Below are 72,089 nucleotides of genomic sequence, written 5' to 3'. Positions count from 1 at the left end.
CAAGGCATGATTTGGGGGCCTGRCTGGTGCTTTTGCACATTGATGATTTCTAGCCTATATTTTGTAAGCTTACATGTGCTGCTGTGTGAAATTTTTGATGGAGATGTCACTGCCTTTATTTCCCTTTAAGACATGCCACCTCCCTCTATAAAGCGTTGGCGACGTGTAACGGACAAGAAAGCAGTGATTTTGTTTACTTACTTTTTTAACAGCAGTGTTATGTACTGACATTTAGTTGTTTCTGCCAACTAATTATACATCTTTCTGTTTTGAAATGCTGATATGATGATGTATTTCTAGTCTCTTTATTGGTAATACTAATGTTTTATATTATACAATGATAGAATCGAAGAATAATTTAAGTTGGAAGTGAACTGCAGAGGTCACTTCGTACAAACTCCTCCTCAGAGCAAGTCTAATCAGATCACAGAGCTCAGAGTAGAGTTCAGTCAAGGATTACCTTGATCACATCAAGGATAGAATTTCCACAACTTCTTCCTGTATTTGACCAAGTGGTAAAAAAAAAATGTTAAAAAAAAAAAAATCTTATTCTCCAGCGTTCCAGCTTGTGCCTGTTGCCTCTCATTCTCTCAGCGTGCATCTCAAAAGAGTCTGGGTTCATCTTCTATGTCTATTTATTTCTGTTGCTGTTAGTTTTCACATGCCCCAGTGCAGGGATCCCAGTCCTCACAAAACTGAATTTTATCTGTCTGTACAGGCAGAAAATTAGTTAGTACAAAAAAAAAAAAAAAAAATCTTCACCATCAGAATGTTTATGCACTGTATCTGGTTGCTCAGAAAACTTTTTGCATCTCTGTCCTCCACCTGCACAGGACCGTGAACAACCTGAGACAGATATGCAGCCCATAGTTGGATTAATGTTTTCTAGAGATCAACCTAATTTTTTTCTATGAATATATGATACAAAAAATTTGCTTTATTTATAATTTTCTACTCTTTGAGAAATATTATATTTTATTTCTGTTTCAAATTTAGACTTATGAAGTTATGAGTTATTCACTGCTCTGGGGATGTTTTGGATATAACTCTTACTACTTTTTCCTTTTCAAGTAGGAAAAGGCTGTGGGGAAGGGCAAATGAAAAATAAATTAATCAAATCYATCTTACATCTGAGGTTGGAAGTGTCACAAACCACTAGAATGAGTACCACTTAACTGAGCAGTGCAAGCAAAACATCTGAGCACAGAGGCCTGAAATCCATACATCTATAAACAGATTTCTAAAAGCATCATAGTATATGTAGCAGCTTGACCTTCAGGTGTTATACAGAGCTTGAGGGAATAAAAAGATTTAGTGAAATACAGAGTTTTAGTTTGATACACAGCTTTGTATTTTACAAGGCCAATTTTCATCACAATAGATCAGAGTTGATTATACAGTCTCCTATAAAAAACAATAGTGATGAAATGTCCATCAAAGACAAAAATGTGGCTTACAGATTGATAGACTAGTTATCATCAATGAAGTCTGTTAAACAGGGCTTTACAAATAAAAAAACCCACCACCACCAAAAAAACCCTCTTAGAACAACCAAGCCAAAGTTTAGAATCTTAATATTACTGAGGGGTAAAGCCAATCATGCACTACAGTGAGATTTCTTAACTTTGAGCAATGTTACCCCTGGATCTAATTTCAATTAAACTTTTTACTGGATTTTTTTACCAGATGATGTTAGCAAAACATTAGCATTTCAAAGCAAGAATACATCTCTGCTGAACTGGATGTCATAGTGAAAAGAAAAATGGGGTTGCTTTTATTTACATTTTGTTTCCAAACTTCTTGAGATATTCATTTGTTTATGTCAGAGAAAAAGAGAAAATAACACAGGGAAAAAAAGAGACATATCTATTCATAAGGTAAGATGACCTTAAGTATTGGCAGTAAGCGTCAATAAATGCATTGGACATTACAGTAAATATGGTTGGGATCACTATACTTTAAAGAGAAAATTAGTAACTATTTCAGAACTTTTATTCATACTTAACTCTTTGTTGATATATATATATACACATACACAAAGTTTCTGTAAAGAGGAGGCAATATTAAAGAAAATACTTAAAAAAAAAAAGCCTTCCTAATGGTTTGATTTTCCATCATTCTTACTCTGGAATGTTATTTATTTTCATGGAATTTCAAAATAYTTTTATATTCAAGGAAGTAAAACTAGACTCCTCAGTTGGAACAACAATAGTAAACAACATCAAAAAGGTATATGAAGTTAATAGTTTTTTTCTTTCTTTCTTTTCCTTTTTCCTTTGGAGATGTTTCCTTTGGAGTTTTTAAGTGSCAAAGGCATTCTCTGCAGTTTTCTACACTGTTTGCTTTTGTATATCTCACTAAATAAATCATGCAGGGTGTTTTTTGTCACATTCTAAATACCTACAATCTTCCTCTTACACATCAAAACSATAATTTTCTTAGAATTATTAGTAAATTCCCTTCTAAGAAAGTTGGAGCTATCTTTCCCCAAATGAATAAGCTCCCTATACTCACTCTGAACATACATGTTAAAGCTAGTCTGATTCTGTCTAAATATATTGGATTATGGGTACCAGAGTATTCACACTCCCGTGATCTTCACTTTTATTGATGATAAATTTGATATCTCAAGCATGTAATGAATGAAATTGGGACAGGCTTGTTTTGATTTCAAAKTTAACATTAGTCCTGGAATTGCACACAGAGCCAAAAACACCTGAGCTGTTTTTTCATTTAATGTTAAATGAGATTGGTATTTCTGTCACACAGTAGTGACTCTGTGTTGCACAGAACCTCATATTTTCTCAGTATAGACTGGTTTCTTAAAGTTTCAGTTGGATTTGTCCAAAAATAGCAATCATTTGCTTTATGAATAGACTTGGAGATACATTGTCAAAATTCAAGAACTCATCAAATATMGTTTGGTTTCAACAAAATCTGCATGAATGTCATGCAGTTTCTGGAGTTATTTGCCAACTGATTAACTTAGTGGGTTGCTGGAAAGTCTGTGTTTTTAGAATACTCAGTGAGGGGCAAAGATCTCCAGGATTCTGAAGTTATCAATATTGATTCAGGTATTGAGGTAGGAGTGCACAGAACCAACACTGTGCTACATTTTATGAAAAATTTCAGTGGTTTGTTTCATATGGAAATTAAAATCAAATTTTGAAATATCAAAACCGTCCATGAAATAGATTTATTTTTTTATGTTCAGGTMTAATTGAGATTGCTTCCCATGATAAAAAAARTAGCATATYTTAACATTTTCCATGCTGTGCTTTSTACTTTACCTCCAATTTTACAGACAATATTAAAACTTTTTGGTATCCTTTACTATTTGCTACTGTTCCTGCTAGCACAATTCTAACGCATGAGTTGAAACCAAATCAGGCTAGAGTCAAAGCTGCTTTTGAGTTCTTTATTTTGCACATTACACACAAACTGGTCCCTAAATGTATCATGTAAAATGTCCTCAACTCACTTTACATCATATAAACTTTGTTTATTATTATTTCTTAATAAATGTCAGTCTAAAGTCCTCAGATTTAATGTATGCCTGTAGAAATGAATTCTAGACTGAAAGATTAACTGTGCTTTTTGAAGGAGGCTCTGACATGCCTCGCCAAGCTAATGTCAGTCTGTTAAACAGTAGCTAAGAAGCTGCAGCATTGATCTCAGCATCCATTGTACAAACCACTGGAATATCTGGTAGAGAAAGAAGCCTGATTTGCTGTGTACTAGGCGTCATCATTAGCATTTCTATCCAGAGCTCTCTCTAGATTARTGTTTCAGGTATACCTTACACCTTTTTTTACAGTTCAGGTATACTCGCAGGCAGAACACAGCAGCTGCATATTTCACTTCATTACCCAATTCAAACCCCAAGGTATCTCTACAAAGTAGGTTTCATTTTATTTTCTTCAGTTGATTTCACCTGTCTGGGGAATTCTCCTTAGGATTCACAACAAGCCTGGAGGGCTGTCTTGCTGAAAGAGCAGACGAAGGCAGAAAGTTCATACACTAAGTAACAATCATCTTTTACCCTTTGAGCATATAACAATATCGTAAGGGAACATGATAAAGTCTCTCTAAGTAGCAGTAGAGATTTGACACAATTCTGAAGAAATATGATATGATTATTTTRTATCTTAAAAGTTGCTGAAATTTCTTTCTCATGACCTAATTGTTTTTGATAACTGCAAGGAAGAAGCTCTTCATTACATTGGGAGTAAGCAAAGGTGCTATTTCAACAGTAAAAACAGTTTTCTGAGCTCTGAGGCTTGTTAAAAGCATATCCTAAGAGAAATATTCTCTTGGCTTAACTGCCTTTTCTGGTCATTTTACCATCTCACAGCGTCCATGGCAATCATAGTAACTGATGCATGAAAAGCTCRTACTCAAAGTGTCTTTAGCATATTTTACTTTCTTCCAATGGAATTTACTTCAAAGCAAAGAGGACTAGCAGCACTAGAAAACCTTCTYGCTGTACAGAAGTGTTTTGCAGAACATCCGTGTTTGCAAACATCCACCATTTAAAAATCTCAAACATATARTGGTTCTAGAAGTTCATTAACTCATGTTGTACTAAAAAATAATACATAACACTAAAAGGCTTAGYATCCTCTGGAAAACATAAATACTCCCTTCACGTCAGCATCAAAAGCAATGACGACCTTCTGTATGCATACATCAAGAAAAAAACATTTTTTTTTTCTGGTGTTTTTCAGGAAAGTTGGATGTATTGCACTTTCTCATTAGAATTCAGTATAAATATCATAAAAAGGGATCTGCCGTTTTGTATTTCTTAATTGTCTCTATTTGTCATCCTTGGTGCCACAGCTTATCCATACAGGAATAGCTATAGCTATTAATATCAAAGATAAAATTGTTTTATTACTTTTCAGATTTGCTTAATATTCTGAACAGCATATTAATGACAATTAATATTCTTTCTGGAACCTTTCTTTAAAGGTGTGATGGGAGATCAGACAGCAGCAGCTGAATAGGAAGATGAATTTACTTGAAACTGTGTCATTTTCAAATGCAAAAAGTATCCACAGTGGTTTAACTACGATAACTAAATCTATGAAGAAAAGATTGAAAAAACAAACAGAATGATAACAGAAGTTCATACTTCTTCTTTAAATGAAACTAAATATTTGATAGATGTGACCAGTTTTTCATGTTGATAAAACATACCTAATCAGAGTTAGACATCAGGGATACTCAGTAAATCAAGTTCTTAGCAAGGTGGCTGCCCAAAACATATTTTTGAACAAAATTTTAGTTAAGATGACTATTTTCTGTAGCATTTTGCAGGTAGGAAAGTAAACTACTTAAAATAAATATTAGTAGCACTACCTAGTAGCTAAATATAGCAATAATAATGTATTTTACCATTTATTAATGTTAATATACCTGGATTGTTTATAATAGATAAAAACAAATCCAATATAATATACTAATATGTATTAGTATAATGCATATTTAATCATCTAGTGTCTTCACACTCAAATCTTTAACTCTGAGCTAWAGAACAGTGACAGCGAATTACTCACAGTAATGATTTATTGGAACCAAACAGCTGCTGTTTRCCAGTGACCATTGCTCTCTTCAGTGGGATGAGTAAGGTGGTACGGAGCCAAATGATGGCAAAGATTTGGAGAGATGTTAAAATACGTGCCAAAAGGTAAACAATAAAAACGACTCCAAATCTGACAAGCCTCATTGAGAAGGTCTAGATTTGCTCCAGGATTTTGTAAATGCTATAAAGCTGTATCAGCTGCTCTCAGTAGACTTAACGTGATATTCAGAGATAACATCTTCCTATACACAGAAGTCTGGTCATTGCAAATACCCATTCTGTCATCTTGCTCACTGCGAGTGAGTTATGCCTTTTCAAGAGGCTRACAGGTGAATATTTTTGGCCTTTCATATGAAATGTCTCAGATACTGTGGTCAGCTTGTGAGATGATATCAGAAATGAAACAAACAGAAAAAAAAATAGTGTGAAAGAAATAATGGTTAACACAGCATTGGGGAGGAAGRGCCAAGTATTTCTGGACTTATGTGACAACTGGTGGAAGATTGTTTYCTTCTACTTTGGCCTCACAGAAGGCTGCTGTCCGAGTCACACTGTCCTAGRGCTGATGACATGAGGTGGCAGAGCTATAAAGATGCCAGAAGCTAAATAAACAGTTAAAGTGGTAACTGTTGGGTATTCAACTGGTTGTTCATATACCTTTAGTTTCCTCAGCAAAGAAGGCAAGAAGATATTTTATGCTTATAATACGTATGAAAGTAGATTACAGAARCTAGTTCTCATATTGCAGTGATAAAACTAAAATTGTATTAGACATAAAAATAACTCATGAGCTTCGTTATGACACATTCATCTACCCTTTAAGCATATGTACAAAACCAGAATGCAGATGTAGATGCTACATAATATTTATAGATACTTAAGAATCAATGAATAACATTTGTTTTTAGTTTATATGGTGGCCATGGCCCATGGTTGTAAAATAAATTAACAAAATTCATATAAAATAAAGACAAGAGTGGATCATTGTTCAATGTCTAAGCAAGTCAAATGACAGAATAACAACTTTTATGATTCAAACAATGTAATTAATTCTTTTTCACCATGTTTCTAGTTTTTTGATCTTTGGTTCCAGTCATGACTTTAATATAAGCCTCAATATGCTGTGGAGAAGCTACTAGTTCATGGTATTTCAGCCTCAAACATAAATATGCTGGAATGCTTACATATTTACGCGCATAGACAAAGATACATGCGTGCACACAGACACACAYATACACACACAACAGCATTTTCATCCAGCTGCCTAAAGCAATGATGCTTATTCGCTGTGTGGAGCACGTGTGAAGTATAAGCAGAGTCTCCAAATTTGATGACAATTTCTCACTAGTTGTCAAAACTGGGTAGTAGAAACAATTTTCATAGACTCAAAMGGTAACTCAGGCTGGAAGGGACCTTAGGAAGTCTCAGGTCCAACCTCTTGCTYGAAGCAAGGTCAGCTAAGAGGTCAGACCAGGTTTCTCCGGGCTTTATCCAGCTGGGTTTTGAAAACCTGCAAGAAAGGTGCCTCTCTGGGCAGCCTGCTTCGCTGCCCAGCTGGACTCAGAGTGAAAAAAATTATCCTTAAAACAGGCAATTTAGGCCTGTTAATTTTCCTTCTTTCAGAACTATGACGTTTCTGGAGTGATATTTTTTAAAGAACACTCTAAATATGTGCTTGCRTTATTGTTGCCAGGATCTGATTCAACAGCAACATGTGCACATTTCTCAGGGCAGATTTTTTCTTTCCAGCTACTTTGGCTTCTGGATATGTTTATGAAATACTATCGAATGATTAACATTTTATGGAACAGAAAATCTACTTGAGATGAATTTGTGCTCATGAAACTCTTCTTTTCACTCCAAATGTGTTCATATTTCTGGTAAACACAGGAGAAATGTCTGAGTACAATAAAAAGTTTTAAAAATTTTGAGAGTACTAGGAAATAAACAATGAAAACAAATGCTCTTGGAGATTTGAACATATTATAAAAGCTGTTATTTTGTTTGGAATATAATAATAAAATGGCATATTTATAACATTCACAATTATTCACAATTTTTTTGTTTCAGAAATGGAAACTTTCAGAATGAAAAGCCCTGGAAAATATAGTCATTTCTTTACACAGGAGACTTATCTAAAGGTCACTACTTATGGAACAGAATTTGTGAAGGTCGAATCCAGTATGAAAGAGGATTCAAAACAGAGTGAACCTTAGGCAAATATAAAATCCTTCTTGGACACTTATTATAGAATGGTAAGAAAATGAAAAGCCAAATACTGAGCAGCCTTTGAAGTCAGACTTTAACTGGCAGTAGGATTTTACTATTCTCAAAAAAATTATAAATTTTGAGGACCTCACTTGCCTCATTTGAAACTAATGAGAGTTCTGCTCTTTGATTTCAGTTTGATGAGGGAGTCCATCATTTCCTTAAGAGTCCTAACTGGTGGTCCTCAACCTGGCTTCACCAGGCAGCGTAATTCACTGTCGCCACTTCTGAATCGGAGGAGCCTCTATTGCCATAATTATATGCAATTAAAAACRTGACTCTGGTTGTATAAGTACATGACTCAAGCTTAGGTGGAGAAGAGAGAAAGACAGGTTACTAGACTAGTGATTGCCCAAGAGGAAGCGTGGGGTTTTGAAAGACGTGTTTAATCACTAAGAAGATAAATAATTTGTCCGGAAGTAACTATTTTTATGATGAACCAGGTGTCATTTCCCATAATGTCATCTCATTTAGGGGAAAAAGACTCAATCATCATACTTGTATAATTAATAAATATTTCTGGGGTTGCTAAATAACACTAAAGCCAGGAGTAAATGGTAGTTAATTATCTCACCTACATCTCTGGAACAATTCACTCGAGGGGCTGATTTCACTAGTTCCAAAGCAACACAAACAACACAAAACAGTTTGTTTCCTATATTAGCAAATGCAACTAACTGCCAGAATTAGTACGTATGCCTTTTTTTCCTTTCTCTCTCTCTCTCTTTTTTTTTTARTGGCTATCCCCACCGGGATATTTAAGGCAGTGCACACTGTTATATTTCACATTTATTTAATTTGCGCCCTCGTCATTGGCTTTCTTTGCAGGTGGTTCATATCGATTTTCAAAATGGATTTCATTACTTCTCTCTCTCTCAAACATTCACATTAATCTTTCGTACAAGAAAACAAATGTGAGTTTCCTTTATTTCATGAATATTTATATATGTGCCATGGTTCTATTGTTTATCGTTATTATTCATTTAAGAAATAGGCTTTGCACCTGCAGAAAAAGCTAGTTTTCAAAAAATTAAGTTGTTGCCAACKAGCTGTTAGATACTGCCATACTCCAGCCTTCTTCTAGACAATGTTTTTGTGCTTGCTGTAAAACCTGCCGGTGGCAAAGGCAAGTCCTCTCTAAGTTTAACCCAAGCCTTGGCTACCAGGGAAAGCAATCAGATCTTTGTTCATATAATCTACCTACGGGAAAACACTCCTTGTATAGTTAGAATTGACTTTTTTAAAAAATTTAACTTCTAGGGAGAAACAGAGAACATACCCGTTAGTCACTATTTGGAAGTAATATTTACCATGAAGATGCCATGGTAATTTTGTAGGAATTGTTCCTCGGAATTTGGTCTGCTTTCTTAATCTTCAAAAACGCAGCACAGTCCAGTGTCGCGGCACTGTCCTGAGTGAGCTGCGTCGTAGCTGTAGTACCGTGGGAGCAGAGAGCGCKTAAGCTCTCAGCTTGAGCCCTTGTTGCCATTTCAGGGCACCTTGGAAATCGGTGTCAGCACCTGCAAGGCACGCGGGAGCAGGATCCCGTAGGCACGCAGGGAAGGATCGGCGTTAGCTGGTGAAAATGCCCTTGCGCACGGCTGTTGGGCACGAGCTTCTGCTCCGGCTGCCTGCCCTTTCCGTAAGCGCTGTCTCCAGCTGCCTCGTCACAGACCGAGTTCGGCACGGCCGCAGCCGCGCACGGCGTTCTGTTTTACCGGGAGGTGACATCTGCCAGGGGCAGAAATGTGCTCTGTGGCAGGGTGAGGCATGGGAAGACAGTGGTATAGTCTCAGCAAAAGTAGGAGCATAAGTGAGTGAAAAATGACTGTGGCAACAGCTCCAACAGACATTTTCTGGGATGCAGAAGGCAGGAATGATAGTGACAAAAACTAATTCAGCTGAGATCGCCGGCTGCTGCTAGCAGGATGCATAGTATTGAGTTAGATGCTAGTGTGGGAACTGCTTGGTTTTAGATAACCATGCCAACTCCTCTGCATCAGCTTACTTGTCAATGATGTCCCTGGTCTGATTATGCCAACTGCACCTCCTCCTCCTTGCTCTTGAATTCGAGCAGCCAGAGTAGCAACCAGCTGCTGAATTCCAGAAATTATCCATCTTTTCCCAGCCACGTCACATTCTTCATTACGTTCCTTGGTAYCAAACATCAATGGTCAGTATTAGTTAGAGCACAAAAGCTTTGAGCTGGGTGCTAATACAGCCCAAATGCTAATTGTTAACTATACAAATATACAGCAATGTTAATATACTCTGTTAAATATAGCACAAATGTTTTCCCCATTTCCGTTTTCTCTGTGCTTTTCTCTCCCATTAATTGTGCTTGACATCCAGCTGTTCTGAAATAGATCAGAAGAATGAGTCTAAGCTTCCTGTAAAATGATTTTTACATGAATTGTCACCTAGGACCATTTTGTCCATTAATTAATGCTRCCTGTATTATAAGTAAATAGAGAGTCCAAAAGAATGCCTGAAAAATCTCTCAWAGCCTGCTGTGAATTGTGGGTGAACTTTTCAGATGCCAGTCCCCTGTCTTTAAACTTACCCATGTAGTTTTAATTACAGATGTGAGTCCTCACTCCTATTTGAGCAGAACTAGCCCAAATGTTTGCAAATAATAATTTCATAGGATGAATGATCAAAATTGTCACAGCTCCAACAGTAGGTTTAGTCTTAAATTGGAGCCTTTCAACCATTCCTAAAACTGACTTTCACCCTGCTCTAGCACTTATGTGCATAGTACACCTGAAGAAGAAAGCTGCCTAGATTTTAAGATTGATCTTCTTACAGGACATGAAATATTTTATTCAAATTCTTTTTCTTGCATAACTTTAGTTTACTTGTTATTAGAACAAAGAATTGGATGTTCACGCTGCTGAACTGGCCTGCCTTGACTCTACTTGCTGTCTGAAATACAGCTACCCTTTTATTTGTCCTTGTCCATTTCTTCTCTTTATCTTGCTGCCTTTCAYCACATATTGCCATTATTTTTTCTTTTCTTCCCCTTTTCTGTCCCTTTGAGTTAAACTGTGTTCACATCAACCACGCTTCTTTTCTTCTCTCCATTTTATCCACTGCTGCTGTTTCCAGTGCTCTGCTTTGCATGCTTGGAGCAGCACTCCCTCATGCTGGATCTACTGCTCTCTTTATTCTGTATTCCTTCTTCTGTACATTCACCTTCTGGATTTTTCTCTGTTTTACTGGGTTATAATGCTATGACCTCTATATCCATCAATGCACCTAGATGGAATACCTGATCCCTCCTTCTRCTTTCTAATGTGGAAACCAATATTGGTGGCATTTTGCTTTTTGACTTCAGGAATAAGAAGGTTTAGGGAGGAGACGTTTGCTGGTTTATTTTAGTTTTTCTATATCTTGTCAGTGACAGATGAGTAAAGAATGGAAAATGAGATACAYGAGATATAGAAATGAAATTAACAGTAAGGAAGMAATTTCTACAGAGCTGACAAGCAACCTTTGCATGTTGGCTACCAGAAGTGATCGCTCCTTGAATTGCTYCTTGCTTCTTTCTCTCGAGGCTACTTTCAGCTGTTGTTGGCATTCATTTTGCCATCACAAACCAGTAGCTCTTCTTTGAGGTCAGCAGAAACAGTTGGGGAAGGTGGAGTATTTCTCACACTCCTCCTGCCCTACTTTCGTTGTGGCTCTGACAATCACTGTTGTTCACAGTAAGAAAGAGTAGGTGCAGTTTATTATTACCTAAACTTAGCAAGAATTAGAAATAAACCTGAACYTGAAGGTGAGCTTGCCAATTGGATTAGCTTGATTTAAAGACTTCTTTGAATACAACTCTAGGCAGCATATAGAAAAAAAGAAAAAAAAAAAAGCATTAGCTACGCTTTGCTCAGATAAACCTCATAACTGTAAATGTTCTTTAGAGAGGAACGACTCAAGGCTTTTTATAATGTGAAAAGTTACAATAGGATTAAAGGAAAACACAGGTGGTTTTGTTTATGTGAGCTCTGGAACGAAAAGAAACAAATACTATTGCTTGAAATAGGTCATGATTTGTACACGTTGCCCGAAGCTGCAATGCATTTGGCAGTACATAAAAGCAGCCTTGTATGTATCCAGYCTCTCTCAAGAGTTACATACCTTACTTTAAACAATTGATTGATTGCTTATTACCCAGTTATTTGGACTTTATAGGAAGCTGATACTTCCCTTTGCACTTTAGCTGACACACAGTATAGGTTAAAGTCCATTAACGGTAAGATTGCCTATGTATTAGGACTGATTTGTTTTATTTTTCCTATATGTTTTTCAACAAACAATTTGTGATTTAAAATCCCACTAGAGGTCTTTGCTTTTTGAAAAGATACACACTATATAGGACTTCCTTTATTCACCTATCATCTTCTACATTATGCTGTGCATAAAAGGATTTCTTGTGTGTGCATTATATTTTCACAGACAGTCCGTTAGTAAATTTAAGGATAATTGTTATATATGCAGCTCTAAAAATGTACTATGGGGGAGACATTAAACTTGCTTCTTATATATTTCAGGCTAATCTGTAACGGAATCTGCAGTCATTAGGGGCTAAGGTTTCTTAGCAGCTTTAAAATCCATGCTGTGCCTGGATGCAGAGAGTCTCTTTACTTCCGTTCTGATGTATATGTAAAAGGAAGTACACATTCAGTCTACAGTTACAGGAGCCCATACACTTTCATTGTGTTGTTCTAATTCACCATAACAAAACCTAATTTAGTGCCTTTTTTTTTTTTTCCTTTGAAATATAGTATGTTCTCTTCTGGGATCAATGTCCCATTTGGATATCAACTTGTACTGCTACTTCTGGTATCAGCCATCTATTAAACTGTTTTATTTTGGGTTGTTGACATGTATTTTTGACATAAGGAAGCCTGAATCACACAGATGCTCATTTCCAAAATGTAATGTTCTAAGGTATAATTACTATAGCAGGGTGTCATTTCACTATAATTTTAATAGAACCTAACAGAATTGATGACAATGAAAGTTACTTTCCTGAACTGTTGTTGAATTGATAAGGAAATACAGCACATTGTAATCAAGATGATACAGAAACAGTAGTTTAGGGGTCTGTATTATAAATGAAAGAATTGATGAGTATTTTTTAATGAGTTCGTCTCACTTGGCCTATGATTTCGTGCCTTGGTTAGCTAGTTAAACTAAAAAAGTTATGGAAGTAGACCTAGGACAGCATATGCTACTTAAGATGGCTGCAGAACAGGTACTCTCACGGCTGTAATCCCTACAATGAGGAGGCTTTTAAATCCCCTACAATGCCATTGCATATTGGTGGTAATTTGAAGAAAGAGTTCTTTGTCCCTGTCTCTCGCACTGAAATACACAGCATGTGGTGTATTTTATCTGCTCTTTCAATACGGTTGTTACCGAAATATTAATTCCAAACGACAAACAAAAATAAGTCATTTATGGGCAAAGCATAAGGTGGAGTTCAGGTTACAGTGCTGAGCTACTTATGTTTCCACAGTTCAAGCAACAGATTGTTTCAATTTAATTGAGCCACATGTGATTTAAGCGCCACACATGCACCCTTCAGAGCACCTCACACCGCACACTGATGTCCCTGAATGCTTTCTTCTGATGCACAATTGTTTTTCACCAGCTTCCTGTCTTCTATTAATTTGCACTCCTCTTACACACTTCCACTCTAAAAGTAAATGCTAAGGCTACATCTGTATTGGCAAATCAAATATTCACAGGCACTGGGCTCACAGAGGTGCAGGGTGTCCCATGCCGGTGCACATCTGCGTCCAGGCATATTCCCAGGGCAGCTGTAATTTTACACCCTCTAGTACTTCTTTGCCTGAATTCTTCACTTTTCCCCCCTGATCCAGGATGTAGGAGGCCCACAGCTGGGACTGGGTGAATAGTATTGGCATGGGAACAAAATTAAAGGCTATAAAGATGTTGCCAGATTATTCTACTGGCCCTGTCTCCTGGTGATTTTATTTCATAAAGAACGAACGAACGTTTAGTCATTCCACCTTTCAAAATCTTTTTTGACCTACATAGATTTTTAAGGATTGGAGGCTTTTTGTGTCTCTACTTTCCTTTGTGCTTGGGATCTCTCAACTTCCATTCGGGTGATCTAATTTCAGTTCAGAGTTCAGGATAGCTGATTTTTTTTCTGGAAAACTTATTGAACCATTTGCACTTTTAGCTGCTATTCTTTCTGCCTTTCTTGGGAAGGGGCAATGGGAAAAATAGACTCTTTTCACAGAGTGGTTTTGAAGCCACTAGAACAGTATGCAGGAATTAATATTTAAGATCACAGAACGGTGTTATGTACTTAGCATACATAGCACCTTCAAATATGCCAGAGTATCCATCTCCTGCTCCATGACTTTCCACATCAAATTATCTTCCTTCAAAACTTTTCAATGATAGAAAACCTGTCAATTATGAAGTAATATGAAGAAAATAGCTGGAATTTGCTGCTGATGAACATATTAAGCAAGTGACCTAGTTGCTCTTACAAGATACGAAGGATCATTTGATTATTATGATTCTGCTACATCTGAGGCTGAATAAGATTTAGAGATGTCAAATGAAGCAATTCAGGAACCCAGTGCAATTTGGAGGCTTGTTCTTGGAGGATCTTTGTTACACCAGCAGGAAGAATGGTGGAAAGTTATCATGTATCATTTATATTAATGGAGAGAGACTTTTTTTTTTTCTTCTTTTTTTCCTATATGTATCTCCCCTGTCAAGAAATCACACTAAGTACTGCAGTTTAAATCACTCTATAATAATTGTTAAAACATACTTAAAAAACAATGATTCTTGAGCAACAGAGTACCTTGTAGAAGTTAAAATATATAACAAAAAATCAGTACTAAACAGCTCTATGTCCACTTAGCTGCTAACTCATGATTTTTTTATGAAACGTAGTTTGGATAAGATATAAAATTTGTTATGTATTACAAAAATACCTAACCTATAATTTAAGGGGTGCCAAAAATGAAACATCAGCTGAAAACAAGTTTTGCAAAATATAAGCATCTTATTGTGAACATATTTTCTGGTGGGTTGGAATAATTTATTCTCCAATTTGATTTTTCTCAGCTGTCCACTTTGTACTACCATATTAAATGAACTCTGGTAATTTTGAACTGCAAGTACTATATTTATTTTTCATAGAAAAATATCTCAGTCTCTCTCTTCCATAGCATTCTTTTATGACCCTTATACATATTGATAACACAGAGACACAAAACATTTTTTACTATATTACTTAAACATATCTCCAAGAATGACATTTCAGTAATAGGCTGGACACCTAGTATACCTTAATTTTAGGTTAGAGAAAAAACAATCAAAATCCAAAGTGGTATTTCAATGCACATGACATTTATAAAATATAACCTACAAACTCAGCTGGCCAATTTTGCATGTTATTGCTTACCATAATTACATCAAATTATGAAAAATATCTTACTTACTTTGACTTTAATAGAGTTTGTTATTAAATATCTGGAACTGATATATAAAATCCCTGCATTTTATCTAGAAATGAGATTATTTGAGTTTGAAAGAAATTGTGAATATGCCACTAGTCACTCAAAATGGTTGATGTATTTGGGTTTATTTCCATCATGCATTTTACCTTTCCTGTTGGTATGATGCCTTCTTCTGATTCTTTTCCATTGAAAACTCAGGTGCAGCAATATCGTGTGTTACAAGTTTTGGTACAACCAAGGGAAAGAAATCACTGTGGATCATTAGTTGACAATTGCAGGGTAATTAAATAAATATTTGGAATTTCAGGAAGGCAGCCAAAATGACTAAATCATCATATCCCCACTGCTGATCCTACCTTTAAAGTCCTGTGTGCAGCTATAAAGCTTTTATATTTCACAGTAGAAGAGGAAGAGGAAAGAGGAAAGATATGTGGGGAAAAGCTTGATAGTTCCACCATCACATAATATCACTTTCCTGAATGGTAATATTTCTCAAAAATAAAAACCATTGCATGTCAGGGTATTTCAGGAAAATGGGGTTTTAAATTGTTAGTACAGCATGGAATATAGAATGTTATTAAGTGCATAGGAACCTAGATGATTCTGTGACCTGTATCAACTCACCCAGAAATCTATTAAATAACTTAATTTTGTCCGTCTTGCTATTGATTAGACTTTACAGCAAAGGAGGATAAGAGTCTAGCTATAAAGGAAAGTTATTACTTTGTTTCAGACACTAAAAAGAAGAGTTTTAAGTGCTCTTTTTAAAGTAACCTAATAGGAGTGCTTTCTGTCATGGGCAGTACTGTATCATCAGCTACATCCACTGTCATTTTCATCTCTTTAGATAGTTCTTCATGTGCTATAAGGTTCAGATAGTACTGAAAGGAATTAACCTTTCTTACAGATATCCTCAAGATATTTCCAGGTAATATTTTTCCCCTTGGACAGCACACGTGTGTATTAGTAAGCACTCTGATTTTTTTTGTTATACGAAAGTTGAAGGGTCATTACTGCATGACAAAATAAACCAAAAAAAAATGCTCCCCGCACATCATCCTGTATATTCCTAAAATAAAAAAAGAGGGAATTGAGATCTTTAGTCAAAGGACATTCAATCACCATATCGAAATCATATCAACATCACTACTTTCATCTTCTCTAATTAGAGAACAATATTAGTACCTCAAACTGTTAGTATTTCATTAAATACTTGAATGAGTATTTTATATTCAAAATCTAATAGAATTACTCTCTTTATGATATTATAGCAACAATAAAGTTCAAGAGATGTAGCTGTACATATATGTGACATATATAACATAGGTATAGTTATACAAAAAAAAAAACTCTTAAAAAGTTCAAACTTTATTAACGTAATCTGTGGAAACCAGCAAACCAATAGTCTTAGCAATATTTGTTCACACTCAAATATCATATGCTGAAATTGTCCATCCCTCCATTTTCACAATATTTTCTTTTACAATACAGTGCAGGAAAATAATACTGTATATACCCAATACTTGAAAATCACATTCACATGCAAAGTCTTAACTTGTATCACAGCTTGTGTGCATTATATTACTTGCAAACATGTGAACAACAGTAAACCATGCAATGGGTTTTATTTTTGTTCTATCTGCTTGAGGAGACAAGACAAGAACGGTGTTCTGATTTTTGCTGATATTTTTTGATCTTTTTCCATACTCATGTCATCCTGAAGAATGCTAACTAAACACTCCTCTCTTTTGCTCGCGACAACATTCACATTCCTCTACTGTCCTGAATGCTTCTTTCTGACTTAGATTTCTGTGTGGAGCCATTTGAGCCTGGTCAGAAAAATAGTAACATATCAAAAAATGATACAGACCAAGTGATTAACTAGAAGCAAAACAAGGAAAGTGGCCATTAGAGTGTAGCTCCTTGTGAAGTTTCTAGCAATTGCAACTGTGGCACCTGAGTGTATTTTCTCAGTGCAAAGGAAAACAAACCAAAATTCTGGCCTCTGTGGAAGATTAACTATTTTATTTAAAAGAATTTGGAAAAAAGTAGCATCCATATGTAAGCAGGGATTTAATCCAAGTATTTGAGAGGAATTAGAGATGATTCTACTTAACTGCATATCTAAATCAGCCTTAACTAAACTACAGGACAGCTGGGGTGCCAAGGCTGCATGGATAAGTTATGCAACATGACAAGCTGATTGCACTTTCTATATTTTGTTTGACTGACATTATCACTGTAAATGACCATTTCATTTTTACATTTTTGTGGGAAGTTATAATATTTATAATTTGCTACAGGCATCTGAAATCTAGCATGCAGAAAGAGACCTCTTGAGAATGCATTCTACCTTGTGCCCTACGGTTGAACATTGCAGCTCAATTTCTTTTTCTTTTATTTGTGCAACTGTAAGGAATCTGGTAAGCTGCTATATTAAATACCTGTGAAGAGTCGGGCCCAGGCAGAAAGCTCCATTTGAAGCAGTCTTAGAGGAAGACAAACTTACATCCTATAATAATCTATACATACGGAGACTTAAAACATCATCTCAACATCCTGCTACGTGCTGTTTGGGGATTCAGGGTGTTCTACCTTGGGCCATAACTGGTGAAGAAAAGGAGTGGATGTGCTGCTACAGACGAAGCACATACTGTTTCCAGACACAACACATTGCTCATTCTCTCCCCGGGCTGGCAAGTCCTTGTAATACCAGCTATAACTTTTACTCTAGTAGCTTGCTTATTAAAGATTCATGMTAATTCAAATCCTACTGATATATTAAAACCAAGGTAAAGATGGATTGCTCATTGTATTTTTCTATTTTTAACTGTTGGTGATTTAGAAATGTTTCCAGTGTTCCTGTTGTGAAGGTGACTATTCATACAGTAAGAAACGCTACATTTAAAGTTTGATTGACCTTAATTTATCCCATACCTCTTGTGTACACAAGTATGTACTTATATTAACATAATAATGACTCTGCGTTCATCTTTTTTACCCTGTTTTGCAAGGAAAGAAGTAATTTTAATAAGCAATTGTAAAATTGTTCTGTTGTGTCTGTTTTCTTTTTTCTATGTGGGATGCTATTCATCTGGCAAGACCAAGAAACTTTGGAATGCAAAATACTRTCTCGCACCAAATCTTTCTGTTTCTTTGGAAATTTCATTTATGTTGTTTGATTTGGTTTCCCAAACTAGAACATAGTTCACAATGGTGTTGAACAGCTTGACTAACATCCTGAATAATCTTGAAGACAAAATCTGAAAAATGCTAGCAGTACATCTGTGTGTTTTATAAAAATATTTGAAGTTGTTTATAGAGGCTTTGACCATAAGCAGAAGCATAGCGCTGAAAATTTATGATAAGGGGCATGCACTGGAGATGTGAACTTGGTATATAACCTCTAAAGCAAAGAAAACATAACAGAGGGWAGCATTCATTAATGGCAGCTTTGTTTGATTTGGTGCTTTGCTGTTTGCTTTTGTATTTGAAGCATATTAGAGAGAGACTTGATAGCCAATTGTAAAATACATCCAGGAACTCCACTTGAACGGACTTATAGATTCCTTTGTCAGGGTTGCTGTGAATAATCCACAACTGTAGTCTGAGACTAAATTACAGATAAAACTTAAGTAGGCACAAGTACACATCTCAAAGATCATTTCAAATTATCTTGCAAGTCTTGCTTATGTATATGCCAGGGAATCGATCAGAGCTTCAGACACCTTATTGAATGTTTTACCTTTTCATGAAAATAGTACTATAATTAAAAAAAATCAATTTGGAGTGGGATTTTATAGCCCTCAAAGGAGCTTAGAAGTAGCTAACAGATTTTTTCTTTTTTTTATCCTAGATGGACTTKTTTATGAACTTCAATGCTAAGGACCACTTATTTATGAACTTTGAAACTAAGGACCAAGTTTGTACCCTGGCTACACAGCAGGTAAGTGTCTCTACCTCTTAATGAATTCAAAGCAGGAAAAGGAGCCTAAAATTTCATAGCACTTTATCATGCTAGACACCTAACTAACTAACTAAAATCCTTATTTAAGCATGCAGAAGTAAAGGCATTGCTACCCTCAGAAAAGCCACATCTGATTGTGGTATGAGTTGAAAATGAGACATGTTGCCCAACAAATGAGACAGTGAGAGATAAGATTTGGACAATGTTTTTCCAGTATGAATGTCATGCATCCTAAAGAAGGGCATGAACTCCTGGACACTTGTCTGTTACTTCCAGCTACATCATTTGGTTTAATACTGTATCTCATTGCGAAGAATCCATCATTCTATATCCTTGCATTATCATGCCAATAACAACATTGCTGCTGCTTTTGCTCTATTCTTCTGGCTAGCTTAGAACATGATGGAAACAAGCCTGTCTGGAGGAAGGTAAATCAGAATTTAGAAGTTTAGTTATTCAGAGTACATCAGAGTCCTGCATCCCAATATGGTATATAAAGTCAGTCAAGCTATTATGACCAGTGAGTGGAGGAGCTGAAATTCTGACCCTTGATTTCCCACTCTGTTGTGCAGCATTATTGTGTACAATGCTACAGGGGCTGAAGGCAATACAAATGTATATTCGAATTTGCTTAATACATAAAGTAAAAGTAACAGCTACTGCTATGGAACCCACAATGCTGTGTATAGAGCAAAAGTTATGTCAGCAGAAAGAAATAACAACAGTCTGTTTGAAAAAGATGTATGTCTTTATAAAAGGATGGAAATATAAAATACAGAAAGCAATGAATATTTTTCCTCCTTCATGCTTACTGTTAAAGTAAAATCAAGTTGAAAACATCATTCTTGATGTACCATTTGTTTAGAATATTATTAGATTTTTTTGAAGTCATAATTTAAACAATAGTGAAGAATCTAATCAAACTAAAGGGTTTGATGGTGATGATTTTTTGAGAATTTTTGCAAGCCAAATTTAAAAGGAGCCTCTAGAATTGAATACAGAAAATAAATACCAACAAAATATAGGAATAACAAAATAAGGGATTAAACCTATCACTAAACAACTCTATTATGTGTTCTCTTCTGCTAGTAAGGAAAGTGTATGTCTCCAGATCACTCCATGTTATTTTTAATATGTTAAACAATATAGAAGCATTAATATAACACTATTTTCCTTCAAAATGTTTTACTATGCTTTCAAATATAAATCACTCAATGTGTCACATTATTATCTTTGAAATAGTTCCAAATGTATCCCTGTCAGTCTGCATCATTGTTTTAAAAGATGGTTGTTTTTTCCCCCCCTTTCTTTATAAAGGAACAAAATCAGATTACATTTATGCCTTAGGCAATACTTAATACTCATTCACTAAGAATCTGCAAACACTAAAATTGAACTTGTGCCTTATGCAGACTGAATACAAAGCATTTTTCCTGCATACAAAAGGGAAGAAGCTAGCTCTTACTCTCTGGGTCTACTGGTTGGAGATGTGTTTTGCTTTCTTATTTAATGCTACACAATTTATGGAAGACAGCATATTACAGAAAACAAATTCTGAGAACCATTAAAAAATATTATGGTTGTGTGTTACTTATAGATTAGATGTGTTAGAAAAGAACTCCTCGCAGTTATGTTCRTCTAATCATCCCATCTAGGGAAAATACTGCAGCATGCCATAGGCGCCTTGCTGCCTGCAAAGTTATGTTTCCTTMTAGTGAAAAGCAAAGTGTTCAAGGCACAAGTTACTGTACAAGGCATGCATACAGATCTCAACTCAACACAACTGCAAAATACGGTTACCTGAGATTTGGGAAGCTGTCCTGGGTCACCCAGTTTAGATTTGACCTGTAAATTCTAAAAGATTATAAAATCATGCATTATGAGTCAGATTAACACTATCATATATACATAAACACACACACACACACATGCACATGTATAATACTATAATATACATAACGTATAATGCATGCTTTTTAAAACTAAAAGGTAAGAAAACATTACCATAAAATGAAAGGAAAGAACTCTGATTCTGAATATATATATATTTTTTTTCTTTACGGAAACCTTTGCTGTTATTATGGAAATACTTGGTAGCTGTTTCTATATTTTTTTGCCTTTAAAATATTGGCTACTAACAATATTTTGAAGCTTTGTTAAATAATTACACTTAAAAGTTACTGTACAAGTAAAACATCAGTGAGGTTTCATCAGCTCGCTGAGTAAATTATCTGTAGCTCAAACATAAAATTGGGTTTTTTTTGATGGCTGAGCTGAGAAATGACATTCAGCTGACTAATTCAACTAAAGTAAGCAGCATTTGTTAGGGTGATCAAGAAGTTGTGTAGTATGCTGTCCTTCTAGCATAAAAGAAGCATCTAGGAATGTATAAGATGAAAAAAAAAATGTGATATTGGACATAAATAAACTGCACTGATATATTTAGGGGGAAGTCCATTACTTGCTTGATTTTAAAAGACTAGAGTGTATTATAAATGCATTACATTCAACCATAATAATAATAATGTGTTCACAAAATCGGAATCTGGTTAGACCTTCAGACTGTATATACAGGCAATCAGTTTTAAAAAACAGGCTTCCCAAATCAATAATTATAAGATGTCTGTCCTGTTTTCTACTGACCCTCTTTGCTCCCTTCCCCAAACAGCAGTGCACACCCTGTCATCCTTTCATTTCTAAGTGGATTGATTAAATAGTTTTCACTTCTTTCTATCTATGTACAGATCATACTGGATTGGTTTCCCCTCACTCCATTTCATCTGCAACCACTCTTATGATAGCTTTTAACACTTAATTCTGGCCAGATTTCCTGGTTTGTTTTCCACTCTGCAATCTGCAGCCTCTCCATTGATTTCATCAGCAATGAATGTCTTCTTYTCCTGGGCATCCTGATTGCATAAAGAGTTTTGGCAAGTCTGGCACCTCTTGATAATCATCCCGCATCTTTGAATAATTGCCAGGAGTGTCCCTTAGTGGCTTCATCACTGTTATCATAGACACTCAGGATACCTGTTGCCCTTACTCATTTCCACTGGCTTTGTCTGGATGACCTCTCATTCACTTCTGCTTGCATATTATTGTGAGCTTTCAGTGTCTCTGCACTGACTCCCATTTTCATTTCCACACCATAAGCAGGGGATCACGAGTTATCCACTTTTCTGTCCTGAGTTATCCCTTTTTTGAGGTGTCTGCCATTCTTTTTTCAGATCACTGGCTTACTTGTCTCTTGTTCTCCCATACCTCTATGGGTGGGAGCTGGTGGGCTTGCTCATCTGAAGGAAAGCCTCAGCCATGACTCAGCAGCACAGTATCAAATTAAACAAATGCGAGGACTGCATACTCCCACTTTTTTGCAGAGACTCCATCCATCTATTATACTTTCACTGATCTCAGGCTGTTTGTTAAAAGAAAGACAATRAGGTAACTTGTGCTTTCCTTCCTGTGTTTGTTTTTGAGAGCAAAGTGCTGCAAAGCTCATTAGTGCACTTACCGAATACCTGGTCTGTGATTATTTTTATTTTTTTTAGAGAAAGGAAGGAAARATGTATTGGTTCTGATGTGATTTTAAATGGAGACATACCATTGTTTTACTTCTACTGTGTTCAAGCTGTTATCTTCTCCATGTGTATTTTTTCTTTCCAAGAGTTTTATGAAAACAACCTGCAATTGCAATACATAAAACATGATCCCATGGCAGATGCAGTTGCCACTTGCCACTGAAGAGCAGGAATGTCATTTAATTCACTTGCACTTGATGCATTAACCACTGCATTCCAGCAGGGTACTAACCACCTTCTGCAAAATTCTCATTACCATTAATATAGGAATATAGTAGCTACTGAATGTGTGTACAGATGTGTATTTATGTATGTACATGTTCACATGCCATGACAATACTCATTGCTCAAAAAATGCATTTACTGTCCCCCCCCAAAAAAAAAAGTCTAGCTATAAATCTTGCTAAATCACTTGCATTAACTTTTATTTCTTGTCAGGTTTCTGTTATTCACATCCATAGAAGATTTTGAAAGTGTAGTCTGTATTGCTTTGTATATTAAGAGAAGCAAATAGCCTGTTAAGTTCCATATACAAATTATACTTAAATCCTCATAAATTACACATACATTTTTTTTTCTCTGTGTGCTTGCCTTACCTTTTCCTGGGAACAGGTAATCTGTTTCTTGTGTGTCTGTCTGTTTACCTACCTATCTGTTTATAGTTTGGAAGGACAATAAAATTGACAGTACTGTTGGATAGTCTGTTCCTTCAACATAATTTGAAAGTGTAGCTGTTGAAATCAGTGTAGAGGAAACCTTTCACATGATGAAGGAAATTAGTTTTTGAATTCTGACACGATGCACAGGAAGCAAAGCATGAACTGAAACAGGGCCTTTAAAATTTGCTCTAGCACACATTGTCACAGCCAAATAGACCAAAAAAAGCTGAGAACTATAACTAAATAGTTAATGGAGTTAAATAGTACATACACTTAATAATAGTGATTAAAATCTTTTTTTTWTATTATTATTATTTTATATATTACTCAGATTATCACTTTATATGCCTTGAAAATGCAGGCTTTTTAGAGAGGCGTTTTACAGAACAATAGCTGTATTTAAAGCCTCTTGGAAGACTGTGTATATTTTTGTGTAAGATCTTTCTTTTGTTTAACAGAAAGTGTAGGGGGGGAATTTCAAGAATATAAAGGAAACTATTACTCATATTGAAACATTTCTGGAAAAAGGGCTCTGGGTTCTTTTAACTCACCTTTTATCTGGGATGATGTGGACACGTTTCAGACATAAATCCATTGGCAACAACAATGGTTAACAAAGAAGAGTCRTCCTATTTCTCAGGCTGATGCAAACAGGGAGGCTATCTGTGTATCACAGGTCTATCCACTCTCAGCACAAATAAAATTCATTTAATTTTCAGCTTTTTCACACCAAAAATAAGTGTGGGTTGTAGAATTACCAAAGTCAGCTTTTATTATAAAAACTGTTGCAGCTGAAAGTCTCTGCACTCAACAGATAATGCTCTTGAAACCTGTAGGTGTATGCTAAGTTAAAAGAAAACTGTCCACTAAAAAGCATAGCTGTCCTCCTAATGCTTCAATGCATTATGCAGGGACAATTTGTAAAATGGTAACTATATTTAAACAAACAAAGTGGTCTTTTCAGTATTGTCTATGTAATCCTTACACGTTGCTTGTGCTCCTTGTTACCCCTGCCAATTCCATACATTTTATTTTCCCTTTCTCCTATTTCCTAATTTTCTTCTCTCTGTCCCATTCCACCCCAAGGGATAAGCTAATGCTGCTGAAGTCAGAGGTAAAGCTCCCTACTTGCAAGATTTGTCATTTTTCTGTATGCAACAGTTTCTTTTTCCTGTGCTCTTTTTGCTGTTTCCCAAGTGCTSACCTCTAATGGCAACAGCATATCTCCAAGTGAATTCATGTAAATGTTGTCGTTAATAATATTAAAAAAATGTATTTCTTAGGTTAGTGCTTTTGAACTAAATCTTTACTTCTAGTTGAATGAATTTATTTTCAAGAATAATTCCATTATTCAGAAGGAAAGAGAATAAGCAAATATGAGAGTTTTGAACAAAGTAAGTATAGTAGTATATCAGGGAGTAGACATGGAAGTCAGGAAAAAAAAATAGCAAATCAATCACAGATGAGCTTCTATTGTACAGAATGGAAAGCTAGAAAGAATGTTTTTGTTATGCTTTAAGCAGGAAAGAAAGCAGCTAMCATAAAAGATTATTTAATAATGCTAAAAATGTGATTAAGCGATCATCAAAATCAATTCCATGTTCTCAAAACAGGTTGGCATTTGCAAAAGGTAGAACACAATGGTGTCCTGTCTTTTTGAAAAAAAAAAAAATATGTAGATGCATCTGAGATTGAAGAAAACTATTAAATAATGTGGTAAAATAGCCACAGTGGGACCAGCGAAATGTTAGAACCAGCGGCACCAGGTTGAACTACAAAGTTCATCAGAGATTTGAGGGCTCTTGAAAGAAAATAAAGAAAAGGTAAGTCCAATTATCCTAGTTGTCTGACATCAATCCTACGTAGAAAAAATGTGACTTTGGGAATCTCTTAAAAATAATTAAATGGTAAAAATTAAATTAGTTCTAGACATTTAATGCTAAGGTAAATAAGTCCTGCCCAATGGGATTTCTTGCTTTGACTTTACAAGTCTGAGTCACAAAAGAAACTGATAAGATACAACAAATTAGCTTTTTAAGATCTCTGACTTTGCACAGCATAATATGCTAATTAAAAAAATCCACCAAACAAAGAACAAGTCTCTAGAATATTAGCTCTTCACTATTGTATGGTAAAGGAGCTAGTCAACTGATATATCCAAAAAGTATATGTCAGATATTATGCAATGGAATAACAAGCCACAACCTTGTGATAAACTTAGGTGATATCTTAAGATTATTAATTTGCTATTTCAATTAATCTAATTGGCCATAAAGTCATGAAATATTATTTCTGAGATAGAATAAATGGGGAATAATGCTTATAAAATAAAGATKGGAAAAGTTGTCTTTTTTCCTTTTATCCCAATGACAACAACAACTAAATTCATATACTCTGTCTTTTCTGGGTAAGTTTTGGGGCAAAAGGCAAAACACTTAATCAACTGTCTAACCCATTCACACACACGCTGATGAAAGAACTCACTTACATTTTAAACCTTCAGCATCTCATGCCACATAAAGAACAACCTTGTGAGCTAAAAAACCTGAAAAACAAATGATTTTTTCTTTGATTTGATCTCTTGTAACTGTGACTTTTATTGCAAGGTATGTGTTGTACGAGTGTGGACCTCCCAATAGTTGCAAAATGAACACCTAATGGTCACTGTACAGTCAGTAGGTGTTCCTAGGTTAAAATATTCATTTTTAAAATGCTGCTATCATATGAAGTTCACAATTACACTTGTATTAGATATGAGATACTATTCTGTGTTACTATTTAAATGGAAAGGAAATAAGCAAAATACTCGAAGGAGAAAGTCATAAGGTGAGTGGATTCTTACAGGCAATTATTGCTGCCTTGAGCAAACTAGGATGATGTAAACCCAAAATAAGGAATGATGCCAGCACTCTGTAGATAATTCTGTTCTTCATTACCTAAGCCAATATGCTGCATTATTATAACACTAGCTAGGATATACACTGAAAGGAATCTGGCACCTCCTTAAATTTTCCAAGAGGAAGCTACAATATAATAATCTTTTCTCTTGTAATAACTTGATTTGATTACCTGTTGTATTATTTTGGGTGATAGAATAATTTGAACCTATTGATTTAATCTTAATTGTAACCTTAACTTAATCATTGCAATGTTCTCTTTTCATCAGCTTCGTGGTATTTTTATTTGAGTGTTTATTTGTTTGTTCACCCTTATAAGTAAAATCCATAAGACTTATCCAGAGTTGATTTAGTCCAAAGTCTGTTTATGCATTTTACCTGAAATAATCAGTAGATAAAATACATAAAATATATAAATCTTTATTAAAAATTAAAAAGTTCAAGGGAATGTTCCTGGGYACTGGAGTCTATCACCTGTGCTGTTAAACTGTTAGAGCAGTTCCTGGCCCAGGCTCAACTCAAGCCAACATGCTCTTCCAAGGCACAATGTGAAAGTTAGAAGAGGCCAAGGGACACTTTTTAAAGAGGTGATTGGCATAAGGGTAAGAGTATTTAACGGTAAGAACCTGGGCCATCCCCTGCCAGTTGATTTCAGTGCTAAGGAGTTCCAGCTGGAGTTAATTTAGTGGACACAGTCAGAGGGCYAGTAGAGCTGAGTCTGGAACCAAACTCTTCTTTTTCCTTCCCAAGTGAGTACCTTCAGTACTTGGGTTAAAAATCAATTACTCCTGCTTTCCCTTCATTATAATGAATTTACATCTTCTCATTTCATACATACATGCATATATATATATATGTATAATATGTATGTATTTTACACATCTTTACAGCACAACTTTAACTAGAAGTGAGAAGAAGCCCAGGCAGTTTAGCATTTTGTTTCCAAGGAAGTGAAGACTGAGAGAAGCTCAGTGAGAAGAGCTTTCTTAAACTGGCTGACAAAGAACAGATTTCACCCCAAGCTACCCTAGGTGAGTAATATAAGCAATCGACGGTGCAACAAGAAAAGGGCTGATAGTATCACTACCAAGACCAGTTCCTTCATTTTTTTTCATCTTTTCAAAAAAAGATAAACTAAAAGATAGTCGTTAAAAGAAAGGACTTGACTTCCTACAGAAAAGTGCAGTGGCAGCATCTAAGTTGTGGGAGAAGTAAATTTTAGAAATAGTCCTGTCCTTGAATTGCCTTCTTATCTAACTTTTCTCCTTACTTGACAAGCTGGTTGTTGTACTTCACATTCTGAACTCTAACTTTTCTCAAAGAGTATATAGAAGGCTTACACTCCTAATTTATGTTTAGAGAGTCTACTTAGGTTCCTGAGTTAGCATTGCAACCCAGCACTGACAGATGTTAAATGCTTTTCTGGATCAACTCCAGTTTTCCTTGTGCTGCCCAATGTATAAGTGAAAGAAATTGGGTACATTTGCTCTGCTGGCAGCATAAGGATGTCTTTGAAGGCAATGAGAAGAGCACCAKCAGAGGAGAGTGTTATCCTCTGCACCAGGTCTATATGATGTGAAACATACAGTACACATGTTTTAAACATTTGATTAAACAATTTCTTTTGCCAGCCTGACTTTTCTTACTTCAGCAAGGATCAGTAATCTGCAGACCAGAGGACTAGGAGAGTAGGGCTTACTCTGTTTCGACTGCTTAGCCAACAGTATGTAATGGGGGAAGTCAGTACCGGCTGGYTAGGCAACTGAGAAACAATGGAAATTAACAATTACTAATGCTGTAGCTCCAAATATACGGCAATTTCTAGAGAGACTTAAGATACATATAATTCTCCTCAAATAAGCAAAAGAGGGTGAGTGAAATGCATATGAGGAAGGGTACTTGGGAGCAGAGGCACTGTAATGGCAATGAGGGTTAAAGACAGGGCATTACATCAAAAACATACTATGCAGATGGAGAAGGAAGSGGTGTGAGGAGGGAGGAATACTTCTATAGGAGGAGACAAGCATGCATGACAAAAAATGAGGTAGTCAGACTTCTAGGGCAGCCCATGGAAAACCTCCCGTTCAGCTCAAGATTACTATGCAGTAGCTGATAGCCAGTAAGCAATCCTATATGCATTAAGAGCACTTGCCATAAAATACATAACTAATAGTGAAATGGGAGCTAGGCACGTATAGCTGGAGAGATAGGTGCTCAAGGGGAAGGTTAGACTATAAATTTTAGTTTGAGAGCTGAGGGCACTTAATGAGAGCATTGGGGAGGTGAGGGCATAAAGGTGTGAAAAAGGAGGTTTAGAGATGGAGCAATGCGGTGTGCAGCTTGGTCATTTGGGCTGTGAATCCCTGCACTGCTTATTAAAAAGTGCACAAAAATGATACCARTAATCTGAGCTACTCTGGTACCACATATCACTGTCAATAGCATTTTATCTGAGCTGTAAAGGTAGTCACATTCAGGCTCTCTTCTGCACCTAATGATTCAGACTACATGTAAAAATCTCTACGCTATATTCTCAGCCCAGTGATAGCGCCTGAACAAGCCATACAAAACACAGGYCACAGCATTTATACGCTGAAACACAGTTGCAGCAAATTGCTGCTAATCAATGCACCTTCTATATTTTAAAAATGTTTTACATGCAATTGGCTATATACAATTTGCATTTGACAGCTATGATATACTCTGAAATATATAAAATAAAATTAATTTTATCTCAGTAACTTCAGACAAAGTTGATATTTATATTAAGGATAAAAAATGAAATACAGCCTATGAAAGTAGCAAGAGAAGAAAATGATTTCGTAGTTGATGCATGGATACAATGAGTTGTCTGAGAGCTTAATTTCAGTATGTTTATGAGAAAATGTCACTAAGGTGATGAATCAAACTGAAAAGACATTCTAATTCTATGTCTATTTTGTTTAGTTAAGTGTTGTGTTGTATGGTTAGAACACATAAGAGTCTACAAATATCCATAGGAGGAAGAAGAATCAGGACTACAGGGTTATACGCAATTATACTCTTTGGATCCTGTCTAGTTGTGGAGAAAAAAGAAATTTCTRTAACTTCACTTTCACACATGTGTCCCCACAAGCAAGGCTAGCCATAATGCCWATACTCAGCATTCAAGCCTGTTTCTTTAATGGATTTAGTCTCACATAAAATGCTTCTGAATAAATAAGGATGAAGAAGGTCAGATCTCCCACAAACATGCTTTTGAGAAGATACCTTTTTAGGGGATCAGAAAGAATATACATCRTCATTACACCATCCTCTGCTGAGGACTGGACTCATTGAGAAGGGAGCTCCACACAATAGCTTACAGGTAGATGTTCCCCACTTTACCCAAGTCAGGATCTTCTAGGTAAATTCCAGATCTATGTGCTTGTAAATTATTTGTTTCCTTTTTCCTACAGCTGTTGTAAAATTCAAATTTTTCTGGAAAGATCATCCTCAGTCACAGTCATGTTCATATAAATAAAGTAGTTCATGGATTTTGTTGAAATAAGTTACTCCAGACAAGGCAATAGATCAAAGTTAGACCTTAAAATCTGAAATAACATCATAGCTTACTGTCTAGCTGTTTGTTGTTGTTGCTTTCCCCTTATTATCAAAGTATTTCAGCTTTCTTCTACTCTTTGACATTTACAACCTGCTTGTTATGCCACTTCATAACTTACTATGAATGCTTACTGTAGATTGCTTTCTCAAGCCTTTGCTTTGTTTAGTATGTGTCTATCAAGCTTTATACGTCCAAACTACCAATCCAGCCATGTTTTAATCAGACCCTCTGACAATTTGGCAGAGGGCTTTATAGGTCAAGAAAATTACAAAATGCATGGTGAGGTTCCAAAGTAAGATGTGTGTAAAACAAGCTCAAATGACAGGGATGCACACAAAATATTTACACTATTCAGAACAATATTCAGAAGAGACAGATTTGAAGAAAATTGTATAMAGTTGTTCAATATTGCTTTCCACATGTAAGACTATTTTCCTTCCTGGCTAAGAAATTGGGATGAGAATCACTAGACTCCTGAATTAGTGACAGGTGTTAAAGATTCCTTCATAGACAGCAGAGTGCTGCTTCCCTTAAATAGCTTTACCCAGGCCACTGTTCAAATTCTTCTTATCAACCTTTTGATGATTTTTCAAGCTACTTCATCTTTCCATAGTCTCTCATCCTTGGAACATAGAGGGAACAATAATGACTTCTGGACTTTGCTGATTTTCATTAGTTAGTTTACAGTACTGAAAACAGACTTCCTATGATGTGAAGCTGACAAAGCTCTGGGATTCCTTTGCAGCTTACTGTGGAGCAGAGTACAACATAGTGTCGGCTGTAGGACACACACACACAGAGTAATTAATACATACAAATAGAAACTGTATTTCTATACTTAACCATCTCTTCTGAACTGTTTATCCAATGTAGGGCAAGCATGTCCTTGAATATCGATATGACTTAGCTTGAGGAAAGAGTGAAATATCAAAAAAGTAGTCCTGGTCAGTCCTGTCTAGCAGGCTTCAGAGAACTGTGAGGGAAGGTAGGAGATTTTCTTTAAAGTGCCTTATTTGGAAACTTCACTGACAAATTTTCATCCTTGTAGGAGATGTCACAGCAAAGAATCCAAGTATGCGCTGACACTAGCACCCTCAGCTGAGCAGTCTATYGATGGCCCCAGTGCCACGATAGAGCTGTCCCAGTTTTTCTGGAGGATCCACATGATGGAGATAGTCAGATAAGCCAGACCAATATAAAATGAGAACTGCACTGTGACGGGTGGTAGGTTATATAGAGAGAGTTGTAACAACCTTTTCTTCTGCTTTTGTCTGATCAAGTTTTASAGCCTGGCTTCTGACTGAGTTCACTATTAAATTGCTACTTCAACAGTTTCAGGAAATATGCAAAACAACATGATACATATCATGTTTAGTCTAGATTTTTCCCCCCTAATATTTGTAACTGAAATTTAAGTTAGGGTACTGTATAGAGCCTAGCTGGAAAGAACATGCCAGTAGACGAAGCAATGATAAAAGGGATATCTGATGGGCTTCTAGTCCAGGAGAAAAAACGTGGTGTTTATTCTGAGTTTTGGGGGTGGTACATAGTTTATATTAGTAACTGTAATAGCATCCCTTATCTCTCAATATATCTAAAACAGGAGGTAGAATACTTACAAGTGAGATAATTTGGGTATAGAATGGGAGGCAAATGTGTCTATATTAATCTGAAGTCTTCTAGAAGATTTAATTTTACTTTAAAATGTAACTATTCATCTCTATTCTGCTAACATTTTAGGGCCTGTGTTCTGCCTCTGAGAGATTATATAAAAACAAACAAAAATGCAGAGATTAAAAATTTCCTTTAGTTTGGAGATGCATGTGATTGTGTATGCTTACCTACTCATATACTTTATGAAATTATATGGCATATAGCAATAGTAAAATTTTCACTCAAAAAATGCTTACTAAAACCTGGAAAGAAGGAAAAACAAAACAAAACAATTTTTTTTAAAAAAAAAACAGCTGTAGGACCCATGAAGCCTATCTCATTTACTTGGAAGAAAGCTAAATACTTTTGTTAAGGATTTAGAAAYGCTAAAAATGATAGTTTTAAAATATAAAGAGTATTAATTTTTTAAACTCTGGTATTAAAAATGTACTATTATAAACTGAAGGCATTTTTGTAGAGCTCTTTAGTGCAGTGCAGCTTATAACTATGTACATGTACAGCATATATTCAAAATTTAAAGCTATATTAAATTTTTCATGACTCTTGGTCGTGTTTTAAACACAGTAGTTAATCTTGAAATGGGCTTCAATTCAGTTAGTATGCTTTGGTATGCTATAGAATTTTAAAGACACTGGTGAAGAGAATTGGGATGAATGTGTCCTTGGAATTAAAACTCAAAAAAAAGAAAGCATACAGAACTTGAATTATAGTAATTTCTGATACTGAGAATGCTTATTTGGAGATAAGAGTAGTCATAGCAAGTTGTTCTTGAAGGGGGAAAATACAGGGCAAATTCTCCCTTCTACAGAAATAGCAAAATAACTTTGAATAGGAGCYTATATTTAAAATAAAGTCATGGGAAGGGAAAATCATCTTTGTGGGGCTAAAAAGTAGACCAAATTACTTAAAACAGTTCAAGAAGAAAATCATACAGTAGGGAAATTATCCTTCTGAATAGAGTACCTTCCTAGGTGCTCATAACAAACGCTGCCATTTTGGAGGGTTATTTTTTTCATTTTTAGTATCTTATGACAAAACTGTTGTTTATTTACTTTGATAGACATTTTTTTTCCCCCCTAATCAGTGTGTCATTTTCTGTCTGTCCCTCAGACCCACCAAGTGGGTATTTTTTGTCCTTCTCCTTTATTTAAGGTGGAAGGATGACTTGCTCTGGCTCCRTGGCAATCAACTGATAAGTCTGTCTCCCCTCTGAAGTTTCTGTAGATTTGTTTAGGTCATTGGTGATACCATTTTGAAGGCTGATTGCTGTAGTACTTTGCCAGTGCAGCARTGCAGGCACCATCATGCATTTAATGTACAGTTTCTTTCATGCAGTAGTTCATGTRTAGATATACAGAGAGTGCATGCACATCCATTACAACTCTGTCCATTGCAGTTTCCATGACTTGAAATTAAGTTAGTCCAGTTGTAAATAAAGAGGTTTATATGTTTTAAAATGTTTGAATATGTTTCTCTGTTAAAACAGTTTATCTCATATTTGAAAGAATATGGCTGCCYCTTTTTCTTTATCATGACTTGTCACTTTTCTAACCATTGTGCTTCTTGTTCGAATACAAGAACTCATAGAAAGGTTCTTTGGACTCTATTTTAATCATGGCAAATAAGAAGGGGATACTGGAGGCAGTATAGAAAGCTCACTTGCAAATTTTTTGTTCAGATTTTTTTAGGTTATGAAGTTCAAATATCTTGGACAAAATACGGAGAAACAGCCTGTCTTTTTGATGCCCTCCAAAGTTACTAGATGTATAACTACTTAAAGATCTTCTAAAGATGTGTGAGAGGAATTACATGGCTAAACATATCTACCAGATCCACATTTCAATATGTAGTTGATGAACATCTCATAGCTTGTACATTTATCTTTAATGGAGTGTTAGATAACCTACGAAGAGAAAAAGAGGTCTGAAGGATACAAGACGAGGCTATTCAAAGATAATTTTATTACTTAGTAATGTTGTCACCCTATAATAAAAAATAATTTAGAAAATTCAGATAATAATCCTTACCTTTGTGTAGACTGGTTAGAACTGCCATGCTTGCTGCATTACTGCAGTTGATACTAACAACCTTTCTCATGACATGGCAAACTAGGCACGTGTCAGGTACTGAATTGTATATGGTGCTTCACTGAAGCACCATGGATTCCCCTTGGATAAAAAGCGACAAGGCTCATTAGACAAGCTTTAATTAGATTAAATTGAACTTTCTCCGTAGCTCTAAACTAACATGTATTTTAGTCAGAGGTGCTCTACTATGAAAAATGAAGAATAAGAAACATGTTCCATACTTTGGAATGAACTGTCACTACTCATCATTGAAGGTAAGATATTATTAGGATTTTTAAAAAGGMGTAGACATTTATATGGATGAGAAAAATCCATAGTTATTTTAGATGAAATTAAAAGATCTATAATCCTTTGTGCTTCAGAAAAATACTAGTTTCTAAATGAAGGGGRAGAAAAAGCTTCCCTTATGATCAGATGACTCCACTACTGACCACTACTCTAATTCTTCTATATTTCCCTGAGGATATTTCCTTGAGGTATAGTCCTAGCTATTCTCAGACAGAAGATACCAGGCTAATCTCTCATTACATTAGCATACACTGGCAACTTTAAGGTATATGGGGTTCACCTAAGAATTAAAATTAAAAAAAAAAATGATGAAAAAGGGAAATTATAAGCATAAATTAGACTCTTATTTTTTATATTGGCATGGTGGTGTACGATGTAAGCAAACACTTGAAAAATTAAACAACTTCAAGTTAGGTTGATGTATAATATTTCTGAAGTCTCTTGGCCATTTTCTGCAGCTTAGAAATTCTTTTTTGTTGTTGTTTTTTGTTTTTGTTGTTGTTTTACTCACTTCATGCTCACACTCTTATGGGAAATACAATCCAATGATAAAAAATGATTTTTTTTTCCTGGAACCATTTAATAGAGTATTATACCTTAAAGTTACACAGATCAGTTTAAAACAATGATGAAAGGATACAATTTTGTACTAACACTTATTTAGAATTTTTTAACTTGATTCATAATAAGTTCAGAAATAGATACAATATAATTTAATGTTCTCACTTCCAATACTGCTATAAAGTTGCATTATAAGTTTCCAGCATTATCCAGCATTTATGAATGTCCTCTGTGTAAAGCTGTAACATAATTTAAGAGCATAAATTGTTCATTTGTATTCCTCATCTTTGACCTTAATATGAATTAATATCACAGTAGGASTATAATTGGCCACAGGAGATATTTTAGAAATATTTTTTAGTGTTTACTTTGTGCTTTCAGACATGTTGAGGGGAATCCACAGGTTTGGGGCTAGAAGGACAAAACGGTAATAGAGAGTGGGCTAATTAAATCTGCAAACAATACCAAGCTAGGAGAGACAGCAARTGTATTGAAGGACAAGAACAGAATTCCAAATTATCTTGACAAATTGGAACAGTAGCCTGAAAAACCAAAGATGAAATTCAAGAGGGAGAAGTACAAGATACTACATGTTAGTAGGATTAATCATCTGCATAAACACAGAAGAGATCAGCTAGTTAGGTAAGAGCCAGGAGCTTCTGCAACTTTCATGCTAAACATGAGTCATGCTGAGGCTAAAAAGACAAAYGTCACACAGAAAAGTATAATACAGAGACTTCTATACATTTCTAGGCTTTATTTGGCAAGAGTAAATATGGAACGGTGTGTTTGAAATGTGTGGGGTTTTTTTTTCCACATATTAGGAAAGATATGTTACTCTGTCAGAGTCCAGGAACAGCAAGCAGAAYGAAAAGAGATACAGCAAATGTGATTTACAAGAGGATTGAATGARTTAGCCAAAAGTGAAGATTCTGGAGAAATCAGGGATGATAACTGTCCTCAGTTTTAAAATACTAATAGCAGGATGCAGCAGGAATATCTTCTCTGCATTAATGGTAAATGGCAGATCTGCAGAGGGAGTATTCAGATTAGATATCTGGAAAATCTCTTCAGCAGTAAGAACAGGCCACACAAATATCTGTCTGATTCACTACTCACGKTTGTTCATGCCTTGTGACAGTGGGATGAGCAAGACAATCTTTGGAGACTCCTTTGAGGACTCCAGGATCCCTTTCCTTACTGAAAATCAATGATTTCCAGCAGAAACCAATTTTCAGTCCTTTCAGGCCTTCTTATATACAAAAACGATTACAACAGGGTGGGGGATACCTTAGGAGAATATTTGCAAAACTAGCCAAAACACTGTTGTCAAAGCTTGAGGTATAATAAGGTTTTCTAGATATATATTGGTTTAATTCAAACTACAATTCACATATCTTAAAAAATTCAAAAAATAGAACTGGAATATGATGTGAAGGTTAGAAAAAATTGGTTAAAAAAATGAAAAATATTATTTGTTTACAACAACTGAAAAATCATAATAAAAATCACCTCCTTTACCCCCAGTTTTTCCAGTCATTTTTAATTTTTACAAGCTTAAAACATTATTTTACTGATGTCAATAATATTTTTTTACAGTTTGACCACAAAAAAGTAAAAAAGAAAGAGGAAAAAAACCCCTCTGTTATGGACAATAGTATGGCGGGTAGTGAAAGAAAGTACACCTTGGACCAACTCTCAAGACTGAAAAACCTAAAAACCATTCTACTATTYTTCCTGGAAGAATCCAGCAAGTCACAGATACATTTGGCAACTAGAAGAGCCAACACTAATGTCCCCTCAGTAATACGGCTGGTGATATTCCAAAGCTCACCTTGATGACCTCGTAACAAAGAATTCAGCTACAATGAAAGCATCTTGCATCTATGTCTAATATGGAGGATGGATTCAGAATAAGCAAATTTCTTGCCCTAACTCAGATAAGGATTTGTAAAGCCTGTGATGACTTTTGAAGGAAYCTTACTATAGCCGCCAACATGATGCATATACACTTCATTTTTAGAGATTTCCTTTGCAATCTTTTGCATGAAKTTAAATACTAAAAGTAGCCTAATTTTCAGAACTACAGAATATTTGCTATGGTTAATGCTATGCAGATGGTAATACAGGAACACAACTAGATTCATGCTGTTTGAGGAAATAAATCAGAGAATTTTACAATATCCCTTAGTAATTGCCACATATCTCAAATGTCTAGATTGTCAAATATAGATGTGGAAGTCTGTAGTATTTTATAGACTTGGTAATATTTTAATAATATTTCATTGTATGTAAATATAACTGTATAGTATATGTTGTACAAAATTCACTAATTATTACAATATTTTAAATCTTGTCAGCCATTGAAATACRGTCACCACCACCATTTTTCAAAACCTCTGTTTTCATTCTGGAGAGTATTAATGCAAAGACATTAAAAAAATAAATAACTTTGTAGACAAAGGAACTGGATGTTACAGTAGGTATCTTTGTGGCAGTTATCAGTTGTTTCACATTATGCTCTTTAAGAAGAGCAGAGAAAGGGGTCCCACTAAGAGGCACTACAAAATCATTAGGGTTAAGGACATCAGCTCTTGGACAGTGAAGAAATATTGGCTGCATCATGCCATGATTGCTGCTTACAGAATCTATCTTATCGAGGTATCCAGGCTATTCAACTTCAGTCATGCCTGAAAGTCTGGCCCCAACTGAACAATATTCAGAGGATGGGAATTTTTGATAATCAAATCTCCASCTCTTTACTGTGAGGAAATGGAGGCATGAAAATTATGTGACAATAATTCATCTCTACTTATTGAATTACCTGGAGTAAATCTCCTGAAACCACACTGTCTCTGTATTAAACACATTAATACAGAACAAAAAAGAGYAGTCTGCAGAAGAATGCAAGGAAAATAGGAAAAAGAAGGCACTGAAGTAAGTAGAAGATGTCAGAACATAAGCATGACTGGAAATGAAAAATAGGAGAGACAAGAAAACAAGAGTATAGAGTCCATTAAAGACTTGTGAACAAAAGATGAATAAAGGTCACAAACCAAATATTCACTGTCAAAGGCTTTAGTGGTAATATGATGGGGCTGAACAATTACATCAAAGAGAAAAAAACTGCTAGAGAGAATACCTTAAACTGACAGAGACCTGAGACAATGACATAGTGGGCTTGGCTGGACTGCACGAAAGTTTTGTGCTCGAGGGAAAAGGATGCTAGGTTTTAGAGGATTMCAGTGTAGAAAAGCCATTCAAGGGGGGAGGGAGGGAAGGGGAAGCCCCAACCCCACAGTGCAATCTTTTAACTTTAATTAAAATAAAAAATCAGAGAAACCAGTAGATTTAGTCTGGTATCTATTCATGGAGTAAGTCTACCCACTATAATTAATGGAGGTTAATGATCAGCAAAGATCAGCCAGATAAGAGCAACCATATAGAACAGAACAAAAAATTTATGCCACTGATGGCCAAATATATATCCCTTTCCATTTTCCTTCAAAATTGGCAACTCTGAGCCTGTAGCTGAGGGAGCTGCATGAATTGTGAGGATCATGACGGGATTTGTCTACCCCTTGTAAGGACGATAGATCTCAAACTTGTTTAGAAAAATTTCTTGGAGGTACACTATACTACTTGTCAAAATGTTACAGCAGGCACAATTTAAAATGGTATTTATATATCTAATAATATTGACAGGCATCTAATGATATTGCAAAAAAGCCTAAGAAGGTTAGCCGCTGTGTTTGTAACAGCAATTGCACTTCTAACTTGCATAATGTATACATGCATGTTATCATACTGTAGATGGGCAGAGCGAAGGAGAATCTTTTTGCAGTTAAATTGTTAAGAAAGCAGATTGTCTATTGACAGCAAGCTCCAGTGCTTGTCTTTGTGTCATCACAACATACCACATCTATTYGTTACAAACTGATGCAAACTGGCAGACAAAATTAACACATGTCAACTTTGTGTCTTYGCTCGGAGGGCTAACAGGCATCCTGGGGTATTTTTTCACTACTGYGTGTCTTGCTAACAGGCTGGTTCTGTCACAAATGAAAGGGATAGTCTTCTAGTGGAAGTAATCCTGGGCCCATAACATACTTCAATGCCCAGAAAAACCCACAGGCTAAGCAACGGTGCAAAGATACTCTACTGGAAGTGACAAAGAAAAGCTCCATGTCAGGCAGCTCCTGAAAAGCATGATATGCATTTCTAGAATATGTGGAAAGTGGGATGAATGCCTAGAGCCATTTAAGCGTATGGGGAAAAGAGGTGTGTGAACACTGATGTATTTGGCAGCTTTTTTAAAAAGGGCCTTTTCTAGGCTCTGGGAAAATGGGGAAACCCATGACTATACGTGTGAACCATTTAGTCATTGAGTCTATTTGAGAAATGAAGTACTATTCAATTTGTGTAAGTTGCCTTACACAAATTAACTGTAATTAAATGGGCTTTATAAACAGCTGTACACAGCTTACATAATGCAGTAACAGGCACAAGTGAATAGTTTTTGAAATGTGAAGGATAGTAAAAACTAGTGATGCATAGTTGTCTCATTCATTTGCATGTTCTAATGTTGTGTTATGTTTCATTGAGAAGGGGAGAGAATTCAGATGAACTCCCTGGAAAGTGGAAAAGCCTTTGGAGAACTAAGGGGCTTTTTCAAGGTTGTTTTGGAGTCCGTAGGTTGTAGCACACAAGAATGATTCTGCTCTTCATTTTTAACAAAAAATATTATATTACTTCAATTTTTCAGAGTCTTGATAATGCATAAATACATTTCCCACAGCACAGAATGAAAAGAACCTTGTGGTTAGTTATAGTGGTATGACATTTTGTGGAAAACCTATTAGCGACACAGAAGAATCCATTATTACTTAGCAAAAACTCCATAAAATTTGACTATTATACCAAACACCTTTGTATGCCTGAATTTTTAGCAGTGAGCAACAAATACTGATGAAGCATGTGTGAGAGAGAAGAGAGAGAAAAATGGACTAAGCTAAAAGTTATCTGAGATATATAAATTCCATTTTTGCTACAATTTAAAAAGAGTTGGAAGGTCATCTGAAGCAGACACATGCAGTAAGGTAGCCTAAGGAGAAAGTGACAGGCAGRAAAAAAAATTGTTTTAAGTAAGAGATTAATGTTTCTTGTTGGAAAAGAGGAGAAACAAGAAATGAATGTGGGAAAAATCCATAGGTGATCATTTCATGTAGCAGTCTGAATTAAATATGGAGAATAAAATAAAAGGAGGCAATTTTTGCTTAGATAATGGACAGAGGGTTTTGAGGAGAGACAAGTATAYGAAAGGCTAGCTGCTATGCATAATACTTATGAAAAAATTGCTGATCGCTCAGTGATTTTGAAAATAAAGGGATTGAATTCGTTCATCAGTGTCTCATCCCTTCCTCTGAAATGAACAGAGCATGCATTTGTGGCTAGGATTGCATATCATTCCAGTTATATGATCTGCTTCAAAGATTAATTCATGAAATAAAAGATATACCRATACCTATTACTAAAAAACATGTGGTTAATGGTCACATAAAAAATTGCTGAATAGCAAAGGTTTCAGAAAATATCCCACTAATAGCACAAATATTCAAAATGTTATGACTCCATTTTAAGCCTTCTCACTTTCCATAAAAGAGAAAACATTGTTGACATAAAACATGACAAGAATAAAAAACTGCTTGCAAGAAACAGTCTGATTTTCCTGGAAATTTTACCTTTGACCACTTACCTTGTCATTGTGTTTTGTAAGTATCCAGTTAATTATTTTGCCACTAGGAACTGGAAGATTTTTCCTTCAAATAACCTTATAAATGCTACTTACGTTTCAGAAAGCTCTACATGCAGCTATTTATAAAGCTGGAAAGGAATTCAAGAACATTTTAAGAGACCTGACTAGAAAGCACTCTTCTTTTAAAAGATGTGTCCAGAGTTATAGGATAACCTTATAAAACCATGTTTCCCCAGTACCTCAACTCCTGCCCTTCTCTCCCACCTACATAACATTTACAGCCTCTCCACTCTCTTCCCTAGTATAAAATACAACGGAGAATCATGCTGGACTAGTTGAGGATACACACCTTCTATTCTAAAAATGATACATGTATCCTATTAAAACTGTAGCAATTACAGTCTTGTAGCATAACCTGCTAGGAAGTGGAGATTTAAATCCTTGGCACAGAAAAACCCAATCCTTTCAGGAAGCTGGAGTTACTATACTGAACACATTTATTCAGATATAGGTGGGAAAACAACACTGCTATGAGAAACTTTCAGAAGTCAGGAATCAAATTCTGTGAAATGAGCTGCATTGAGCCAAGTGGAGACAGTGACAGTTTTAGTCAAAAAAAATCTAATAGAAGTGTGTTGTTTGGACCACAAAACAAGCAGAATGTGCCATTTTTACCAAGAACTGACCTCATAGTGAAACAATACTGAGCAAGTGAATAGATGCACTGTAACTGTTACAAAACAAGAATCTGATGCATGACAAATATTCAGATGTTTATGGATCCTTATCTTTTTCACTGCTAAGTATAGGGTCTCCAAACTATTTCACCTAACTTTATACTAATAATTTAGGAATAACTGGAGATAAAGAAGGCAAATTCTGCAGGCTAATGTCTTAACTTAAATACATTATAACCCAYAGTGCATATTATGGGTCACATAAGCATATACATATAACCTGAAACTCTTGACAGAGTTTACCTGTTCCAGTCATGACCATTGATTAAAATATGTGCATAATCAGGACAAATGGAGATGTGGAGACACATCCAATGCGCACACACAAAATCAAATCTTTCCACTTAAATGATAGCACTGTCCATTGTTATAACATCCCTGACAAAATTGCAGTGATCAGCATTATTCAGAAGTTTCGTGTCCATCATTTTGACAAAAACGTAATTAGCATGCTAAAGCAGATGCTTAYGAGTATTTTGAAAAGTCACTAAAGYTAAAATGTAGGGAAAGCTGCTCAGCAATGTATCCTGTCTAAAATTTAGTATATACTATGCAAGTGTTGTAAGGATGAAATGAAAGATCCATAAAGTCATCAATCAACTTCTTACTCCAGCCATCCATTTGGATGGTAACAACTACCCTTTTTTTTTTTTTTAGCAGATCTTTTTTTTTTTTTTTTTTTAGCAGATCAAAATTAAAATGTGAAAACATTGCTTTTATCATATTTTGAATATTTATTCCACATATCCTCTAAAAATAAACTGTCAAATGAATTATAAAGATTATAGCCTGCATGATGACTTCATTCTTCAAGAAATTCAATTTAAATGAAATGGACAAATGCTGTCATCAAAGGATATGCTAGACTAGACAAAGTAAAATTCCAGTAATATTTTTAAAGGAATCTTACAGTGGTTTTCATTCATCACACACAAACAAACACTTTCATGTGAGAAGGATACTTATGTTTTACTAATGAAGAACTGTAAGAGACAGATTCCAGGCTCCAAAGGTAAGGATGTGTAAAAATATAGTTTTGAATGAGACTTTTATAAATATATATTTATAAATACACACACACACACACAGATATACATATATACACACATATATACATTTGTGTGTGTGTATATGTATATGTATGTGTATGTGTATATACATATATATACATATATGTGTATATATAAAATACATGATAGTAGCATCCAATTTGGAAAGTTTTAGAGACATAAGCTAACTTGATTGTTTTACTCACAGATAGTAATCCTATGTGTAAACTGCASAAGTCCTCCCTAGACTATCAATATTGCTTGTATATGACCACATGCCATCAGGTATTTTAATAAGTGAAAATTTTACCTGCATTTAAGAAATACTTTATAAAAAAACAATCCTGATAAGAAATCTCTAGCTTTTCATGTGTAAGTGCATATTCCCTAAAACCRGATTATGCTACAAGAGGGCCTACTGGTTTCATGAATAATAATCCACTAGGATCAGTGATTAACCTTCAGCAAGATAATATATAGCAAGATAATAACAAGGAGAAAAAAAAATATGTTCTTATTACCTAACAGGCAAGGTATCTTTGAAACACAATAATTAGAGGCTTTCCAGCACAACATAACAATGCTGTCTGCATAGTGATGGGGAGCTGGATGGTACCCTTTTCCATTTGTACAAACATTTGTTTGATACTTTGTTCAGGAGAAATATTGGATCTTAAACCTATTGTTGCTACAAAATTGAACACTGCTTACCATCGACATAGAACTTTTTATTACAAATATGAAGGAGCGTATGACAATATTGGAAAAACAGAAAAAATTGTCTACTTAATTTTTTTTCAGAACTATTAATCAGAGCAGCTGCTTAATATTTCTGAGGATTAGCAGAGGACTTGATGAAGAAAGGAAAATAAGTGATCAGTTGTGCTTTACAAGCATGCAAGTGCAACTTACCACATTTCTTAGCTCAAAGTGAAATCACTTTGATTCCCTAAACAAGAACATAAGAAGTAGACAGAGAATTTCTGATATTAGGTATAGGAATGTAGAAAAAATATCTGAATTCTCTGTTGACATAAGATGCATAAAACAGTGCTGTTTCTTGTTCTGCAGATATTGCTATAAATCCCTASTCAGTATCCTGATTTTGGGAGCCTTTTTTCATAAACATAGTCTAGAGCATTTGTGCCCTAATAGGAGATGTCATTAATAAATGCTTAAAATGCTGATCTCTAAAAGATTGTCTCCATGACCTTGCATAAGAGAAATCTATTACTGAAAGAAGAAAATCAGAATTTAAAGGTGGAAATGGGAAATACTAAAATAAAATACTTTATTCCAAAGAGTATCATGGCTCTTTAAAGCAAATTTTCGTATAAAACTAGCAGAATCAGATTTGATTAATGATCTAGTAATTGTCTCTTATGGTAAAGCTAGTATTCTTATATATGAGGCTATGCCCTTTTATAGGACATTTCATATATTCCGGTCTTCCCTCTTTAAGAAAATAAGTACCACAGTAAAATGGCTATTGTTTTTTTTTTTTTTTTCTTGTCTCTGAAGATTTTCTTTCATTTCAGTAGGACTAGAACAAATGTGTATTTCCTCACTATTTCTTTATAGGTTTAAGTATGTTAGATACAATACTTTTGTTATGGAAGATGTGGTTTTATATTATAAGTTTTATGTTCATACCTAGTGAATAATTTTTTGTCAGTGGCTGTTTATGGGGAATATAAAGTGTTGTAGATGCCAGTGGGTGTGTGTCCCACTTGGCAATGGATGTGTGTCCACAACCAACCTCTTTTTGTTCTGTYTCAGCATGGAAATTGTTCAATGGACGGACACGGGTACTAAACTTCCTACCTGTTCCAGCAAYGATTCCAGAGGTCAAAACTGAGGCAGAACAGCTGAAAGCTGGGTGGGATATTAGCTGAGTCAGCAGGACATATCAAGTCCATAGATAATACCAGGGATTTCATCAGCCAGTATTGTCAATCAAGTGTCTTTGTTCAGCAGTAAAAATCCATGTAGACAAATTAAAATTCTTGCCTCACTTCCTTGTCCTTCAGTCATAGTACTCTTTCCTCCTTAAATGTCACACTGAATGAATTTAAGCCTGTACCAGGAATACTAAACGTGAAATTCTAGAATTCTTAAARTAAGACTAAATATGTTATTACTTACACTGGGCTTTTTAAAATTATTTTTGGTCAGTCTCTTGATGAAAATATAACTTTAGTGAATWTTTTTTTCTGTTTATCCACCAAATATATAAAATGTCATGTATTCATTGTGTAATTGCTGTTTATTTGACATTTTACTCTTCCCATTGAAATACACAGAAGGAATAAAACATCAGTTACAAGAGAGTATTGACATTTCATTTCTGCCTTGTGTTTCAATGATGCAAATTCTGTATTTATGTACTCAGGTACATCAGTGAAAACAATGACATTGAAGCAGAAAGGATGGGAAAACTGAAGGAAACATTTAAAAGAAAGAGGAAAAGCAGACAGTTTTCAAGGGAAGGAGGAAGGGACAGGTAATTGTAAGTCTTCTATGCTTACACCTGTAATACAGTTCTTAATCTTTCCCTATAGCATGGTGTTATATCCCATTTATGGTTCAGATGAGCTTCTTACTTGGTATTTCCTATCTGAAGTTTTGTTAACTCATTATTTTACAATTCYGTTGTATTGATATGAAAATACAAACACTATTTATTAGCTACAATTAAAAGCCATATGAAATGGTAGCCACTACAAAGGATACTTCCTAATATTGCACTTAAGAGTGTAGATTAATTCTGTGATTGCATCAGTCAAATAATACTCAGATTGTGTCATATGTCAGTGAAAACTTCATTTCCTTTAAAACCTGAATTAAACCCACCAGCTTTGCAAATTACCCCAGTGTCAATGGAGTTCTCAAGTGCATGTCTAAACTAGATACCATAACCTTTCTTCGACTGGAAGACACAGAATGTGTTATGAATTAAAGCGATGCTGGCTACTGAAAGTCTCTTGCATTCCTCAGAAGTAATTTCGAAAACCCAGGAAAATGCTTGAACCTASTAAGACTACTTTGAGATCAAAAGCAGTGTCAGCATGCTCACACGAGGCAAGCATTGCACTGCCAGATCATGACACCATCTACTGCGTTATTGAAGAAAACCACTACTCCCACAACCTTTACCACGCGGAGTAAGTGAGCTATAGACATGGCAGAAGATATAACAACATTAGAAAGAAAAAAGAGAAGCTTACCAAACTGATGTGATCGACCATGATTTCAAAAGCAACAGTAACCTCTAAATGCGTTTCTGTAAKTTTGTGGCCATGAACTCTTTTACAAAGGGGATAGGCAATTTATCAAAGATAAATGATTTTCTCTTTTTAGGGCAATGGATAGTCTAATATCCTCTGACTTTTTTGACAGTTACTATGTCATCTCTGTGACCTGTGGTCCCTATTTGATCAACCAGTCACAAAGTGCAATTTGGTTGGTCTTTTCAATGATGAATAAAATAAATGTAGGTTTGTACTGTCATCACTTGCATCCTTAGTTTACTCCTTAAGGTTGCCAGTGTCAAGAAACACCTAATATAATATTCCAAATGCCAGTTTTGCTTCAAAGCCTGACATATTAGGCTGTGTAAGTTTTGAAGGCTTTCTTAGGCATATTTACAAAAACTCACTCTAATTAAATTACATGGTAAAAAAATCTCTGAGTAGAATTGTTTTGATTTTTTTKTTTATTAAAAAAAGTTCACACTTTAGTAGGATTATTTAGATATAACAAAAAGCGAACTATTCTGAGTCTTTGAATGGAACCAAGACTTTTCTAACAGTTCTTCACAATATTAAACTGTATTTTCCATTTTGTTTGCCACTGCCTTATGGGAGCTGTAGTTCCTTTCTCATAAAGAAGCATGCAAATCTGCTATCTAGGAACTGAATACAACTTTCAGGGCCAGGAATTTCAGTAGTGTTAATTTCCCAAAAAGGAAGCTATTGTTATAAAGAATAGGACCATAACTATGTGATTTCTTTTTCTCCGTAATAATGTGTAGAAATCTAAGATGTGAATGCAAAATATGCACAAACAAAAGCATGTGAAAAAAAGTGAGAGATACCACAAAGAAAGCAAATATTGCATGGAGATTTGGGAGTTTAGTTTTATATTTTCTTTGTCTTAAAATAGAACAGTACAAGTATTGTCTCTTAAATGGGGAATTATTTAAAAGTTTTGCTTTCTTGCAGCACAAATGCTTTTAAGTAGCAATTGAACAAATTCTTATTTTTAAATGTTTTTGCACAGATGATGCCACTTATATAYGCTTCTTTATGTTTTTATCTTGTAGCCTCTTTTTAAAGAACAGCTATTTTACTTTTGCTCTCTAAAGTGGAATACTTTTTAAAAATGCATCACATTTCATGTAGCAATCTCTGTCTCCCCTAGCTGATCAGCGGTAAGTCTTGACTTCTGTTGATATTCAACTCTTTCAAAGTTATTAAAATTCCATTTTCTTATATCTAATGTGAATGGTGGACTGCAAGAGGCTATTTTTATTTCATATGTATGGAAAATTCTCTTGTAATTTAATGGCAAGACCGCATTCATGTGATCGTGAAATGCACACACACACACAATAAATAAAACTAATAATGCTTATAAGAATACACTTTTACCCTATTTGTCTGAGTATCAGCATAGTTCTCATTACATGGAGGTCTATTTTTTCTCTAATTTATAAAAATTGTTTTTTGAATTTTATTGAAGATTTCTGTAGATCAATGTGTTGCATATYTTTTTGCATTTTATAATTGTTGCTACAGCATAACGTTGGAAACAATGACTCCTAAGAAAGAAAACTGTTTTGATTTTGAAGAAAAGAATTTCAACGAAAAAGACGCAAATGAATTACATGAAGAGAAGAATTTCAATGAAAAAGATGCGAAAAGTAGAAAACATTCTTGCATTTCTGGAAATAAGCTTTCAGRTAGAAATCATTCCTGACACAAGYTTAGTAATCTGTTTTATGCTGCACCTGCTGTGAACTGTGAAGTTCCTTGTAATTAATGGGAGTTGAGGAGACTTGTTGCTTTACTTTGAGACTGATAACACTTGAAATGAATTACATTTATGAATTAATATTCAAGCTAATATCTCAAGAAAGCATGTGTAAAACACACTTAAAAACTGTTACTAGGCGTTGGTTACTAGGTACCACACACATGGTATATATATGTGTGTACSTGTGTGTGTKTTTGTGTGTTTGYATGTACATATATATATATATAAAAGATAGTACCTGTATTTCCCAAGAATAGTGGTTATAGAAATACACATTTTTATACGCTTTATGTAAGGTATTTGATACTTTTTTGCYTATTAATATTATTTACCCAAGATATTATTTAATAAAATGCTATTAATTTCTGACACATTCATTCTCCAGTATGACACGAAACAGAAGGTTAAGTGTTGGAAGGGGCTGTTTCAGAAAAGGATAAGCAAGCTGGGTAGAAGCTGATGAGCCCTCCTATTTCCTGGCACTTGTAGAAGTGTAATTTTGCTTCAAGACATTTCTTGGCTCCATGTTCATTTCCCTGTCCTGCTGTGGACAACATTAGAAACTGAGTATGTGTTGCACTAGCAATGGCAGAGAAAGGCGTCTCCTGGAATATGTCCACGTTAGCACTGCATTAGAATCATACAAGGCCAAGAGTGTGCAATCTAGGACTTCCTGTACTTCACATTTGTCCTTCCCATTACAGAGAATGCGAAGCATCCCCTTTCTGTCTAGGATTTTAAGATTTGGTAAGTCACATCAAGCACTTTTTGCTCACGTTATGGCAAAATTGGATGCCTTTACGTTGCCAACCAAAAGGACTACGCTGTGTGCTTTGGAAAAACTAATCAGGATATTTTGTTTCTTGTTTCCAGAGTTAATTCTTGCTGAGAGTTTATACCAAATAAAGCAACATCCATAATGTACCTGACGACACAAGAAGAAGTGACTCCCCAGTGGATAGCCGAAAGGACATACCACTTCATGATCCTTAAACTTTTGGCCACAAATGAAGTACATAGCTCTACAGGTCTTGATGAGTAAATTCATCTCAAACAGGCAACATTACCAGGAAACCAGGTAAACCTTTATAAAGAGTTTTCACAAATTGTTCTAATTTAACTGAATAAGTTTCAAAACCAATTTAAATTAAAATCATACACCATCTTTGTGTACAGCAGGCTTGTAACAGCCTTCCTTAAAAATATAATGCACTATATGACAGTCTGGTGTGAAACAATCCTTAGATCTTCCAATTTGCCTGATGTGAAGCATCATTCATGAGTCAGTAAGTCTACCCGAGCCTCTGCTGCTGAATGAGAACTCTTTCGCAACCCCTATGTCTTTAAAACAGTCTGCACTTATTGACTCTCTTCTTTAATGGCTGAGTGCTTTGAACAGCTAGAGGAAGTGAGCAGGGCAGACAAGGGGCAGGCATAAAGGGGGCTTTATAAGCTATTTTTAAGACCTTCAATTCAGATGCTGCACTGTGCCCCAAATGTTGCAGCTAAAACCTATTTCCATTTTTTGCAGACAGCTCTAAAAACCATCAAAAGGAAAGAGCTGTTTGGCAACTTCGTCTTTCTGAAGGTCCTAATTACACAGACCTTTGTGCTACAAGGCTGCAGTGAGACTATCCCTTGATCTTCCCCTATTAAAAACAAAATATACTGCAAAAGAGTAGACTGCGTGGTGAAGTATCAGATAGCATTCCAACTGTTTTTTGGCAAGTAAGAGGAAGCACACACTTCCAATTTCATGTCTTGGTGTTCTTGGTTTTTTTCATTAATTCATATCAGTATTTTATTCTGTATGACCACAGAAATATGTATGAGCTTTGTATGCTAACTATATACATACATAAGCCATTGACTAACAGAAAGTAAATATCACAAAAGAGGCATTAGAGATATTTAGAAGGAAATTGTTTGGGATTTTGTTTGTTTATTTGTTCGGCTTTGTTTTTCTTGAAGGYGCACAGTCTTCAATACCTTTTCTACTTTCAGAAAACTTGTTCTTTGCTGACAGTTGGGCTATAACTATATTTCATAAACCCTAAAGCTCCCAAGTTACTGGAAATAAATTGATTTTGTGAAAATATGCGACATACAGGTTTTCAGTATGGGTCCTGAACAGCCTGTCCCTAAAGTAGTTATTTCCATTTACACCCCTGACCTGCTGGTATCTTCYGTGGTGCTGTAGTTTTTCATGTACTTCAAAAGCCACAGATCTGTTTCCATCCTTCTTAATTTGATATAAACTGCACATGCTTCTACCAGTAAGGACTTTCATTTTTATACTTCTTCGATTTCATGACACCAATGGTTCTATATTTCAGAGTGTAGCGCACAGAATGAAATTACACTGCTCTCAGACTTCAGCAATATCTGGTTTATGTGATTCAGGACCTCCAGACAGAGAAGAGGTCACTCTCAATATTTCTGTAAATGGCTCTTTCTGGAGGAGTCTATACAGTAAGTCTGACAAAGTGTGATTTGTTTGGTATGTATAAAGCTGTGGGACAAAAGCCCCACACACTCCTGTGAGAGTGGTAAAATACAGCTGCATAATAAAACCCCCAATTATTGTGTAAATATTATTGACATAAATCTACACAGGTCAGAAAGGCTTAAATAACAGTTCCCAAACTATTTTACCAATCTGCTCTCCTGTATCTCTGTATTGTAGTCTCTGTCAGGGGAACTTCAGCTTTTAAAAAGTCACAGGTTAAAGCCCACTCTTTTTACACCTACATTATTGGGAGCAGAAGCTGGCCTTGTGTCTATACATGTTGCAATAAACGACTGTTGCTACACAGAATCTGAACTATCAGATTAAATTTAGAAAACTTTTCTTGTATACCTAAGGAAATTGATATTTGTACTGAATATTTTAAATTCTTCTCCAGTGTGTACTTTCTCAGCTCAAGTAATACCTCAAGAGTCTTTACTGTAATTGCTTCACTACAGGACTGTGACTGCTATTGTTTCAGTGCCTCCAGTTCTCGTAGATATTGCTGTGCTCACTCCAGCCACTGAACCATTGTAATTCTGACAAACAACTTATTTCTCTCAGTAGACTGACTCATCTGATGATTCCTCCACTACAGTGACAAAACAAACTGAGAACACAACACAGAGTAAGACAAATATTGTAACAAATATTGGTACGAAAATACCTGAAGGAGTGGTCTGTAAAACCCCTTTTGGGTGAATTTATAACCAAAGGGTCAGGGTCRGTTAGTAAGGGTAGCTAAAGGTTAAGGTTAACAGAGTTTCTTCAAACAATGTTAGTTTTACTGCATTATTGACAACACATGCTTAAAAGAATCATTATGTGCTTCTATGGCTGCAAGGCTGAAAGAACAACAATAAAAATGTTGGTTGTTTGTTATTTTAATAGGATGATAACCTCTGGCACACTGACAGGGCTGAAAAATTACAGCTTACCTGGACATTTGAAAATCTTTATCATGTAGCTTATGCAACATATATGCAACTGCATTTATTCTTGGACATTTGAAGGGAGAGAGACTAAAATTTGGCTAGTGGGCAATTAAAAGATCCAATATCCATTGATACTCTCTGTGAAATTATAAAGACTATCTACATGATTGTACAATTTTTATTAAAGGGTAACTCAAGCCTTTGGGTAATTTTCATAAGCCAAAGGAAAGCATAAATGAAAACACAAAATGTAGTGAAAAATACCTGCTTCTGCAGTATCTAGAAACTGTGAGAATGCTTCAAAAAGAAAATTAGATACTTCAGATTTAAGAGAAACACTTATGAAGATGCTTATGAGAAATTAGTTTGTTTCTGCCATTTTGTGACTAACATTCTGTTTGCATGATTATGCAAAGGGAGGAAGAACCGAAAAAGAAAATGGAATTGGTTTAAAGGGATAATGTTCTGAGATAGCAACAATAGTTTTGTGTTTAGCTTTTGTTTTCATATTTCAAATGTTGAAACTACTATGTCAGTCACTCCTGTGTAACTTGCATATTGTTATATATTGAAGACAGTAAATACAAGGATTAAGTTTGGAATAGAAAAATATATCAAACTGGCAAGTATGCAGAGCACCAAAGGTTGCAACCAACTACATTCACTGTAAGTAACTAAGGTATTAACTCTTCAGTACAATGAGTTGTATTTATGAGCTTTACTGCTTTAAAATGATCATTGACTTCTAGGATTTCCGTAATAATTTGAAAATCCAGATGCAGCAAAATGTTATAATCTTGCAGTTTATAATTATACAATTCTGATACTTTGTTTATTGTTTTGTAGAATTAGTAGATAGGCCCTAAAGCCCTTTCAGGTTTGCTTTCAGAAAGAATTCAGTTATCATCAGCCATTAGCACATCTTTGTTACATAAATAAGATAAAATTGGATCAAAAATGAATACATGGGTTAGTTCTTCTCAGAGTCACCTATGCAACTTCATTTGTTCTCACACAGTAAAACCCTTAAAAACACATTCAACTTAACATTAATACCCACATTTTAGCTGTTTTCATTTCAATGTGGCTTCATTTTGAGATCTAAGCACATGTTTAATCATGGAAGAATGTAAACAAACAGGTGATTTCACATGCTTGGTACTCTTGATTTTTAGTGCAAGAGAAGAATCAGGTCCAGGAACCAGAAATCCTAATTAGTTTCTTGATAACTTCCAAAGGAGATCAGTTTTTATGGAAATTATATCTCATTTTTTTAAACAAATAATCTTTATCTGCCTATCCCATTTMACTTTCCACTGGTACAACCTCCCTCAGACCTAAGAGAGCTGCTTTTGACATCTTTCACTTGATTGCTCCCAATCACAGCATTATTTGCTACAGCTAGGTATTAGAAATGCCATAATGAAGAACCTGGGTGAACTGGGTTAGCAGAACCAAATCTACTGTAAATGATAGAGTCATGGTTTTGCTTTAACTCAGCACAAAACAAACCTCGTAGAAGCCATCACGGAAAAAAAAAAACAGTTATTTATCTATAATTTATTATTGTATAATTTTATGAATAGTAAGTGCAGAGTAAAGGAATATTCTAACCACTATCTGAACAACCTTTTATTCCAGGTGAAAAAAAAGAAGTTCACTTGTCTAGYATTGATTGAACTCTTTTCTTTATTTTCCTGTCAGCTACTTTGTTCAATTGAAATTGCTGAACTCAATCATGCCTTAAAATTTAGATGTCTTTCCAGGAAGGTGTGATTGACTTAAACACAATGCATATCAACATATTAATTATCTTCATCACATTTCATTTTTTTCTTCTATAGTTCTACAGMAATGCTGAAGATGTAGTTGCCGCAATATTGTGCTTTGTGTTACATCAATATCTGTTTCTGTAAAGGGCTTTTGTTAAGGAAAAAATCTAACTAAGTAAGACAAAGAGGACTGGAATTGAAAGGTACTGAGAAAATATAGTGTAACGGTGGACATTTGTTTTAAGTCTAATTATCTGATTTCACTTAAGTTCAGACAGTATTTCAGAGAATGAATTACATTTTTGTGATGSAACAGACAGGCCTTCAAACACAGAATCAGACTTAATATTTTTATAAGCAATAAAAAAATGTTATTATTGCATATAGCAACTTTATTCTGAGGAATCACTTTAAAATTTCCTTGTTACTTCAGTTTTCATGCAAGACAGGGAGACCTCATTGTGCTCACTCAAAAAAAGCTAGAGTGAGTCATTGCCCAGGATGGCTCAAAGAGTTCAGGGCAGAGGCAGGAGGATTCATCTCAAGTCCCCTGCTGTCATCATTAGAACATATAGAGATATGTATAGGCTCTGTACCAGCTCTTATACCTTTTCCATCCCAATTTTTTGCTTCTTATTCCAAGTTCCATGCACAACAAAATCAGTAAACTAGATGTTTTACTGGACTGTTAGATGCTCCATAATTTCACAGTCTTCTGCTGAAAACAAATCTGTAACCTCATAACCCAGTAATCTATATTCCCTGAAGGAGTCATGAGAGTTACTCTAATCAGATTAAATTATAATAAACTTTACACTAACTGAATCAACACTGGAGAGACTGAACTAAGCACCCTGATAATGGTAACCTTTCCCCCACTCTATTCCAGCTGGATTGCCAATGATTCTCTAAAGAGCATTACCGGAAAAAAAAAAATGCTGCTGGATAGGGTCATAAAGAAGGTAAGTGAGGCACCAATTCTAGTTGTTCCTCAAAAACATGTGCTATTTAAATTTCCATAGGCAACATGCATAAAGGAGAAGTTATTGTTTGGTTGTAGCTGAGGATTCAAAACTGAAGAAATACTTGTCTCCTAGGTTTCTGTTTTATTTTTTCCTTCAGAATTTAAAGATTCTTAATGAAAATATTTACTCAATTTCATATCAGCATTTCCATTTCTTGATAATGCTTTGGTTAAGTTGACTGACAGTGTTTCTTCCTCTCCGTGCAAAGAGTTGTACTGAGGTTTGTTAAGGGTTAGGCTACAGCCCTTGGGATGGTGGGCTCAGCTTTCAATTTTACTAATGTAACTCTCTCTCTCATTGCATGTCTACTGAGGAAAGTTTACAGAAAAAATACACATATAAAAATGGACTCATGAAATAGGTGTTGATAGAATGTGAAATAGAGGTACCTAGTGTTTAACTGTATTGTCTACATTTTGTGGTTAGAGAGCAACAGCACGTCATTATCTCAGCGAAAAACTGCTCAGTTCACATAGCTTAAATCAAATCAGGATCAAAGAGGTTTATTGATTTATTAACAGCACATAATTAACTGGCAGTCACTGAACTACGCATTCTGGATGAGTATCAATAATACAACAGGTAAACCATAGTATTTAACCATTTACGAAATGTTCATAAACTGCTACTCATTTCTAAGTGTCCTTCCATACCTAATCCCCCAAAAGTTAACCACACAGGTTTATCAAGTTAACCTGAACATAAATACTCCCAGCAGTGCGTGCAAGGGCCCAGCCAGGCCCCGGTCAGATGGTGTGGGCTCCCCCCTCACATACTGCTCCCAAGGGAGCTGGGGGGACTCCAGCTCTGCCCCAATCCCAGCCCCTCCTGCCCCTCGTTGAGGCTGCACTAGGTCCCTCGAGGTGTGGATCCATGCTCCTTGTGCCATGCTGCCAGGCCTAGGCAGAGACTGCGACCACCTCTACACTCACATTTTAAAAATTTATTATCAATAGATCAGAAGTTAGACAAAGGGAGCAGCATATGTATCCAGATATGTAAGCAATTAAGATCTTTGAATTCACCAGCAATTCAGCAAGCAAGGACCAGTAAGAAAGGAATCTCTTGAGCTCCAGTCCTTCAAAGACAAACTGAGAATTTAATCTGCAGAAACGCTGGTCAATAGGAGACTCATTTGGATAATTATAGGATTACTTGCACAGACCTCAAACAAGTTCTCTTAAATGAACCCCCACCTACCCCGGGAGAACAGTTTTTTGATTTTTCCTGAAAGTGAAAGGATTATACCTGAACATCCAGTTGGAGGTAACTTGACATATTAAGAGAAATATTCTTTAGACTGAAATTCTAGCTCAATGTGTAAAATTTGAAATGAGGCATTGTTTCACACACACATTTAACACACACATGCACCCCCTCACACTCACTCACACACAAGCAGAATATCCTTCATTTCTGAATTTGAGGCGGTTTATGAAGCACTTTCAAACACATTTTTGCTTCTGTCACTTGTTTACTTGTTCACAATCATCTGATAGTGGTCAACTGTACCCTTGGTATTTAGTCATATTTCTATTATTTCTGCCTGCCTGCTTACAGAAATTTTATTAGATACTTTCAAGCGGTAGACTCACAGTATTTTTACCCAATTTGGGTTCTCTTTTGGCCATGATATCTTAAAATGTCACCATTAAATTACTCTCTAAATGGGCTTAAGATCTGGGCTGTAATTCTTGCTCTTGAGACTGATTATGGTCATGCTTTTGTTCAGTATTTTTGCTCAAACAGATACAACCACCATTTCCTGAAAGTTGTTGCAGTTTTGTTCATTATTCTATAGTGACCAAAACGTAATAACAGGTATGTAAATATCTGGAGACTTGCAAAATGGGCAGCAGTCTCTTAAGTAATAACCTAATTTCTTCTCTTCATTCAAGTCAGTACTTAAAAGATGAAATGCATGCAGGCTAACCTCACAGGTTCCAAGAAAAATCACACGATGGATCCATTCAGTGGTTAGTGGATTCCAGAGAAAGGTGCTTTCCCTCCATCATCAGTAGAAACAATTGCAAAATGAAAAATAAAGAAGGTAGAAAATGGGTGGTTTCCAAAGGCTGCAAAACTTTTGGCACTCTGAAAGGAATAAAACATTGTGGAGAAAAAGGCTATACTTTATCTTAATAAGCAAAGCAAGCAAACGGAAGGTAAGAAATTAAATGATCAGAATTTAAGGGTATATCATGCTGGGCTGCAAAAACAACTTGTTTCCTCAACCCTGCTGAAGAGAGTCCTACTTCCTATTTTAATAGAAAATTTTTCTGAGAATTCCTTAAACTCAGAGTTGTTATCTAAACATAACCTCTAGTTCTGGTCTTGTTCAGTACCCTTCTTTTTTTTTTTCTGTAGCCAAATAAAAGATGTTAGTGGAGAAAAACAAGGTTGGGACAACAAAAAACCACTCAAATCCCTAAGTGAGGTCCAGTGTAAATCTTCTCTTTTGGTGTAACAATTGCTTGCCTAGGTGTATCAAAATCTGAGGAAGAATTCGTTGCGGCATACTCTCTGTCATGAAAAAGAATATCCTTAATTTGACGCAAGAGTTACAGAGTAAATTACGCTTTCAGTAGAATGAAGGATTTAATTGTCATATATGGTCCAAAGCACCAAGTTATCCAGGAACATTTTATTGCTTAAATTGATGCTTGTTTATGTAATGATGATCTTAGTGACAAGTTTATGATATCTCCTTAAGGTATAGTTTGAAGGAAATTCTATTAGTAAAACCATTCCTTTCAAATATATATTCTATTAATTAAGAAAATTATTAATTAATTGACTGTAATCAATTTTCTCCATTAGGACTCAGTTCCATTTCTAAAATATCTCAAAAAGAGAAAATTGATGCCACGTGTACTTAATGAGTTACCCTTGACATTAATTTGTCATGTGGGATCCTTACAGAAATCAATCAAAATACTCTGAATTGTAGACTATCAGAAATGGTGTAATATATGCTGTTTTATTTTCTTCTTTACATTTCTGTGTTGCAACTTTTACAGAGCCATGAAAAGTTTTATACTGTAAATCATGCTATTGCAGAAGAAGCGAACAAAAAAAGTACTACAGGATTTTGAGAGGCCTTTAAAGTATGTGTGATTTGTAAAATGTTGCACCATAAATTTATGAGTAAAATTCAGTTGATTTCTTGAGAGAAGACATAAAAAAGGAAGAGGAACTGGCATTTCAGGGTCCCTCTTTAATCTTCTCAGAGATCTGTTCTGTAAGAAGCTTAAGAGTAGTCTTTTGGCAGTCTCCCCTAAAATTATAGTCACTATATAAAGTTAGTAGGGAAATYAGAGAGGAAAGTGTCTCAATCTGTGTTTTCAAATTCCAAGGGCAATCATACCTTGAAAGGTACCCACTGATATTCCACTTGCATTATATAATACAGTCAATAAAACAGCAGGTTAAATAATGGATTATGAACAAAACACGAAGTAGCTCTCTGAACGTTTTTTTTCTGTTAGAGGGAATGCAACCTACAGTATACATTCAGCCCTAAAATGAGAGAGAAATCCCAGGATGATAGTTAAGAAAGCAATGAAGTTTTCAGGTAGATATTAATTATATCTTTGATTTTGCTGTAATATTGTACAAATAACATAATGGGAGATTTATACATTTTCTTACTATTCTTTTTCTTAAATCTTCTCTAAATGGGTATTCTGTGAGCAAGTGCTGGACACTACTTTTCTGAGAACAGAGGATTTTTATGCTAAGTACGGTATTCATCAGTTAGCACAAACAGTTAGGTGCTCTAGTACTATAGCCTCAGACTTCATGAAATCTGGGGCCAGTCTGGGGACTAGCAGGCACACAGTTGGAGAGGATTTGCCTCTCACAAGCAGAAAGGAATGTGCAGAACAGTGAAATCATTAAAAGGCATGCACTCATCACAAGAACATTTCTAGAAACTTTCTATGCCTTAATATGGAATCACATTATTTCAGCTGACAGAGATGGCTTGCAAAAAACTTGTCATTCTATGTTTGCAGTTAAATTAAAAAAAGCTGATTCTTCTCATATTGAAGTTAACAGCAAAATTTCTTCTCATTTCAATGACAGCTGGATTGGCCTATAAATGTCCCTTTGTTATGCTTATTCTGCTGTGCATAGTATGTTTTCCTTTAACAACATTCTGTAATTAACAACAATCTGACAGACTGAAAGATTCCACTGTTTCATCCTCATTATTGCTGCACAAAGCTGAATTGTGGGTTTTGTTGACTGAGGGAAATTGCAGTTAAGTGAAATGTGCTCTTCTTCTCACAAAAGAGCTCTTCCAGTGTAACCGTATGATGCTCAAACTAAATAACAACTTGCTGATTATAAACTCATAAGATTGCTATGCTGAAGACTTTTTACTATGCAAACACTAGTGTATCCCAAATTTGCTGAAACTGGCAAATTCTGAGTTAGATGTACATTAAAAAAGCAGCTTCCCTGCCTCCACCCAAGCTTGGTCAGTTGTTCTCATTACATGATTTTTTTTTTTAAGTATTAAAATACTTTCTTGGGATAATTCTTCTATTTTGTCTTCCTGGGAGGTGAGAYTGTTATTTTTCCAATTAGAGTTTTTTGGTCAATTAGGGATGAAAATAGTTCTTCTAGTATCTTCAAAWTTCACTTATTTTAAGAGATCAAGATACTGCTCTGAAAGCATTGACTTCTTTTGTAGAATATGCTTGAGAGRAATAAAAGGAAATAATGAACAAGCTTTTATTAGTATGAGTCTTCCATCATTTACCTTTTATTTTGAAAGATATTTTGCTGCATTTAATTAAAAAGAATAACCAATAGAATTATCTTTCAAAATATACCTGTTTGCAGAGCAAATAAGTAGATGACATTCTATCACTCATATATTTAAACACATCTAAGGCTATTCTGATGTTAAAATGTTTAGGAAAGGTTGAATGTTTGTGTACTTTTAATCTCATATATAAAAAAGTTTAAATATCAGTATATATATTTTGAAATGTATATACTGTTTAGTTTAATTTATACAGATATATTACATAATCTGTGACATCAATGATTAAGTGAGCCCTCTTTCTATATATCCCTTACATATTAAGCTGTTGAAGCTATGATATGGTTTCAAAAAATGCACAATACAATTATGATTAAATTCAAATGTATTTTATGAAATAGTAATATGAGATATTTTTATGAGTATTTAGACTGAAAATTTTGCATTGTGAACCTGCATATCCTGCACATGGGGTTTGGCTTTAACTGATATAAATACTAATGCCCTCCACCACCTATTCAACCACACATTTCARTCAGGCCTAATACTCATTCATTTAGGAAGAGAAAAAAATTAGAAAATTGTCTGGCTGAAACAAATCGTTTTTATTTTTTAAAACAGATTTTTATGCCTGATACAGTCAATACAAAGTTACACAAATGCTGTTGATGGAAAGAGAGAGAGAGAAGAAATATATAGACAGGGACATGAGAGTGGAAGCCCAGTCAGACAGTCTGTATTTATAGCCTCTTCTCACATGGAGCTTCACCAATAAATGCTAGAGAATTTACACAGTTAAGAAATTTATATTTCATGGAGATGTCTACCTCAAATACAAAAACTCCAATAGCTACTAAACTACATATTAAGCAGTTGCATTGCTGGTGGGGGAAAAAAAAAAGTCATTTAAGGAACTTAAACAATGATTTCCTTGTTTCAGAGAGAAAAAAGTCCTATTTGTATCAGAAGATTAATTTTCTATTATGTGGTAAAGTCAGAGAGTGAAAAACTTTGTTTTTAGATACAAGTATCTAATTTCTTTCAGTTTAACCCTCATARTTAAAGATAAGAAATTTGGGAGAATACCAAGAATGCTAAGTCAATCTATAATATTGATTCAAGTTGCAGCTCAATAAAACATCACAATCAACTTAAGTAAACAGCAGCTTATTTAGGCACATTTCAATCTGTAATAGAGATATACTCAAGCCTCTCTTTGGATCTGTAGAGGTGTCATGGTTTGTATCTGCAGACTAGACTGCAATTTTATCATCACTGAACTCTGCTTTATGACTGTCTTGTTGGCAGAGCATGCAATGCCTACGTATTTTGGTACCAATCATAAGTATTTAAGACCTCTAAGACACGAGCTTTGTAAGAGACAATATTCAGCCTTTGTAATTTCAGAGATGTAGGTAAATACACTTTAGATTTATGGCTAAAGTTCAAAGTTCAGCACTTTACAGACTTTTGTGTAAATATTTAGAGCTGGGAAACTACCAACCGGTCAGCCTGATCTTGATCCCTAGGAAGATGATGGAGCAAATCTACTTAGAAGCCATTTCCAAGCACACGAAGGACAAGAAGATGATTGGGAGTAGTCAGCATGGTTTTATGAAGAGGAAATCATGGATGACAAACGTGATAGTTGTAGCGGTCCTAACCAGTAGACTACTGTACACTGAGTTAATGAACCACCTAACAGCTAACCTCAGTAGGCACAGGCACATTTTGTGCTATGCCATACTGTTCTACACATATCACTTCGCATTTAGGATGGTGATGTGCTGCACATATCCCTTGATGCAGGATAACTCAGCCGGCTAATCGTAACGAAAGAGCCTGGAGGCAGCTCCCACTTGGCATCAGCAAGGAGTGAGGCAAAAAAAAAGACAGTAAGATTTGAATTGTATTCAATTGTTACTAAAATTATTGGAAATGAATATGGGAATGTTTTGACTAGATAGAAGAGTTACAAAAAACTAATAGATATGGGAAGAACCCAATATCTTACATCTTACTAGTGCAGGTATCCCAGCAACAATAAATGTTGGTGAAGGGGCATGATGCTTGCCATGTCATCTGGAGTCAGGGTGGGCACCATGTGGTTCATTAGCATCAGTACACAGCAAAATTTGTGATCCTAGAATGCGGGACCATTAATTATGAACAAAGTAAAGGAGTCCCCTAGGCAACTGCATCACACGACCTCTGTGTGACGTTACATCTAGGGAGAATTGCTGACCACTGCTTACCGGCAAAAACCAGTGGAGAGAAAAGAAAAATGGCTAACTTAACTGAGTGTGCACAATAATCAAGATAGATAAAAGTTATTCCTGTTAGTGTGCGTGCTCCAGCAAGAGTGTTGAGTATATGTGTCAGTGTGCTGCATTATTATATGTTTTGGAGTAGCAAATCAACTGGCTGGTTGGGGTTTCCTGTGCTGTTGGGAGGCCTCCTGTAAAATGGTACATTTCTATGTGGGCTAAACCTGACCCCAGTAATATTAGTGCTGGGTTAACCAAAGCCATCATGCTTGCCTTGACAACTTTACCTCTTGCATGGGCTCAGGAAGCTCCCCCATGCCAGAACAGAGGTAGAACACTTAGTTTACTGCTAGGTCCACAAAACACAAGCAGGGGACCAATGGTGGAAGGCTGGTGCATTTAACCCCGCCGAATAGAATTCCGTAACTCTGCAAAGAAAAGGAGAAAGTAGCCAATATGCAAAATTAACATCAATACTAATGGTATTGGAAGAAGTTGCTACTGTTGAGATATACTTTAATGCTCTCTCCTGGATGGTGTTTAAGGGACTAATAGTAACGGTTAGTAAGTGGCAAGCGGATGGATGGACCATACATGGGAAGTCATTATGGGCCAAGACTTATGGCAGATCCTGGCTGAGAAGCAATTCACAATCACTGTGTGGATGAGACGTGCTGATGCTCACACAGTCCAGGGAACCTATAAAGAGAGGGAACGTAACACAATGGCAGATCAGTTGGCCAAAATTCATGAGTGTTCCCTGTCTTTAGATGAAGAGGCTTTGGCAAAGTGGGCTGGATCAGTAAGTGCATAGGTCTGCTGGATGGTTGGCATCTTTCACGTTGGAGAGGCATCACTGGAGATCTCACGTGTGTGTGAATTTAACTGTTATGCTTAAACTTTACACCACGGCTGGGGTTCAACCTTTGGTCAATTTGTAAACTAAACTGAACCTGACAAAGGTGTTTAAATAAAAAGGCAGTGGCAAGCTGCAAGAGAAGGGGTGATCTCCCTGGGTCCTGAAACCCTCTGCACTCAGCTGCTCAGTAATAGTTCAGCTATGAGTATTCACAGATGCTTGGGGACAGAGCCTCTGTGTGAGGTGTGGAGGATTCATCCACTTACATATGTTACCTAAAGTGTCAGAATTGGTATTAAACTGTATCGTTGATAGAACAAAGGCCCCCAAGAAAATAGGCTAAGTCCAAATTGTCTATACTCTGCTCCTCAGAAGTTAGAAAAAACAGTCACATAAGAAATAAGGAATTGCAAATGAATTTTCTCATTTTAAAACAAACAAACAAACAAAAACAACGCTTACGGTGCAAGGCATCAAAAATCCCAGTTGTGTTGAAAACCACACCTTTGGGRGAAAAAAAAAACTACAAATCTTAACTCCATTACCTTGTGAAAGAAAATACCCATCACTCATAAGACGAATGCAGAAAGAAGATGAAATGATAAAATGTTGCTTACATGAATGGTGAACCGAGACAGAAGAATTAAATGTTTGAGGGGTAGAAGTCAAAGTTCCTGGAGAAGTGATAGCTGATGCATGTTGCTTGCTGCAGAGGCTAATCACAAGAATGTGAGAAATAGATAAGAGCCCTGGAAGCATAGTTACAAAAAAAAAAAAAGGCCCATAATGTGAAGATATACCATCTTAAYTGCCAGCACTGTTACAAGAAACCCGAAGGGGATGGAGAATGCCCCAGGATGTACTAAGAATTTCTGATTATCAAGAAAAATCAGTATGAAGAAATTGGTCAAACTTAAGTAATAGATGGATGCAACCTTGAGTAATCTTAAGATAAACAGTTTCAGTAGTTACACGTAAAGCCAAATGATAACAACCTAATGGTCTTATTTTTCCTTTTTTTTTAATTTTACAAGATGATCCTCTGAAGAACAGCAAAAGAAAGTGTGACATAGTAATAGAATTATTGGTTTCAGTAATTTTTCCATCAACTGCGTAAGAAAGAGAATGAATTAGAATAGAAGTAACATTAAAGGAAGATGGCATAGATAAAAATTAAGGGATACTCATACCTGTCTGATAACCAAGTTTAACAGCTGTATTCACGTATTTCTAAAAGCTAGCCCTGTATCATGCTTCATTCTAAGAAAGGTGCTAATACTTTCCCTCTAAAGGAGAAGAAAGAAAGAGAAGATGGAAAGATCTATGCATACATATAATTATTGATTTAAATGAAAGCCTAAGGTTTATCTGTTTATTATAGAGAAGTCTAGTGGAGATGGAGGAATGAAAAATAAAAAGTGACTCAATATATTGGAAGCTCTTACAAGGGGACCTATTCCAACTTGTGGAACAAAATTAACCATTAATAATATTTTGTTAATGTTATCTTCAATAGGTAACACTAAGTATCTTATTCCARTCTTATAGATATTGATCTGTATATGTGTATTTACAAATATCACTTCAGGTATTTATCAAAGATACCATACAATGTGGGGAGAGGAGCTGTTGATAAACTAACATAAGCTTCCTTAGAGAGAGAGAGAGAGTGAGATCTGGGGCCAAATACAAGGCCTTCGATAGCTCTATTACCCTCTTCATCATGTCAGCAGTAAGACTAACAAAGGATTGGTAAAACAGTCAACACATTAGTAAATAGGTGAACAATCTCAGAAGAGTTGTTAATCACCAAGGTTATGAGCAATCGAATATCATGCAACTGTAAGCCTACTGTACTTACATATATAAAAGTCCTTCTGAGAATAGTGCACTTAAGGCTTCAAGGCTGCTACATGTGAAAACATGCAAATGTGATGTTGTTTATACTAATTGTGTTAGCTACTGTCTAACTTTATATGATTGCATGTAGAGTACCTCCTCCCCCAAAGTAACTGTGGTGCAAAAGTAGACTTTGTCACAGCATGGCCCCATCAGTGATGGGTCAATTACTAAGACAGAGCTTGAAGATGGGCCTGTGTGGGGCCAGCTACTGCACTTACTGGAGGTATGAGATATTGCTGAATAAACATACATAAAACAATCAATGACACCATGTGTCTGCTAGTCAGTTCTTATATTGGCCCCTAATATGCGCCATCCTTGGGCCAAGAACTGGTGATTCTCTAAACAACATCCTGTGCTCTAAAATAAATTTAGGAAGACTTATGATCATAGAAAAAACTGAAAAGCAGTTTGATATTGTAGAAATACCAGTGTTATATCAGAATCAATACTTCATCCAGATAGCAAGGCAAATAGCTAATGCTGCTGCTGCCTTATGGTGGGAGATTTTTGGTGGTGTTAGTTCCAATACTATTTCTGTTCTGCACTTATTCTTGCACCCAGCATTTGTTTCACTTGTTGCTATTTTTGTATTATTGGTTGTGGAAATCACTTTCTATTTTAAGAATGCTTGTGGTAGCCAAAAAGCTTACTGATGTAACATGTAAATTATAGCATCTTTAGGAAAGGACTATCAAGGGGTGGAATGATCCTAACTGGAAGACTGTTTTTACATGAGGAGTTAGTGATATATGCAATAGTTAATCCTGGACAGACACAAGCATGTGCTGTGCTGTGTATATCACGTGGCCTTCAGAACACTGCTGTGTTGCATATATCTCTTAACATAGAGATACAACTTAACTGGCTAATTGTAATGGAAGAGCCTGGAGGCAGCACCCACTTGGCATCAGTGATGATGTCACTGGCATGTGCCTGTCTTCATCTTGAAGTGGAGCAACATTTCCCCTCTATGTCACAATACTTCAAAGAAAAACTCATAAAAATTCTAAGCACAATACTAGTGAACCTAGCCATGGATGCTGTCTACGCAAGGTGCCTGATTACAGGTCTGTCCAATGCAGTATCGTCTCAGGGTTTCCAGCATGTGAAGGGATGTAAGATTCTAACATCTTTTGCTATCATCTTTGGGGGATGTTAATAAAATAGTTATCTTTCTTGATAGAGAGTTTGTGCCTTTCTTGTGGAATCCAAAAGAACCATCACCTTCTGGGGCAAAACAATAGCCTTCCATGACAAAATGTTCAGTGGATGAGGGGAGAGCAGCTGGAGTTATTTACCTTGACTTTAGCTAGGTTTTCCACACTGCTTCCCATTATGTCCTCACAGACAAATTGATGATGTGTGGGCTAGGCAAGTGGACAGTAAGGTGGACTGAAACCTGGCTGTTGTGCCAAATTCAAAGGATTGTGATGAGTGGCAGGAAGTCCAGCTGGAGGTGAGTTGCTACTGGTGCACCCTAGGGGTTGATAATGGGACCAGTATTTCTGGTCTTCATTAATTTGACCTGGTGATGGGACAGAGTGTAGCCTCAGTAGGTCTGCAGTCAATACAAAATTGAAAGATACATATTTGGCTGATACACCAAATRGTTGTGCCACTGTTCAGAGGGCCTTCTTAAGGGTTGGAGAAATGCGATGACATGAACCTCACGAAGTTCAGCAAATGGAAGTGCCGAGTCCTGCATCTAGGGAGAAACAACCCCACGCACAAGTACTGGTTGGAGGCCAATCAGCTGCAGGGCAGCTTTTCAGAGAAGGACTTGAGGGTCCTGGTGCACCTTTGCCTGCAGCAAAGACAGCCAAGAGCTACCTGGGTTGCATTAGACATAATGTTGCCAGCAGGTTAAAGGGGGTGATACTTCCCCTCCCCTCAGCCATAGTGTAACCACATCTTCAGCACTGTGTCCAGGGCTGGGCTCCACCGTACAAGAGTGACACGGCCTCACTGGGCCCTGGGGCATGTGAGGAACCTGTGTGTGTGTGTGGGGGGGGAGACTGGGATGGGTGTGGCTGTGGCCCCACCCCTTACTCTTAGGGGAGGTTCTGCTCACAATAGGAGGCAGTTGGACACTGGCGCCTGTCCCTGGCAGTTGTAGTGGCTGAGCAGGAGCTGTGTCTGTCAAGGGAGCATCCTGAGAGAACCGAGAGCCTGTGAGTTGCACAGTGTAACAGCCACTTCCTTCYCTCCTCCACCCTGCATGGACAAAGAGGCTGCAGGGAGCCAGGCTCAGGGCTGCTAGGGCTTCAGCATGTCCCCAGATATGGGGTGGCAGGTGGGACTTCAGAGGACATGAGGAGCCAGGATCCTTCTCTGGTCTGCTTCAAGATTCAGCAATGGGCTCTCATTCCAAGGGGACACTTCTCCTCTGGGTTTGGAGACCTTCTCTGAGACCTTCTCTGGGACCTCTCTCCTCTTTGGCCAGTCCTGGTACTTTAGGGCATTGGGGTAAAATATTCCCCACCTAAAAGGAGAAGGAAAAAGTCTCATGCCAGGGTGCCCGTTTGGGAGATGCAGAAGAGCTGCCCTTTCTTGGACTAATAAATAAATAAATAAATAAATAAATAAATCTCTGCTTGAGAGGGCAGAAGATGTCACCAAGAGTCCTGTGCAAGCAAAGAAGAGGGTGGGAAGTGTTTCCTTCCCATCTAGGGGGCAGGTATTAGAAAAGTGCTTGCCATACTTGATGTGATCTCCCGTGAGCAGGAGTGCTGAAAGGAAGAGCTGTTCACGAGGTGGAGGATTGGGAAACAGCATGGTTGTAGGGGCACAGCAAAAGCCGAAGTATGCTGGTCCCAAAGGCAGGGTGACGGTGGTGACAAGAGGGTGGGTGGCTGTCCTGGCTGGGCTCTATCCTTTGCCTTTCTGGTGAAGATTGGCCTGGGTGGAAGGAGACTGTAGCTTTCTAAGAACGCCCAGTGCTATGCCTTCCTGAAAGCAGGCTAGTGTTCAGCACGCTGAGGAGGGGACCAAGTTTTCTCTGGGGTCATTAGTGGGGCCTCAGTGTTTTTGGGAGGTGCTTAGAGTTCAGTGACTGCCTTGAGAGTCCCTCAAGGGAGAAGCAGGGCARTTTGGGTCAGGTAGAGAGCTGAGGGAAGCTTCTGAGCTGGCACCAACTCTCATGCCTTCTTCACTCACTTGCAGGATGGAGAGACTGAGGTGGAGGCTGAGGAAGAAAACAGCCAAAGTGTCCCCATGGCCAGGGGCTGATAATGTGCAGCCTGTTGCTAGGGATGGCAAGTCTCCARAGGAGAGAGTAGAGAAAGCAGCTCCTGGGGAAGGCAAGTCCTCATGCAAGCCCTCAAAGCCATATCCTCGGAGGCAGCTGCAGAACCAGCACATCACTGAGGCTCAAAGCTGGTGGCAGGCAGTATGGGGCTGCTTTACTGCTATCAGAGCTGCCAAGAGGCCAGCAGTACCCTGACTGTGTCACCTGCCCTTGCAAGAGGGCCAAGGGCTGCCTCCATTTCAGAGCAGCAGGTAGAGCATCTTCCCATGGGCCCCACCAGCACATCCACCGTGCAGTCTGCTGACTGCCTAGGAGAGGAAAGCAGCTGCCTAGCCTGCAAGGAACAAGAGCTCACTGTGGGCAACAGTGTCTTCAGCCTCCCGTTTTACATGAGCAGCAGGACAAGCTCTCTGAGCAGCTCAGCTGACTGGGACAGTGACGGCTGTGATGGGGATTGTAGCTCCCTGGCCTCAGAGGACAAGAGCAAAAGCCATGATCCCAGCTGGGCCCTGGAGGTCCAAAGTGTGAGCACCTTTGGGTCCTTCAGTGACAAAAAGGACTCTGCTGTGACTCATGCCAATACCTCAAGCCCCCAACCTAGGGAAGTGGCCAGTGAGATGGACGGAAACTGGGCTGAAGAGCKGTGCTCCGAGGATTGTGACCAGTAGCACAAAGTCCAAGTGGAAACCAGCCAACTGTAGTGTTCCTCAGGGGGCCAGCACTGTTTAAAATCTTCATTAATGGCCTGGAGGATGGAACTAAATGCACCACAGCAAGGTCGCTGATGATACAAAATAGGGAGGAGTGGCTGATAGGCACCGCATGGCTGCACTGCTATTCAGAGGCATTTTGTCAGGCTGGAGAAAGGGGCAGAGAGGGACCTTATCAAGAACTAGCAAGCCCTACAGTAACACTTTCCTCAGTATACTTCCTCACACTAATTTTCTCTATTCTCTCTTTTTCTTGACATCTAAAGTGCTTTTGTAGGTGCTAGATAGGATTTTGAAGCCTACAGATAAAAGCATACAGGTAATAAAAGCGTTTGGAAAGAGGTGTGAGAAGGGAATAACCCTCTGCTGAATTCTTCCCTTGCAAGGCAGCACATAATCAAAGCCTAAGATGGCACAGGCTTTGAAACAGTGGTAATTCAAACTATTCCATGCTATACTCTTTGATTAGCTGACCCACACAGCTGTTGAATGAGGTCTACTGAGCCTCAGATGAGTATCCAAGAGAGTAGGTCTCTGCATGAGAAAGGCATTCCTTTTCCTTTTGGATGTTGTAGTGAGAACACCTGCGGAAGATCTGGTGAGCAGTCAATGACTGTCAGAGTACCCAGTAGCAGGCCCAGCATATGAAACTACACACTGACCAAACTCCCATCAGAGCTGGGCATGCAGCTTCTGTTTTGTCAACGTCTAGCTGCTTCCCAGGCAGTAGCTGCTCAAGTTTAGCACATCTGAGACAAGGAAACACTCCTAGAAGATTTGAAGAGCTCTTATGAACAATGAGTCAAGTCCTGCCCATGTGTCGAACCTACACGTCTGACTAGTGCCTCCATCAGTCTCCCATTGGCAATCCCACTGTGCTGCTCCTGGTGCTTCCCGTGCAGTCTGTAGTGTAAGTCCTTTATTAAACCCATCCTGTTTAACCCCTTATAAGCCTTAAGTGTCTCTCTCTGCCAGCATCTGACTCTCTCTCTTGCCTGCCTTGGAGTCACAGATGCTGTTTGAAAGTACCACTTCTACAATGTCTTTTATTCCCTATCCGCATGATAACTCTACATTTTTTAAATGGAAGAATGATCTCATTATATGATAACCAGTGTTCGGGTGTTCAGTTATACATCTGTAATGCTTATGATACAATACAGTTTCAATTCAGCAGTCACAAGTTTGTGTTTCTCCTGACTTTTCCACTTACTTCCAGGAACTTAATTCTATAGCAACCACTTTACATGCAGGCTTCCCTCTTTGAAGATAAATGTCAGGCAGGGCCTATTAATTCTTACTAAAATCAGATTCTATAGAAAATGGAAAAAAATCAAGTTACTATAACAAAGTCTATGTGCACAGTATCAAAGTATTTTCCATTCAACTGCAGTTGTACCTCAAGAGAAAAGACAAAACTGCAAAAGAAAAATATAATTTCTGTATCTTTGAGTCTCATTTTCATGCATCACATGAATTTATAGAAGTTAACTGACTAATTGTGTCAAGGTTGAGGAAACAGAATTGAAGCTAATTGGTAAATATATAATTCAATTTCTGTATGCAGCAATACCTTATTGAACAATGTTTCCAGTGATCTCAGCACTGAATCAGTGCTGTTGTCTGAAAAATGTTCAGATTAGGCAGAATGCTCAATCCAGTTCTTCTGAGCATCATGAGAGGTATTAATCCATTTTCTGAAGACAAAATGATGATGCTTAAGACTTATGACTCTGCTTATGAGACACCATTATGACTGCAGCAAAACTTTGGGATAGATCTCAAGACATACTGCACATATACAAAGTCATGATTTTGGAACATAATCATACGGCATCATGAGTGGTGGTGGAAACACTGTCTTCATATCTATATGTATTCCCATCTCCTTTCCTAGTGAAAGCTGTTATAGGGTGCAGATATGCGTACAAGGAAGTTATTAAACTGCTTCCTGCCATCTGGGAGTAGCTTATTGGGCCTGCTGTGCATCATTAACACCTTCATAAAGAAACACCTTCATTGCCTGTGTGCAATTAATTATGAAATGGAAATTGGAATTGGAATTGAAAAGATTGAAAGCATGAAGCAAAGCAGTATCCTCACTTACTGTTAGATAACATAATCATGATAACACACATTTCTAGACAAAAGGTATTTTTTCTAGTACAAATACTCTTTTTTAGTACAAGCATTTCCAAAGAACCTTTTAGTACAAAAATACTTGCTAAAATATCTGCAAATGAATYAAGGAATGAATTAATATTCACCGTGAATGAGTGCGTAAAACTTTCTATAAAAGTTTTGAAGAGTTTTACATTAACAGATTTGTCTATGAGTTGTAGACAAGTCTGCAAGTACATTTCCTTCCCATCTCCCCAAGCCAGTACAGCTGATCATAAAACAAAATAAAAAAATTTCTAAGCAGAATCACAAAACTCACGTGTAGTTAATATATGAATGCTACACACATTAGACTTCTGTAACCCTGATAGTGTTTCGTAGTAGCACTATCTTTAAGAGCAAACAATGCGGTATCCTTCCATCACTTGATGCTTTAAAGTCTGGCTTTAACAGTCTTCAGCATGACAGATTTTCACTAAAGCAACCTGGCAGCTCAAAAAYCTTAGAATACTTTTGAGTTGCAGGCAAAAGAAGGAGATGTAAAAGAGGATGCAATTCCCTTCTCCTTGGCACATACTGTGGCAGATCCTTGCAAAACACAAATTTCCCAGGGGGAAAAAAAAAAGCTATGCTCCTGTTACACTTCAATTGTTATTCTGTCAGGGCAGCCAGTTCCCACTCTCTCAGCAGAACTTCAGAAAGAATTAAGGGAATATATGAACACAAGGAAAGAAAGCATTACTCTCATGTTACATTCAAATCACGTGAGCAATGATAATAYGTCATGTTTAATAAATATATGCATAATTTCCTATTTATGCTGGATTTTTAACTCCCAGTTCCAGCGGATCCCAAGCAGAGGTAACATTTCTGCATTAATACAGGAACACCCAACAACTTTTCCCCTGAAGCATTTCACTCTCTTAGCATGTGTATCTCAGTTCCCCCCGTGATTTCTGAGCAGTTGCTATAAGCTGGGAGATGACCCCTACAGACTACAAACAACATTTTCCTCTTTGGGGTGGGAGGGAGAAATCCGTTTCTCCTCCTCTTGCTTTAGCACCTAATAGTACCATTGTATCTGCTCAAAATATATCCCCCTGCTAGCCGGCAGCACCATGGGTCAGCACTGAGCCCTCAGCGCAGGGCAGCAGGCTCCAACGGCTGCCGCACAGCGCGGGCGCAAACCGGAGCAAACCAGATCAGACTGGCTGGGAGCGGCCGGGACCGGGCCCTGCGGGGTGGGGAGGGGTGTGTGTGGGGGATGATGGCCCTCACCAGCCACCGGGTCTGGGAGGTCTCTGTCACAACACTCCCACTGCACATCCAGTGCCCTGGGGAAAAATAACCAGGGTCGGCACCCAGCGAGAGAAATTTGGCGCTGCCGGTGCTCGCTGGCCCCAGCCCTGTGCGGAGGCCACGAGGTGTGGTGCCGCCGGGGGCTCGGGCCGCRGGGTGCACCCGGGAAAGCTGGGCAGCGGCAGCATGGCAGGCTGTACGCAGGGAGAGGGGAGCAGGTAAGGATCGTGTTCTGCTGCTGCACTTTGTAAGTTTGTAAATGCTTCCCATCTACCCAGCAAAGGTTCCCTCCTGTTACATGTAGTCCCTGATTTTGATTGGTAAGAGTATACCAGGAACAAGTGCGTATTTTCCCCAGATTCTTGGGCTAGTTTAGCAGCACGTCTAATCCTAGCCATATTGAACCTGATCCTACTTGTTGCCATTAACTGTTTGACAGCATAGTGATTTATTGCACTCATAAATTACCTTTCCATGGCAGTTGCGGCAGTAATTCAGCAGAAATACAGCATTATTTCCTTTCAAGAAGCTGGCATAAAGAGTAGAAGCCAAATCAGCACGTAGCACATGTGAGATAGCGAGCTCTGTCCGGCCTTTGTCACCAGCYTCTAGCTTCCCTCTGGAAATTTCCTTCGTGTTAGGCTCCAAATTTGCAATGGCCGAAAGGTATGCAAAGTAGTACTGCTGCAATGAGCTGTGGATCTAGGAACCACAGAGGTGTGTAGAGSTGTGGGGTGTATAACCAGCTACCTATTTCCATTGCACCCTTTATTTAGGAGCATCACAGAAAAACAATTTTCAGCAGGACTATGTCTAGGTTTCAGCTAACTTTGAGCAGCTATGAGTGACTTTCTCCTGCCAGGGCTGATTGCCAGCCTGCATTGAGATGCTTGTTCTTTTTGATTTGGCCTTTTTATCTCTCTTGCACACCTTACTTGTATCTTTGCATCTTGCACTGCTTTTGCTTGTTTTGCTGTGCGGGGCAAAGAGAGGATCATGCTTTTTATTGTGTCCACTGCAGCCGCATTCAATGTACTAAAATTTGTGTGTACAGGAAGATCCCTTGTGGCTCAAAGAGCTTAATTCCTGCATAAAAACCTTTTCATTCTTTTTCTTCATCTATAGCAGGGGAATGAGGCCCTTGGAATCTGTAGTTTAGTTGTTATTCTAGCTGCATATAAGAAAACTAAGCAAAGAATTAAATAAATTCACTAAAGAAAACGGATCCTGTGACAGAAGATTTCCATCTTTATATTCTGCTTTGAAAGCTACTAAAAATGTAACTACGGAATTAAGTCAGTGTGGAAAAACTCGGTGACTTCTAGATCAAACTGTTCTTTTTCATTATCAGTTAACCTACTGAGAATTTAAATACAGTTAGGTTCTTTTTTTATACTAATGGAAATACTGTGCCACACACTGTCTTCTGAT

Source organism: Rhea americana, unplaced genomic scaffold (genome assembly GCF_003343005.1).
Source record: "Rhea americana isolate MKP2758 unplaced genomic scaffold, rheAme1 scaffold_113, whole genome shotgun sequence".
Taxonomy (NCBI): domain Eukaryota; kingdom Metazoa; phylum Chordata; class Aves; order Rheiformes; family Rheidae; genus Rhea; species Rhea americana.
Note: the sequence above shows the minus strand (reverse complement) of the source record.